The sequence below is a fragment of the Chenopodium album genome, chromosome 8 (assembly GCF_948465745.1).
Source record: "Chenopodium album chromosome 8, dcCheAlbu1.1, whole genome shotgun sequence".
Taxonomy (NCBI): Eukaryota; Viridiplantae; Streptophyta; class Magnoliopsida; order Caryophyllales; family Amaranthaceae; genus Chenopodium; species Chenopodium album.
This window is the reverse complement of record NC_137841.1, coordinates 7,393,990-7,466,078: the sequence shown is the minus strand read 5'-3', so window position 1 is coordinate 7,466,078 and position 72,089 is coordinate 7,393,990. Positions and strand designations below refer to the sequence as shown.

Sequence of the window (72,089 nt, the reverse complement as noted above, 5' to 3'; positions counted from 1 at the left end):
GGTCTGAACCTGCAGCCAAAGATACTAACTCCATAAATATGTGCAAAAATAAGCTAGTAATAGCATAAAAGCTGCCAAAGATATTTTACAAATAAACTAAATAAGTGTTATTATACAGTGGCGGAACCAGGAATTTTAAACCGGGGGGACAATGGAAGACATCGCATGACGTGACAAAAATGTTAGGAAAAAAAATTGACACAAACATAATTAAATAGCTAAAGTTGAATACTTGACATGTAAATAGTTATTAAGTAGTCGGAAAAAATGATGATTTCCTTCGGCTATCATTCTTTCTAGTAGGAATTTTCGAAGATCAAGTTGTTTTCATGTTGTCTTAGATTAGTTTCAATTAAGTGAATCATTTGGCATGTCATGAATCAATTACTAATTTACCATATATAATTTTACAATCAAATCATCAAACAACTTAAATTAAATAACTAGTAAGTTAACAACTGAAAAACCTTTATATTCTAATAGAATAACATAATTTTATACTCAGTAATATCTAATTCAAGCAATGTGGGATTTAAATTTCAACATACACCTCAAGTAATAATCCAATATATACATACAAATTTTTATCATTCAAACAATTAGAAATTACTCCATATTATAACTGTAGAAAATATAGTATGAATTTTATATAGTAGTTAACTAACTAATGATTGCAAAAAAAAAAAAAAAAAAAAAAAAAAAAAAAAAAAAAAAAAAAAAAAAAAAATCTTAATATAAATACAAGTTAGAAAAAAAAATGATTAAAAAATGTTTTTTTTTTTTTTTTTGAAAAACCTGATTTTTTTTTTTTTTTTTTTTTTAAGTGGGGGGACAGCTGTCCCCCCTTGTACCCCCCTCCCTCCGCCACTGTTATTATACTCCATAGGAAAAAATACTAACTCCAGAGGCAGAACAACTACAAGCATTGCAAATCGGAAGCAACAAAGCGAAAGTAATGGTCATGGTCATTCACCAGAGAAGACTTATGTAGACAGTAGACACAATGCACCATGCTTACCAGTTACCAGCTTACCACGTCCACCTACACGTGCGCATATGCAATGCTTCCAACTTTACAGTGATTAGTCGGATTACATTGGCTACATACTCTGCACATTCTAAAGAAATGACTTTACACAAATCTACAATTAAAGCGCAATTGACAACAGATCTGAAATTGGTGAAGAGATGAAAAGCAATAGCCCAAAAAAATTTCAAATCTCCTGATAATTTGTACAGTTTGGTTGCAACGACGATGCCTTTCATGGCTTCATATAAAAAAATTCACAGTGATGCTAGAACACCTCATCTAAAACTACATACTCCACATTACTTGTAAACTAAAAGCCAAAATATGTGGATGGCATAAAAGATCACAGAAACACCACATTTAAAAAGGGTGTCACAAGCTCAGTTAAAGCCCCATCATCGCTCCATCCATGGATAGAATGACTAATTCACCAGAACCAGATATATACTATCGACCTACTATTATATAATGAGCTAGTTACAAAATGAACTAGAAATGAAACCAGAATTAAGACAAGCCCAATTAAGATCAGTAGCCACCAAAACTTCCCCTCCTATTGTTACTTCCATTCCAGTGATAAGATGATTGGCCATCCCCCTGTAACTTTGGGCCCTTGTTGTTGGCGACATAGTAATCAGGACCTTCTCTTTTACGGCAACCTGCATTTAACTGTCCTTGGCCTCGATGGATATTAATGGAATCTTTCGGCCCCCAATTATACTTGTCCCTGGGTTTCTGCCCCCACTGGTTGCTCCTACCATTTTGCATTCTATTACCCCGATAAGAGCTGTATTCTTGAGGTTTATTTCTATTTCTATCACTCCAATAGCTGGAATAGGGTACCTTTCCTGTCTCTGGATTCCAGCTCCTCGAACTTGCTCCCTGATCTTGCCATCCAGAGCTTTCTTTTCTCCATGAATTACCATTGGCACCCCAATTGTTAGACACATCAGGATGTTTATTTGGTTGGAAACCCGGGGGTTTATTCCATTCACCTCCCCAAGTATTATCTTTAACAGCTTCATTCCCCCGAGTGCAATGGCTTTCCCAAGGATCATTATCAGTATTCAATTTGCTTGTCTGACTAACAGAGCTATCCCACTGATTCCGACCAGTAGGTTCATCCTTGACAGCTCCATTATCATGTATTTGACGGCTCACTGAAGGATCATCGTCTTTATTCGCAGTGCTAGCGACATTACCAGAATTATCCCACTGGCCCCAGCCTGATCCTTTATTTTTCTCTGTGCAACTCTGTACATAAGCATGTTCACAATGATCATTGGCGTCAACAGGCCATCCACTATGTTCTTTTGACCTAGTAGCAGAAGGTAAGTAATATTTATCATCTGGATTGAAGTATGCTTTATCTGCCTCCCTAATTAAATCTGGTTCTATATAGGGGTTCCAATCTATTTCATCAATGTACATATCTGGATTAGGGAGTTCAGTTTCACATGAAAGGCCATTCATCTCTTCCCAAAAGCGTTTTTTGGCAGTATTAAAAGCCTCCTCACCAGCAGAATCATCCCAGCTAAGCACATTACTATTACTAAGGAGATTCATAAAGTTTTTCGTACTCAATACTTTCTTCCATGGCATCCGTCCCACCATATAGCAAAACTTTTTTTCCCACATCGGCACATTATCCTGCCAAACCTCTGACATATAGAAAGGTTAAGCAACATATACATGCAATATCCAAGATAATTTGAATAAATTTAACGAATATAATAAAAGTAATAACTTCATCCACCCTCTCACTCCCCCCCCCCCCCCCCCCAATATTTGCCTTGTTTTTCTATTCAGATGGAAGATTCCAGATGGGACAAATATAAACCGGAATGAGTAAGTAATATCTACAAAGAAACAACAATGGAAACATGCACATACATGCATAACCTAATGGGAAATATCTTGTCTGACTCCCCCCCCAACATTTTCCTTGTTTTTCTATTCAGATGGAAGATTCCAGATGAGACAAATATACACCCGAATGAGTAAGTAAAATCTACACAGAAACAACAACGGAAACATGCACATACATGCATAAGGTAACCTAATGGGAAATATCTTGTCTCACTGTCCTAAATCCCTCCTTAAGTTCGTAAAGTCTTTGACACAATCACTCTTGATCACTGAAAAAAAATTACAATCGAAATCACTGTGACTGTTGTGATGTCAAGGAAAAAAGCATCTTGCAGGTGTTATCATACAGTTTACGGCCACCACAGCATGAATTGAAAGAACAAAGGGTTCACATTCACATTGTACTTCAAGAGTTCCGGAATATTCTTTATAATTTTAGCCTAAATAAATTGTAATTTTTAAAAAATTATCTTGATATATTGTGTAGAGATAAAGGGTGTTCGAAATCTATAGTGATTTAGATATGGGTTAATCTTAGTACAAGAATTAAAATGTGTCATTGCAGAGCAATTTTAAAACCGAATTATAAGGAATAATTTGGTAAAACAACAGTCCATAACTCATGTCACAAATAATAAATTACACATAACTGAACAGCCAATACATAACAAAACAACCTTAACTTATTCTCATTTTAAGGTCTCAACAGACATAAGTAATGTTAATATAAGTTCAAGACCGGCACCCATATAAGCAGCAACTTAGGTTAAGGAAACACACAATTTAGATAAAAGCAAGTCAAAATATGGAAGTATAACACCCTTGCTTTTTTTTTTTTTTTTTTTTTTTTTTTTTTTTTTTTTTGAGTGATTAATTTTCTAGTCCAGTACATTAGCCTTTAAAAATATTAGCAAATCAAAGATCAGGAAACAGAAAATACACTGACAGGATGACCTCATCCGATATGCTTTCAAAGAAATTAATACCTTAATTCAGATTTATGCTATATATAAAATAATTAATATGATGTTCATTTAGAGGCGTACTTAATAAATTGATTACACATTAAAAATCAAGGCCAAAATATATCCGGAAACCTGATCGCAACATCAGTATAGAAGTATACAACTAATCAACATGATGAACAAGCACTATGATAAATGAACTAACTAAACGAAGGCAAAAAATCTAAATTGAACAAGATGTACCATTTAGGTATTTATCATCGGCTAAATCGGTTAATATCTAAAGGCTGATCTGAACTTTGGCACTATCATATGTGGGAGTATCAGCTCCAAGATTTCTCTGATGTTGTTGGACCATAAAACTAATTAATCTCTTACCCCGTTCTACCAATATAAAAAAAATTATAATATTGTATACATTGGATCCACAAATTCATAGTTTTCGAAAATCTTGTCTATACTCAACATCCGGATGAAAAAACTTCACCCCCCGGCTTAAACTCTCATTACTCCCTTTTTTTTTCTATCACAAGAACGCAACTCCTTAAATTCTTCACAAGAACGCAACTGCTCAACAACTAGAGTTTTGAATGTGAACAGAAAGTGATAGAAAACATACCGACTGGTTATCTATTAGGACAAGTTTAGCAAGTTAAATGAATGCCATCATTCAACCAACAAAAAAACATAGAAAACCGATGTCCAAGACAAAGCAAAATATGAGCAAACACAATCTTTCCATTTCTACACGTTCTCATAGAGCCAATTTTGAAATCACCAATAACAAATCAACCTACTTAAACACTATAGGACGCTGATTTAAGGGTTTATCACAACACTACACAAGTACACAAATCAATCCTGCCAATTCCAAGAAAATGTTGAAGTTATAATTGCCCAATGATAATCACCCTACATTTATACTTCGTATTTTTTTTCAACCAATCTCAAATAAATTACACAATGTTGGCAAATTCCTAAAATTCACATCCAATCACAGCTCATTTGAATCAATTTAAAAAATAACAATCATCCAATCCAATAGCATTCTACTTCATACCCCTACTAATATGATGTCACATTACATCCTTTACCCGTAATCGTCACACTCCATCCATCTCAAATTATTTGCCCCATTTTCCTCTTTCCAAATGTCCCAAATTATTTCCTTCGTTATATTTCCCCCCATAAAACCAATTATTAGCATAAAGATAGAAAATTTCAAACCAAATTCAAAAATTCAAAAAACCCAATAAACCCAGTTCAAAATTGGTCGTAAATCTCAAGAACAATTCAAGAAATCTTTCGAAAAAAAATCAAAAAAAGGAAGGAGAGAAAGATACCAGTTTCAGGGTCAGGGAAAGGTTCATCTCTGGGAGGAGACCATTGATAATCTTGATAATAACGGCGCCTTGGTCGAGCATAATAGCGTCGATCCCATTTACCCATTTCACCAAATAATTTCTAAAATCATGAAACTAAACAAAAACCCCTCTTTCAATTTAGGTTTTAAGAATTAAATTTAGGTTTTTAGCGTTTAATTATGAAAAGGAGAGAGAAAAGAAGAAGAAGAATGACGTGTTTGAATATACTGAAGAAGCAATTTATGTTTTTTTTTTAAGGGAAAGTACTAAAAAAGAAAAGAAAAGAACAAGATTTGGTTTGAGTTGGAAGTTGAGTATATGCAACTTTTGCCGTTTAGTTCACTGACCCAAAAAAGGGTTTAAAATCGAATCCTTTTTCATTCTTCTTCTTGTTCTATGCTTCCGACAAGGATGGGCTCTTTGGTATAAGCTCTAATTACTAGATTGGTGCTCTTTCGGTTTTGGTTTTTGTAAGTGCCTCGCTTTTTAAAATTGGGTTTAAGGGGCGAAAGTTATTTAGGTCTATTTAAAAATTTACTATCTTCGTTACATGGTTTTTGCAACTTTTACTATTTTTGTCCGCTAAATTATTATGTGCAATCAAAATTTTTTCTTTCCTTTTTTAGTAAAAAATACTAGTCAAATATCAATTTTACCCTCATTAAAAAAACTAAAACACAATTAATATAATCAGATTTAATTAATCACTAATTTCTCACCCAATCTAATTCATCAACTCTTCATCTTCAACTCAAGAAACTCAAAACCATCTACATTCATCTTCATCTTCATCTTCATCTTCATCTTCATTCACCTACATCATCATTCCCTCATATTTTCTCTCTCCTCTTTCAATATCATTATCTCTCTTTTTCTTTTTTAGATCTTCTTTCTCCCTCTATGGGGGGTTTCGTGAGAATGGTGGGTTGGATTTTCTGGCTTTTGTTTTTCGTGGGGGTGGGATTTTATGGGTTTTGATTGTCGTGGTTGGATTTTATGGGTTTTAATTGTCGTGGGTGGGATTTGATTTTTGTGGGTGGGTTTTGATTTTCTGGATTTTCTGGGTTTTGATTTTCGTGGTGGTTTTGTGGGGGTTGGTAATGGTGGTGGTTACCTCACTTACATGAGGGTTGGTAGTGGTGGTGGTTTCGTGGGGTTTGTAGTGGAGTTGGTTTCGTGGGCTGGTAGTGTTGGTGGTGAAGCCGACGTTGAAGGCGGCGGTGGTGTTGGTGAAGGCAGTGTTGGTGGTGTTAGACTGTTGACTGGTCTTGGTGGTGGCAGTGAGTGGTTGATTAATTATCCAAACATTCTCTCTCCACTTTAATCACATACCCCTAGAATACATTAATCACATTATCAAATTTTGCATCGTGAACAGTAAAGTCCCCCAAAGTTGCAGAAAACATTTAACGAAAATAGTATATCTAACCTGAATTGCATTACTATTTCGGAAGATTTTAGGGAAAATTGGTTCATAAAGAGATATGAATTTGTACTTAGCAATGAAATCAAGGTGGTGTGCGGCTGGGATTTGACATGGGGAGGCATTTCGGCTCCCCCAACTTCTAAGGCGACAAACTCGAACAAGCCTCCACTAAGTATCAAGTTATAAAGCAAGCTGGGAAGACGCCAAACAAAACTAACAACAATGTACGACCAACTTATATTTTATGGAGTAATGAGAATGTCATATCACCTAACGAAACCTAAAAATAAGTGACTCTCTGTAGACACCCAAATGTGTCTCCCCAAAACCAAACTTAGTGATGAATACCTTTCATGTCATTGATTATCGAACAAAGCGAAAGTGTTAAAAGTCTAGTGATGAGGATGTTTTTATTAAAATATCTCTTCTTTCTGTTTAAAAAATATTTCTTTTCTTACCCTATTTTAAGAAAACAACCAATCCAGTTTGGTTTGGTCCATGGCAAGGGTCCAATAATAGTGCAGTTGGGTCGGGTTCGTAAGGAACTTTCCAACGATATATTATAAGCCCGATTCCGATGAATAATGAGGAAGTTATGGCCAAATTACTGAACTGAGCCCGGTTTGATCTTTATATGAGGCCCAATGATCTAGAGGAGGGCCTATTATGGTTTATCATTCCTAACGCGATTAGGATTGATTATAGTTTTCTAGAATCTTCTAGAAGGTTCTTTTCATTCCTAATTTAATTAGTGTTGATAAATTGACTTTAATTGACTTTTAAGAGTTTTAATTAGAATAAAAGAAGTGTTTTTAAGGAAAATACAGTTTTACCCTCTCGTACACTTAAATTTTATCAAAATAAGAAAACGCGTGGAAAACTGATTCCAGCGTCTGGCGACAGGACCAGTGCTTGGCGCCACGTCTGGGGTCTGGCGACAGGTATGGCGTCTGGCGCCAGATCCTGTCGTTGGCGCTGCAGTCGTGTTTTATTCTTTTCGAAACTCTGATTCTTTTTTATCAAATCTGGCTGATTTTCATTATAACTAGCGTCCTTAGACCTCCGTTTTCAATCATCAACAACTATCAAATCTAATTCTTTCTCTCTCCAACTCTCATTAGAAATTCTTGATTTCTCTCTCTCTCTCTCTCTCTCTCTCTCTCTCTCTCTCTCTCTTTTCTTAACTAGTCTTTTGCATACAAAATTCCACATTCACAAGATCTAGACACACCTAGCCAAATTCGAAGTTGCCTTCGCCCAAGATGTGAAAGGTTTTAATTTCTGAGGGTTTGGTCCCAAATCTCTCTTTCAATTATTTAATTTAATTGTTTTGATTATTGTTTTCCTTGAAGTTACTAACGTGTGTATTTTGTTATTAGAAAGAGGTACGAGGCATCCAAGTAAGTGCTTTAATTGATTTATTGATATTATGATATATAAATCATGTCTAGGTTGTTATTATTATGATTCCTAGTATCATGTTAGGATGTTTGATGTTTTGAATGACGGCAATGATTCCTAGTATCATGTTTAGGGAAAAGGTTATAATATCAAATATGTTTATTATGATTCCTGCGATGCTTCCTATCTTTTCTTTTCCTAATAGCATATTAGTACCATGTTAGGGTTAAAGCTTTGATTTTTATTGTTTAGTGACATGCTAGAGTTTGTTATTAATCTTGTTAGTATCATGCCTAGGATCTTGCTATTATGCTTTAACATGATTATTTTTATGATTATTATTCTTATTCTTATTCTTATTCTTATTCTTATTCTTATTCTTATTCTTATTCTTATTCTTATTCTTATTCTTATTCTTATTCTTATTCTTATTCTTATTCTTATTCTTCTTATTATTATTATTATTATTATTATTATTATTATTATTATTATTATTATTATTATTATTATTATTATTATTATTATTATTATTATTATTATTATTATTATTATTATTATTATTATTATTATTATTATTATTATTATTATTATTATTATTATTATTATTATTATTATTATTATTATTATTATTATTATTATGTTGCTTGATATTTATTGTTATTGTTTGATCACACCTTTTATTGCATGTTTAAAGGGAATTTGTACTTGTAATCACGGTTAATAAGATATTTAATAATCTTGTTTAGGGTTAATTTGATTATAATTCAAGTGATCACAATAATAGTTTTATTTGTGCATTAATATTCAACCAACATAGATTAAACATGTTTAGGGTTAATCATATTGGTTGCATGTTAGTCAGAAAGCGCATATGAATACGATAAGAATAAAGTAGAGACATATTATTAGGGCAGGTTCAATCTCTTTTAGGTTGGATTTGTACCTTCATCCCCGAACTTCCAGTCTTGGTTCCAGACCTATTGGAGTTAACGATCTCCTAGATCGTTAAGGGGTGTAACCTTCACCCTGTGAACGTTTTACAAGTTCCTAAAACTTGTTGGCGACTCTTTTGCTCTAGCTTCCTTCCCTTTGGACGCCACCATGCTTAAGTGTATGATCACGGTGGGGTTCAAGTTTGGGGTAATGCTTGAAATATTCCCTACACTCTCGTAGAAAACTAACTCCCTTCAATAGTAAATAATAACCAAACCAACCAACTAGCAGGTTGATCTCGGGGATCTTATAGGTCGATATACTGGAGATTGAATACCATGGACGGCCTTACCAGCATTAAAGGTGTGCCGATTGTTGAAATTTCTAAATCTATATTTTTTTCTGGAAAAACCAATAATGGAGCTTAACACGATCACAACAACATCCAAAAGTGAAGAAAACAAGGCCTTGGCCTTACTGGTCATTATCTAGGTATAAATGGTTTATAAACAAGTCGTAAGGATTAAAAAAAATAAACAAACAAACAAAAAGGCTTATCTAGTGACATTTTTTATAAATAAAAAATTGTTACAAATAATAATGTATGCCCATTATAGCTTGTAACTATCTCTTTATTATGACTATCTTAAGTGTCTTTGTAACTTCATTTGTAACCTCCATATGCCTTTAGTTCACATTGTAACTCTTCATGAATGGACTCTTCATTGTCCATTTAGGTTACATTGTTTACATGATGTGTATATATACCAATATAATGTAGGAGATTATAGGTACTATGCAGCGGAAATAAACATGAATCATATTCATACAGTACCTAATCCCAAGATCTAATGCATAACACATAAAGAACATATAATCGTACCTTTGAAGCGTGATTCCACGTGCGATCGAGTAAGAACAATTGAAGATAAAGAACCCCAAGCGTGATTCCTCTACTTGGTTCACGGGCTCAGATTAAGACCTCCACTAATGCTAGTTAGTTGCAATTGAACCCTTCAATTGACCTTCTACGGAGAAGAGCGAGCAACGAACCACCATACGCGCCACCAAGGGTGGCCGGGCGTACAGATGAGGGGAGGAATTAGGGTTTTTGGGATTGGTTGCCTTTGTTTCGGGGATTTTTTGGATTTCCTGGGATACTGGTTACGCTCTGCTGGCAACGAGTCGGTCCCACCTGCAAAACAACGAATATTCCGATCAACGGAATATTCGCCTCCGACGATCAAGTCAGTGATCAGAACGGAAAAAGGCTAGAGAGAGAAAGTAGAGAGAAGTTGGAGCTATTTAATGCTCTGTTGTTTTTCAATTGTCTGAATCCCCTCCCATCATAAATGATTGGGGTATTTATAGGGGTGGGACTCGTGCCCCTCTCTAGGGTTTATACCCTAGATTTGCGTGACGTGATTGGCTGCGCAATCAGCGAATGCCACGTGCCACTCTGGGGGCGCCGTTTTGCGGCTTTCATTGTCATCTCTCGGGATTTGGGCCCTGACGTTGTTAGGGCTTTTTGGCGTGCTGATTTTAAAGAAGGATCATATTGCCTAAACACATGACATCTTTCCGTGGTAACACGTGTCACCCTATAACTGGGCCACGTGTCACTATGGGATTGGCCTGAGACCTTAAGGACTCTGGATTGCGTGGCATCTTCCCGTGGTGACACGTGTCACCCTATAACTGGACCACGTGTCACTATGGGATTGGTCCACGTATACGAGGTATTTTTACCCTCAACATTTGCCCCTCAGAGGGGATGGCTTGTACGCTTACAGGCCGGCTCCTCTGACCTCTAATAGCCTTGGCGCGTACAGATGTATTTGGGTTTTGTCAACTTTCTGTCCGCTTGACGATTTTAGGGCGAACGCCTGTCTATTCAAGCTGCGCGGACGAGACTAGGCCGTCGATTTTTGCGACCGTCTTGCCATTTCGGAGAGAGCTTTAGTTCTGCCAACTTTCCCTTGGACGCGCCGTTTATTAGGTCGTCCCTTCCGTTTAATTTAACGGAGTTGCTCCTTGTCCTTCCAAATTCTAGGTCATTTTTTTAAATTGTAACCGTTCAGCTAAGTTAGGCGGGAAAGTTGAATTTACCATCTTACCCCCATAAATTTTTCCTATATATACAAGGGGTTTGACTTCATTTTGGCACTTTGGAACTTTACATTTTCTAGAGAGAAGTCAGAGCTTCTAGAGAGAGAAAGTGTTTTTTCCTTTGAATCTTCAAGAGCTCCGCCGCGCGTTTGAGTTTTCCGGTGACATTGGTTGAGTTTTCCGATCAATCTTCAAGGTTTCCAAGTTTTCAACACGTACAGAGGTAGGCCGCCTATTTTTCTTTTCCTTGTCTTTTTATTTCTTTGTTTGTTTAAAAGCTGGCTCAACACTCATCTTCGTCCGTTTCTCCTCATGAGGTCGGCCGTTCGCCTGGGACTGAGGAGTCTAGAGTGGACGGAGACGAGCTGTCTCCTTCATGGAGTGGGTCCATTTCTAGTGTGTACCAACTCACATCCACCCATTCTTCTCTGTCCCTGCAGTCGAACATGGCACGGACGATGCAAACGCACGACCGTCATGCGGCCAGAAATCCAGACGGAAGTCTGGTAAACCCTAGGCCTCCTTACGACCCAAACAACGTTAATGCTGAGACCCCTTCTACCACTCCTACGACCGCTTCCACGGGCACTTACTGCTCGGCCGTGGAAGTAACTTCCTCATTTGAGGAGCGTCAAAGAACTCAAGGCGCTCCTTTAATGGGGGGAACGTCCGGGAAAACTCCGGGGTTGAGGTTCCCTCAATATGCCAGCTTGGTCATGGATGGGGCCGAGTTGCTACTCTGTGAGGGGCCTCCTTCCTCTTCTCGAGCGGACGCTGATGCGTCAGTCCCCACTCCCTCAGAACTCTATCTCCGATATGGCAGGTCGGACAGACCAAGAATGGGGATTTCACTTAATGAACCGTCCGACCTGCCCCCTCCCAGAGCTCCTCCTACTGGGAGTCAGGCGGCCGGTGCCAAGGATAAGGGCAAACGGCCACTTGAAGACATTATCTCCCCCCGAGGCGGTCATAGTTCTAGGAGCCGCAGCTCGGCGAAGGCAGCCGTCCTTGACAGAGTGTTGTCTTCCGAGTTTGGGAGTGCTCCTCAACGAGAAGAGGGCGAAGCTGAGAATGCGGCCGAGGGTGGAGCGGCGGCCGCAGAGGGCGAAGAGGCGGCCGAGGAGGATGTTGCCAACATTGACAACTTCAAGGATCCGTACGCCTGTATGGTGGGTAGCACGGCCTTGGGCTACTTGAACCACAACTTTGAGGAATACAAGGCATTCCTCCTCCTTGGGGAAGGATTTGAGATCCAGCCTCCAAGGAAGTCCCGCGCTTTGGCCGCCTGGGAAGAAGAGAGGCCGCGCCAAAGATCCTTCAGCGTCTACAGGGCGGCCTTAGACGTTGGACTGCGCTTCCCCCTCCATCCTTTCGTCCGCACAATTTTGGATGAGTATGATATTGCTCTCTTCCAGCTGATGCCGAACAGCTGGTTGAACATTTTTGGATACCTGGTGACGTGAATCTGCAAGGGCTTCGAACCAGACTTTGCAGTTTTCTGTGAGATGCACTCACTGACTAGGCTGGACGCGGATACGGACGGCTGGCTCATCTTGAGCACCACTAGAGATTACATGGTGGTGATGGATCGCGTCTCCAAGTGGCGTGACTGGAAGCACCGATTCTACTGCATCAAAACTAAGGACGTCGAATTTAACTTGCGGATGAATCGGTTCAATGCTGAGCCAATTCAACTTGGACGTGGGGATCTCAAGCCCGATAAGCCACCCGTCCACCCCAACCAGGAGCACCAGCTTGAATATTTCAAAGTCAAGCGGGTGAAAAGGAACGGCAAAACTGAGCGCGTTCCAAGTAACTAGGTCCCTTTATCCAGCTGGCTGCGGGATCCCACCTTTATGTCCGCCTATGGCCTGTACAAGAACCTGCCCCAAGGTGGACGCACAGACACATATTCTTACACTTACACATATTATTTGATCTTGAAAAATTTTCTAACTCTTTTTCTTCCTCTTTCAGCTGAGGCGTACAAGATGCTGGACAAAGAGAAAAAAGGGGAGGTCAACATGTCCGAGATTGACTTGGCTCGGTGCAAGGCTCGCCAGAGACTGTACGAGCAAACTAAAGGAGTAAGTAAACCCATCTAGCTTTCTTCCTTACGTCCGTGTATGCATTACGGAAGAGATCTTCTTCCTAACTAGGCTCGGCCTATTATATTATCTTGCTTTCTTTTTCTAACTTTTGTCTCTACAGCTGGCCACTCCAACCCCCAGGTCCAAACGGAAGCAGTCGTCTCCTGCGTCCAAGACGGATCAGGACGGCAAGGCGTCCAAACAAAGGAAGACGGTCGCGTCCAAGACCACTTCCACTTCTGCGGCCAAGACAACGCCGCGGACTGTCTCAAAACAGTCCAAAGGAGAACAACCCCGGCTGAGCGATAGCAGGGCCTCCAAGTCCATAGATCCGACCGCCATGCGGATCATGTTAGGTCCGAGAAATCGGACGATAGGGGTAAGTCGACCCCGGCAAAACCGACTGGGCCAGAAGTGACTCCGCCCGTCCAAAGAGTCAATGAATCTGATTGGCTTGATGCCAATCAGTCGGCCGGCGATCAGCCTGGCCGGACGGGGGAGGAGGGTAATGAGCCTGCGCCGCCCCCGTCATTCACTTTCAACCTTCCTACTCCTCCAAGCTTCTCTGACGGTCAGTTCCAATAACTTTGGATTTTATTTCGTTCCTTCTCTTTCTCTTTTTTTTTTATTTTTTATTTTTTATATTGAGCTTACATTAAACTCTTTGCGTCCGCCTACAGACATTGCAGAGGAGCTACAAATGAAGCTGCCCGGTCAGTCCCTTACTGGGGCGAACAGGAAGGCGATGCGGGAGGCCATTGCCCGGGCCGTCCCCGCTGAGCAGCGAGACAAGCTGCGGGGAATACACGAGGGCTTCCTCGGCCCCATGATCAACTGCAGCGCTGAGGTAAATTTTACCCTCAAATGCACTTAGCCACTTTTTCGCTCATTTTACTAACACATTTACTCTGTACGCAGCTCTTCCTGCGGCTGAATGCCTTCCTGGAATGGAAGGACAAGGAGAATGAGCGGCTGAAGCATGCCTGGGCCCAGATTCAGAAGACCCAGGATGCCGTTACTGGGGAGGTGGCCGTCCAGCGCCGCTATTTTGATACCCAGATCAACGCACTGTCCGACAAGGCTGCGCGGCAGGCGGAAGATTTGGTGAAGTTGGGCGAGGCCCTTCAGCAAGAGACCGTGGCCAGGGAGGCCATGAGACAAGAGAGGGACCAAGCCCTGCTGGACGGCGAACGTTGGAGGGCAGGGTTCGTGGCCTCCGAAAAGCTTCAGAGTGATGTGGCCTTGGCCCAAAAACACTTTAAGGAGGCCTTGGACGAGTCGGACGCTCTGAGGGCCGAGGTGGAGACCTTGAAGAAGTCTGTTGAGGACTTGACTCTCTAGTCTGTTGAGGTCGTCCGCATTGAGCAGAACGCTGAGGATAGGCTGAAGAGTTTCTTCTTTGAAGCGTTCGAGCTCATGGTGGAAGATGGGGAGGCCGCCTATTTCCAAGAGCGCTTCACTAAGCGCCTCAACTTCGTCTGCCTCAGGGAAGAAGCTAAGAAGGCTGGCCAGCCTTCACCTGAGTTGGACGCCACACCAACAACCTCAGAGGATGAGGAAAATCAAGTGGCGGCCGGCCATGATGGTGAAGCGGAGAGCAAAGAGGTGCCAGCTGAGGACGCCTCTCCTGCAGCTTCTCAGGATCCCATCCCAGTCCTTGATTCAGCTTCTGCCTCGGCCGCCCCCTGACTTTCAGCTTTCTCTGCTTTTAAGCTCTATTTATGTATATTTTTCTTGACTTTTTCAACCGCCTTTTCGAGCGGTTTTATGTAAGATATTTTACCGCCTTTTGAGCGGCCCATTTATTAACTGAGTTTGATGATTGTTCTTCATAGTTCATACTTAACGAGTTTTTGCATTTTTGTACACGTACTTTTCACGTTTTTATATCCTCGTACAATTGGGGGGTATGCCCCTTTATTCGGCGTTCGCCTAGTCCATACTTTGGGTGGTTTGATTGGCTTAGTAGAATTTATACCTTAGGTGGTATGACTTTTACCAAGTTAATCAAATCATAATAATGATTGCCCTTGAACTAGGTGGTACGCCGAATCAACACATAAATTGGCCGTTCAATTGGCTTTATTTGAGTTTGTCCGTTGAAACTATCGCTCGGACGCACTCAGGAAATTCCAAGTGTGATCTCAACTTAAAATTTTCATGTTCGGTTAGGCTGGAATGCCTTAGTATGCCCTTGCCCCACTATGTGGGTTTCACAGGGTACCTTACCCTTATCGTCTGCATTAATTTAGGGCGGACGCATTCATGTGAATTTTGGGATCAAGCTGCCCATTCTCATTTTATTTATTTTACTTTTGTTCTGCGACCGTGTTGCTATGTTGCAAGTAACCTACTTGCAACTTCCACGCGGCCTATCCGTATAAGTTATGACTGTACAAATAAGCATAAATTAAATGGAAAAATAATTATAACAATGTTTGACTTTTTCATTAATTTGTCAAAATTACATTGTCGTGGTCGTACAGCTTACATTGCTCGGTCAACAGACCTAGCTGTATACACAGCATTTGGCTAAGTAATTAAACATAATATTTCTTCAGATTGTCAGTGTTCCATGTGCGCGGGATGGGTCGGCCGTTCATGGCTTCAAGACGGTAAGTCCCATCTCTGACCTCTTCCCTGACTCGATAAGGCCCTTCCCAATTTGGGGTCAGCTTGCCATCCTCATTTGCTCGCCCCACCGCCTCCATCTTCCTTAGGACCAGATCTCCCAATTTTATCGACCGCTTTGACACTCGGCGATTGTATGCCCTTGTCATCCGAAGACGATAGATTTTGTGTCTAAGCGCCGCATTGCCCCTAGCTTCAGGAAGGAAGTCTAGAGCGGTCTTCATGGCTTCCCAATTGGCTGCTTCATCATATAGCATCACCCTAAGAGTGGGCTCATACATTTCAATTAGAAGGACCGCCTCAGCACCATAGACTAAGAAGAAGGGAGTCTCTCCTGTGGAACTTTTGGCCGTGGTTCGTATGGACCACAGCACATTAACCAATTCGTCAGCCCATAAGCCGCCTGCTCTTTCAAGCTTGCGCTTAATTCCATTGGAGATCAATTTGTTGTATGCCTCTACCTGACCATTTGCTTGTGGGCGGCCGACTGAAGCAAAGAAATGAGCTATGCCTTGGTCTTCCAACCATTTTTTGAGTTGAGGCGTTTCGAACTGAGGTCCGTTGTCAAACACCATAGACTGAGGAACGCCAAAGCGTGTAATGATACTCTTCCATATGAAAGCTGAAACATCTGTCCACTTGATGCCCCGGACGGCCTCGGCCTCTACCCATTTTGTGAAGTAGTCTACTGCTACAAACACATACCGCCTCTGGCCGGACGCTGGTGTGTATGGTCCTAAAATGTCCATCCCCCATTTTGCAAAGGGGAGCGGACTACTGATGGCCGAAAGGCTGTTGGCGGGTCGATGAATTAATGTTGCGAAACTCTGGCATTTGTCACACTTCTTTACCATTTCCATTGCGTCCGACTTTAAGCTCGGCCAGTAGTAACCCAGGCGGGCAGCCTTTTCAGCCAAAGCTCGTCCTCCAATGTGAGAACCACACTGCCCCTGGTGAATATCATCCAAGACATCATACCCTCTCTCAGGAGTGATGCATTTCAGGTACGACTTTACAAATGCCTTTTTGAACAACTCTCCTTGCTTAAATTCAAACCAAGCCGCTCTCTTTTTCATCAACCAGCTCTCTTTAGGATCGGCCGGGAGTAATCCGTCCTTAAGGTAAGATATGATCCCGTCCATCCAAGTGGAGCTTCTATCAATTGCGTGTACTGGCTCAGCATCAATACTCCTCTTCTCTTTTACTTCCCAAAACACTGACCTGGGAGTATCACATGATGCTGAGGATGCTAACTTAGAGAGGGCGTTCGCCTGATGATTGGACGAACGAGGGACCTGCTGTAGGGTAAAATGATCTAGGCTCTCAGCCTCCTCTTTTACAATTTTCAAGTACTTTATCATGGCCGGCTCCCTCGCCTCAAAGTGTCCATTCACCTGGCCGACTACAAGTAGGGAGTCCGAGCATACGTCAATTTTTGTCGCTCCTGCCGCCTTACACATTCTTAGGCCAGCCAAGAGGGCTTCGTACTCGGCCTCGTTATTAGAGGCCTGAAACTAGAATCTCAGGGCATACTCAAACTTATCTCCTTCAGGTGACTGGCATATAACACCTGCGCCGCAACCAGTGGCTGTCGCGCTGCCATCCACGAACACTTTCCAGATTTGATCTCCGGCCGAGTCATTTCAGCTAAAAAATCAGCAAAGGCTTGCCCCTTTATTGCTTTTCTTGGCTCAAATGTAATATCCAAGCCTCTCATTTCCAAGGCCCATTTGAGCATACGGCCGCTTGCCTCTAGCGTTGTAAATGGCTTCTTCAAAGGTTGGTGTGTGTAGACCACAATTGAATGTGCCAAGAAGTATGGCCGCAACTTTTTTGATGCCATGTACAATGCCAAGCCAAATTTTTCAATGGGGGGATACCTTAGCTCAGCGTTATGTAGAACGTGGCTAACAAAGTAGACAGGGATCTGGCGGCCGTCCCGCTCAGCAAGTAGGACGGCACTTAAGGAGTGTTCTGAGATAGCAAGATAGATGAATAGCTTCTCGCTCTTAAGTGGACTGACAAGCCGAGGCAATGTATGTAAATGGCCTTTTAGCTGTACAAATGCTTCCTCGGCCTCCTCTGTCCACTCAAACATGGCTTTCTTTTTTATGGTTTGAAAGAAATAGCGGCACTTATCCCCTGATCTTGACAGAAATCTACCAAGTGCGGCCAAACAGCCGGTCAATCTTTGGACTTCTTTAATTGTCCTTGGTGACTTCATGTCCATGACAGCTTGGATTTTTTCAGGGTTGGCCTCGATTCCACGTTGATCAATCAAAAATCCGAGAAATTTACCGGACTCAACACCAAAGACACATTTCTTTGGATTTAACATCATCTTATACCGCCTGAGTTCGGTGAAAGTTTCTCGTAGATCTTTCAAATGGTCAGCCGGCTCTTTTGACTTGACAATCATGTCATCAATGTACGCCTCCATATTCCGGCCGAGCTGATCTCTAAAGACTGTGTTAACAAGTCGCTGAAAGGTAGCTAGGGCATTCTTAAGGCCGAATGGCATAACTTTGTAACAATACAACCCCTGCTCAGTCACAAACGTTGTTTTCTCCTGGTCTTCTTCCCATAACGGAATTTGATGGAATCCGGAGTATGCGTCCATAAAGATCATCAGGGCATGCCCGGCCGTCGAATCAACCAGATGGTCGATTTTAGGCAAGGGAAAGCTATCCTTAGGGCATTCCTTGTTTAGATCGGTGTAATCTACGCACATTCTCCAAGTTCCATTCGGCTTCTTGACAAGGACCACATTGGCCACCCATTCTAGGTAATAGCATTGCCGAATGAAACCGGCGTCCAGAAGCTTCTTGACTTCTTTTGCGGCTGCCTGATTCCTCTCTTCTCCATGATTCCTTTTCTTCTGACGAACAGGTTTTACGGCCGGATTCACAGCCAATTTGTGCACGGCCAGATCTGGACTTATACCCGGCATCTCACCGACGTCAAATGCAAATACATCCTTGAACTCTCTCAATAATTGAATTAACTCATCCCCAAGCACACCCAAAGCTATAGTGCCCACACTAACCGTCCGACTTGGTTGATCGGGGTCAAGCACTATATCCTGGTGACTACCGGCCGGCTGGGGACGTAGCTCTTCTGGCCGTCCGACAGTCATTAGCTGCTATGCTTGTTCTATCTTGGTCGTCTTACGCTTCTGGCCGACCTGGTGTGTTGGGAGTGAGGTTCCTTCTTCTTTTGGCTCGGACAGTTTTGGTCCGCGCGCTGTAGGCTTAACCGCCAATTGATTGCATTCCTTAGCCATCTTCTGACTTCCTTGGATTGTACCTATTTTCCCGTCTGTCCTTTCAAACTTTAGCAGCATTAGGTGAGGCACAATGACTGCTTTTGCTGCATTCAGTGTAGGACGGCCGAGTATGACATTATATCCAGTCAGTTCTTTTACGACCAAGAAGCGGACAACCATATCTCTTCCTTCCCCTTTTTGCCCGAATCGGACAGGTAAGTCTATCCGCCCCACTAGGTGGATGACATTCCCCCCAAATCCGACCAGTGGGTGAGTGATGTCCTGGAGAGCATCCTCTGGGAAGCTTAGATTCTTCAAGGCGGCCAGGCTGATGATATCAGCCGCGCTACCCGTGTCTATCAATATCCGTCCGTTCTTCAAATTGGCTATCTTCATAATGAATACCATGGGATCATTGTGCAAGGCTTTGACCTCCCCTCGATCGGCCTCACTGATTATTACTTCGGGGAAGGGTTCAGCCTTCACTGAATCCATCTGCATCACCTTTCCCAGGTTCCGGGCGTCCTGCTTGATCCCTTTCATAGTGGGACCGCCTGAGGCAAATCCTCCTGATATCACGGCCACAAAGCCTGAATCAGTGTTGTTGCCATCATCTTTATCTTTGTTCTTATCATTCTTCTGTCTTTGCTCGGACGTGTTGTTTGTCCGTGTGTAAGTGAATTTGGACTTCATCACATATGAATTCAGCATGCCCTTCTCGGCTAGTTTGTCCAGAAGTCTCTTTAAGTTAATGCAATCGTTCGTGTCATGTCCCACATCCTTGTGGTAATGACAGTACTTGTTCTTGTTCCTATACTGAGCCGGGCCTTTCAGCGGCTGTGGCTTCTCAAACTCAAACTTATCCTTGATTTCCATCAAGATAGAATAATAATCCTTGTTGAATTCAAACTGAGGCTCGTACACCTTGACCTTCTTGGATTTTTGTGGCTGGCCATCAGCCACCCAGACTTCCTTTCTCTTTTTTCCTTCTTTCTTTTGGCCGGCCGAGTCTTGCCGAGAAGGTTTCTTCTCAGCCTCCTTGGCCGGCGCTTCTGCTTTTGTGAGCGAACAAAAGTCCGCCGCCTCAATATAAGCTTCGGCTTCTCGCAGAACACCTGCGTATGTCCGAATCTTTTTCCTTACCAAGTCAAATTTAAAACCATTGTGCCTTAATCCCCGGAGAAATTCAGAGTAAGCCATTTCGTCCGGTAGATTATGAATTTGGGCTTTTTCTTGGTTAAATCGCTGGACGTACGAGCGTAAGCCCTCATTTTTTTCTTGGACGATTGTCGCCAAGTTAAGGCTAGTCTTTCGAGGTGGTATGTTGTATGAAAAATTTCCCACGAACAGCAAACTAAGAGTAGTGAAACAATTGATACACCCGGCCGGCAAACTGTTGAACCAATCCTGTGCCACACCTTTCAGAGTAGCCGGGAAACATTTGCACGAAGTAGCATCATCTACGCTTTGCAAGTACATCAGGTTCCTGTACGAGGTGATGTGCTCTTCTGGGTTGCCCATCCCATCATAAGCTCCCACAAGTACACTCTTCACCTTTGGTGGCCGAGGGGCATTTAAAATATCTTGCGAAAACGGGGGCGGCTTATCTCCCAGAGTAAGTAGGCGCATCTGCCAATCGATGGGTTGCGGTTGCACGGACGGTCCAGCCAGATAGGGAGCTTGTCCATACACCTGCCCATATGGCCCAAATTGTCCGTATGTCTGGGGGTTTGGCTGCATCAAACCATTGAACCCCTGAGGTTGATATTGCAGTGATTGGGCTGGAATAGGAGTTGGAGCATGGAAGACTGGAATAGGAGTTGGGGTGCGAACTGCCTGACTTCCACTGGAGATGGCCGTGTTGGTATGCTGGGAAAGAGAATGATGTGAAAAATCATCTGGCATTGTCGGGGTTGAGGTCGTGTTAGAGTAGGCGGCGCGCTCCCGCTGCTTATGCCGAAGGTAATCCCTTGCGTCCTTCCATCGTCTGGACGGCTCAGGCTCCTCTCTTCGAGGCTGTCTACCCCTCCCCCCAGCCGACTGCGTTTTCGCCAGCAAGTCAGAGAAATTAGTCCGCGGTACTCTCGGGGATCTCCCAGTCGGCCTTCGAAATGGAGTGTTTCCAGCGTCCGTTGCATGGATTGTTTTGCTGTGTGTCTTTCTTGGAGCCCTCTGTTCCTCTCTCCTGGGCGGCTGCCTAGAGGTAAAGGCTCCGTTTTCAATTTCTTTTCTGAGTTTGTTAAGCGCGGCCTTAAGAGAGGCTGCGGTAACAGGAGGGTCATCAGCTTCTTCAAATGTGGCTATCAGAGGATCGCTAGTACGGATCGTAGGGATTATATCCTCTACATGTCCATCCTCGCCTGGATTAGGTGTCTGACCGTCTATCGCCATAACGTACGAGTATCCCCACAGACGGCGCCAAATGTTTCGGGGATTTTTTGGATTTCCTAGGATACTGGTTACGCTCTACTGGCAACGAGTCGGTCCCACCTGCAAAACAACGAATATTCCGATCAACGGAATATTCGCCTCCGACGATCAAGTCAGTGATCAGAACGGAAAAAGGCTAGAGAGAGAAAGTAGAGAGAAGTTGGAGCTATTTAATGCTCTGTTGTTTTTCCATTGTCTGAATCCCCTCCCATCATAAATGATTGGGGTATTTATAGGGGTGGGACTCGTGCCCCTCTCTAGGGTTTATACCCTAGATTTGCGTGACGTGATTGGCTGCGCAATCAGCGAATGCCACGTGCCACTCTAGGGGCGCCGTTTTGCGGCTTTCATTGTCATCTCTCGGGATTTGGGCCCTGACGTTGTTAGGGCTTTTTGGCGTGCTGATTTTAAAGAAGGATCATATTGCCTAAACACATGACATCTTTCCGTGGTGACACGTGTCACCCTATAACTGGGCCACGTGTCACTATGGGATTGGCCTGAGACCTTAAGGACTCTGGATTGCGTGGCATCTTCCCGTGGTGACACGTGTCACCCTATAACTGGACCACGTGTCACTATGGGATTGGTCCACGTATACGAGGTATTTTTACCCTCAACAGCCTTGATGTCAAAATACATTGTGTGTGAATTATGACTGCTTCTTTGCAACCCTAGGCATGGATCTTATTTATAGATCTCATCTCTAAATAAGAGCCCATGTCAAATCCCAAAACCTAATTCAAATCTAACTATGCTAGCCCAATCTATTTCATGATTAGTTAAATGCTCATAAGGCCCATTAATGGGTCTCTAACTTGCTTAACCCAATACCCTTGTGTGTGACCTCATAGGATCCATTCTAGCAAGATTTGGACTATTTGACTAGTCCAAAGATCATCTCTCATAGTGTAGCAACAGATGATGACGCCCCAAGAGAACGAACTTATTATCTCCATAATAGTGATCCTTGATATATCTAGTAATTGCACTTATGGAAGACACAACTCCTTCATCTACATCCCTCTCTAATATTCTCTCTTTTCCCCTTGTTTTATAATACGTTATCAGCACCATTTCTTTAGTTATCGGGAATCGGAGAAATCATTAATCAAACAATATATATAGTACTTCGTACACATTATTTTTTTTTCCTCCCGTTGAGGTAAGCTTCATCACTTTGTATTGATTACGCTATTTTGTTCTAATAGATTATTTATCATGGATAAATATTGCATTAGTTGATTACAATTATCATTATTTTATCATAGATTCAATCATCATTATCATGCATGCGTTGATCATAATCATGAAATTTTTTATCCTGATTGTTATTTTGGTTGATGACATGTTATTCCAATAGGTGTAGTGAGTGTTAATTTGGATAAATTTACATATTTGTGTTGAAGATTTTGGTTGTTCTATGTTGTCACGTTATCATATAATGTTGTCTCTATTGATCTCTAATAATTGTATTATAATACATAATTTGATTACCAACTGTGAGTAGTACACTAGTATTTTCTACTATACATTATCATGATTGCTATTAATTTAATTTATTATCATGGCTTATTTTAGTTCTGCAACATCTTTCTTGGTTGATTCGTTTTCTTTGATTCGTGCATTACTATTGATAAGTATTTTGGTCTTTAATTCTATTTTGCAACACCTTTATATTATGCATAATTTTGTTATAATATACTGCTTAATTTTATTTTGCCAATACATATTAATGCTTTTTTATTATAAACCATTATAATTTGATATTTATATGTTTGATATTTTATGAGATCTAATTTTGAACTATATTTTGTATAGTAAAATATGTCGAACCTTACCAAGCTTGAATTTGTGGCCCTTGAAATTACTGGAAATAACTATTTATCATGGGTGTTAGATGCTGAAATACACTTAGATTGGTGAAACCATTAAGGAGGGTAATGAAGCAACACTCCAAGATAAGGCAAAGGCCATGATATTCCTTCACCATCACCTCCATGAAGGACTCAAAAATGAATATTTAACTAAGACCATCAAATCCTTTGGGGTAATCTAAAGGAAAGGTATGACCACCAAAAAACAGTAATACTACCTATAGCTCGTTATGATTGGTTGAATTTGAGATTGCAAGATTTTAAATCTGTTAGTGAATATAACTCAGCTATGTTTAAAATAAATTCTCAATTGAAATTATGTGGAGAAAAGATTACTGATGCAGAAATGTGATGTGTCTATTTTATATAGTATTTTACCCCCGTCCCTTGGTCATAATTAGTAGTGTTTTTAGCTCTTTAGAGCCACTTTTATTACTAATTGGTGTTTTCTAGTGTTTTCGTAGATTTGGTTGACTTTTGCAGGGATTTATGCTTTCGGAGTATTTTTCCGAGATATTTTGGAGCAATCACGAACATTGGAGAAGCACGACCAGATTCTATAGCCCATGGCCGGTTAGAGCCATCGAACCGGTGATTAAGGGCTCGGCATAGGTGATACCAGGGCATTTGGACCGAGTATTCAAGACCGGAAGAGGAAACCCAGATTGGCCCGAAGAATTGGAGCCCAATCGTAGTCCAAATAGTGGCCCAAATGAGCCGCCCGGCCAAAAAGGCTGGCGCCCGGAGGCGCGCCCGGCCGGGCGGGAGAAGCTTAGGCTGGTGCCCGGTGACGCGTCCGGCCGAGCGCGAGTTTAGTATTAGGGAGCAAAAAAAGGCGCGCCCGATCGGGCGCGTGTATTTATTAGTGGACGCTTAACGTCGTTTTAATTTGTTTTAGTTTAGGATTTTGTACGGAGTATAAATACTCCTCCGTAATTCGATTTTAGGATCTCTTCTTCTTCTTCTTCTTTTTACTCTTTCTTTACTCTCTTAATTATTCTCTTAGATTTCTTTTCTCTTAAACCTTTGTTCTTAATTCTACTCTTAATTCTAGATTTATTTTGGTAACGATTTCTCTTCTCTTAATCTCAGTTATTTACTTTATTCTTTTTATCATGTCTTGCTTTACTTCTTTGATTAGTTTAATTTCTACTATGTGTGAGTAGTTTTATTTCTAGGGTTTGTGGGGATCCATAAATAATATGAAGGGGTAATTTATTGTTGTTAATTATCAATGCTAGATTAATTTCCTATTGATTGAATTAATGCTCTGTGACTAGATTAGGCCTGATCTTTTATGCATGAGTTTGGCAATATTAATTCGAGATTCGACAGATGAGAATTAATGTTTAGGTCTAGTTTCAATAGGCAGGTTAATTTATAAATGGTTAGGTCGAGATTCGAAAGATGAGATTTAATACCGGTAAATTAATTGTGTGATTATAATACGTAGCGAAAGCCCTTTATAATCTGATTAATATATGCTTTGATGAATGATTATTATATCCTACCCTGGAATATTATTTATTGGTGAACCTATGCCCTAGATCCTTTCATATATTGTTTTCTCCCTATTCTTAACTTTCGTAGTTTAGTTTCATATTCAACTTATATATTGGTTACCTAATAATCTAGATTATATTAGTTAATTAGGAATAGAAAGACTCGTTTCTCTGTGGATTCGACCCTACTTCCCTATCTACATTAGTTAGAGGATTTAGGTATTACTTTTGATTTTGGGATACGACTTTACCCTGTCAAAATGCTTGAAAAGACATACTCCACTTTCCATGCTAATAATATTGTCCTGCAGACACAATATAGAGAAAAAGGCTTTCAAAAATATTATGAATCAATATCTTGTCTTCTTGTGGCTAAGCAAAATAACAAGCTGTTAATGAAAAATCATGAATCACGTCCTATTGGCTATACTCCATTCCCTAAAGCGAATGTGACAACCCATAACGGGAAAGAAACTAAAAACAGAGACCACTCCGACAGTAGTGGTCGAGGTAGAGGTAGCGGTCGTGGCCAATGGCGCGGCCGGGGTCGTGGACGTGGATATGGTAGAGGTTGTGGAGGTCATTTCACAAACTCACATTCCCACCAGAAGTGGGAATGTAGGGATGATAAAGAGAAAAGTGATACCAATATATGTTACCATTGTGGAGGAAAAGGTCATTGGTCTCGGGTTTGTAGAACTCCAAAGCATCTTGTTGAACTTTACCAAGAATCATTGAAGAAAGGAAAGAAAGTTGATGCAAACCTTGTTCTTGAAGATGGTGAAGGTGATATTGATTTTGGCAATGCAAATCAATTTGATGTTGTTGATTTCCTTACTTCCCCAGAAGGAAATAATTTTGATTTTGGCAGTACAACTCATTTAGAAGTTACTGATTTCTTCACTGCCCCAGAAAGGAATAATTAAAATTTTATTGTTTTGTGTCAGTTTTAAGTATTAGACTTATGTTTGCTTATTATAGTGATTTACTTAAGTTAATTTCTATGGTTGTAATAAGGACGTCTGCTTTATAAATTTAAGAACTATTTGAGTGTTTTTATTGATCATCTTTATTTTTATGCTAAATAATTTGACATGTATTTTATTTCATGAAGAACATGGATATTACTCAAGTTCAGTTTGCTATGAATGGTGAAGAATTATGTCTTGCTGACAGTGTAACTACTCATACAATACTTAAAAATAAAATATATTTCTCTCATTTGATGATGAAAAGGATTAATGTGAGTACCATATCGGGTAGTACAAATATCATTGAGGGCTCCGGAAGAGCCACTATAAAATTGCCTTGGGGAACTAAAATTATAATAATTGATGCTTTATACTCCCCATTGTCTCAAAGAAATTTATTAAGTTTTAAGGATATTCGCAACAATGTTTATCATATTGAGACAATCAATGAAGAAAATAACGAATTTCTTCAAATCATGAATATAACTCAAGGCACAAAACATGTTTTGGAGAAACTCCCTACATTCTCCAGTGGTTTGTACTACACAAAAATCAATACTATTGAAACTCATGTTATAGTAAACCAGAAGTTTACTGATAATTTTGTTGTTTGGCATGATCGGTTAGGCCATCCCGGTTCAATAATGATGCGAAAAATAATTACGAATTCATGTAGACATTCTTTAAAGAGCCGGCAGATTCTTCATAATAATTTTTCATGTGCTGCTTGCTCAGAAGGCAAGTTAATAATTCGCCCATCACCAGCTAAAATTAATTTTGAATCAATTAGTTTTCTGGAACGCATACAAGGAGATATTTGTGGGCCCATACATCCCCCATATGGACCATCTAGATATTTTATGGTTTTAATTGATGCATCAACTAGATGGTCACATGTATCCTTGTTATCAACTCGTAACCTGGCGTTTGCGAGATTACTTGCCCAATTGATTAAGTTACGGGCACATTTTCCAAATACTCCCATTAAGACTATTCGGCTTGATATTCTGGTGAATTCACATCTCAAGTTTTCAATGATTATTGCATGTCCATTGGGATAAATGTTGAACATCATGTAGCACATGTTCATACTCAAAACGGTCTGGCAGCGTCATTAATTAAACGTCTTCAGTTAATCGCTAGACCATTGCTTATAAAATCCAATCTCCCAATTTATGCTTGGGGACATGCTATATTACATGCAGCAGCACTAATTCGCATTAGGCTAACAAGTTATCACAAGTTCTCCCCATTACAATTAGTTTATGGTATATTTCTCATCTAAGAATTTTTGGATGTGCACTTTATGTTCCAATAGCTTCACCACAACGCTCTAAGATGTGTCCTCAAAGGAGGTTGGGAATATATGTTGGGTTTGAATCCTCGTCAATAATAAATATATTGAGCCTACAACAGGGGATTTATTTACGGCTCGTTTTGCAGATAGTCATTTTAACGAATCACTTTTCCCAACATTAGGGGGAGAAAAGAAAGAGCTGGAAAAAGAAATAAAATGGAATGAATTATCATTATCTTATCTTGATCCTCGAACTAAACAATGTGAACTGGAAGTTCAAAAGATAATTCATTTACAAAGTTTAGCGAATCAATTGCCAGACTCGTTTGCTGACCCAAAACGAGTGACCAAATCACATATTCCAGTTGTTGTAGGCATCGCTCGAAGTGCGCCTACGTTAAAGCATGTTGTGAATATGCTTGGCACTCATGGGAAGTGGGAATTGACATATACGATTAGGGACAACGATTAGGGACAAATAAAGTAGGGAGCCGCCAACAAGTTTTTAAGGAACTTGTAAACCGTTCACGGATCATAAAAGGCAACCACAAATAAGGGACAACGATAGGCAACAACGATTGACCCGTGAAGGTTACACCCCATTCATAATCCATGAGATTACTAACTCCATATGGTTCGGAACCACGAAAGGAGGATCGGGGATGATGGTACGAAGTGAGTCATAAAGTCACATTCGCCCGTATTGGCCTCTACTCGATTCTTATAGTGAAAAGTGATTCCTGCGATCTCAAAGGCATACAAACAAAATATTCAATTTGCTCCAAACTATTATTATGCTAAATTGGTTGAATATTAATGCAACACATTATTCTAAAATATCGTGATCACTTGAATTAATAAACAAGATTAAAAAGGAACATTAACCGGTTGTCCAAATTATCTTATTAGGCGTGATTTTCAATTACATATTCCCTTTAAACATGCAATATGGTGATCATAATAATAATAGAATCAACATTAATATTGGAAGCAATTACAATAATAATGTTAGTCAAATCAAATATAAAATAACCCTAATCATGATACTAGCAATAAGAAAATAAAATAAGAGTAATTAAATTAATTAATTACTCACATTCCGCGCGTTCCTTTAAATTGCTACATCATGAATAAATTGTTAGTAACTTCAATTAAAATATAAATCAAATGGAAATTAAATTAAATAAATGTAGATTTGATTTGGTCCAAACCCTTAGTTATTTGTACCTTTCACGCCTTGGTTAAAGTATATAACTTTGGGTATTGTATGAACTCCTTGGAGTGCTTAAGGAAGGAATGAAAGAATAGGGAGGCTAGTGTTTTAGGCTAAAGAGGGAGAAGAGAATTATTTGATGATCAAGCTTGTTGATGATTGAAAAAGGGGTGATATGACCTCTATTTATAGAGAAAAAAAAGGTCGAAGAATCAAGAAAAGATAAGAATTCGAATCGGATAAAACTCTTGCGATAGACAACAGTTTTTGCCGTTTTTGTTTTTATCATATCTTTTGATCTAGAAATCGGAATAAGATGAATAAGATATCGTTGGAAAGCTCTTTAATTTTACTTTCTAACCCAATTAAAATCAAATTTTAATATTGTGCAGAAGTAAAGATATGGCCGAAATAGTGGGACGGTGTCAGTTTTGGATAGAGTTTTTTATTTAATTCATTTCTTTTTCGTTATAGCTTGAAATTGATATTATAATATATCATTGGAAAGATAATTTCAAGGGCTATCCAACCATATAAAATTTGGATAAAAACTATGATGCACGAAAATAATATCTGTCTATCTTTGAACGTCTTTCAATTCGGATATAAATAGGATTTTCAAAAAAAGGAGTTTTATTCAATTTCAAACTATTTAATCTTATCTTTTCAAAAAGGATAATTAAGATATTTTAGAAACTTATAGAAGCTTCCAATTAATCCTAATTGGTTTAGGAATGGGATTAAATAATTTGGACCCTCCACATGATCATTGGGTCGTAGGTAAGGTGGGCCTAGGTTCGGTTTGGGCTCAGTTTAATATTTTGGCCATAACTTATTCGTTATAACTCGAATTTGGGCTTATAATATATCGTTGAAAATCTCTTTTCAAGCCCCATCCAACTATTCAATCATTGGACCCAGATTATGGACCAAAATAAACTGGATAAAACATTTTTATAAAAAGGACACGAAATGAATGATTTTAAAGGACACGAAATGAATTATTTTGGGTTTAAAGGCACGAAAAGAGGAAAATAAGTTATGATTTGGGGAAATGGGCTAGGAATTAGGTTGGTTTATGAAATGGAAATATGGATTTAAGCACTCCAAAAATTAAATACTCAACCCGACCAATAATGGCGGTGAAAGGTTGTTCATCATCGGGTTTGGTTTTGGGGAGACATTTTTAGGTGTCTACAGCTGTAAATGATCCATTTAAAATAGATGTCCCGGAAGGACAAAATAAATTTGCTAATGAGTCTAAACCACGTCAGAAACATGGAAGACCAATAGGTTCCAAAGATAAGAATTCTCGGAAAAGAAAAGGAGCATTAATTGATGATGGTCAAATTGAAGAAACAATTTTCGAAGGATCTCCAGAAGAGAATTTAGACATGATACGGGAAGAATTTTAGGTACCTGATAATTAAGAAATTTCAACAAATTATATCATGTCTAGAATTACATGGAACCGAAATCAAATCGACGTCGATGATGTTTCTGCATGCAATGTAGCGTTATATGTTATGGATAATAATGAGGATCATGAACCAAAATCAATTAAAGAATGTAGACAAAGAAATGATTGGCCAAAATGGAAAGAAGCAATTAAAGCAGAATTAATATCTCTTGAAAAAAGAGAAGTATTCGGACCTATAGTCCGTATACCTGAAGATGTAAAGCCAGTGAGATATAAATGGGTCTTTGTCAGGAAGAGAAATGAAAAGGGTGAAATTGTAAGATATAAGGCACAATTAGTTGCACAAGGATTCTCACAAAGACCTGGTATTGATTATGAGGAGACATACTCTCCTGTGGTGGATGTAACTACTTTTAGATTTCTGATTAGTCTGGCAATAAGAGAAGGACTTGACTTACGTTTGATGGATGTAGTCACAGCTTATTTATATGGCCCACTAGATAATGACATTTAAATGAAGCTCCCAGAAGGATTCAAGCTGCCAGAAGCAGCAAAATCTAGTTCTCGAGAACATTTCTGTTTTAAATTGAACAAATCTCTTTATGGATTGAAACAATCTGGACGTATGTGGTATAACCGTCTAAGTGAGTATTTGTTAAAAGAAAAATAAGAATGATCCTATCACCCCATGTATTTTTATAAAGAAATTTGGATCAAGATTTGTTATAATTGCGGTGCATGTTGATGATTTGATCATCATTGGAACTCCTAAAGAGATTTCGATGACTGTCAATTATTTAAAGAAAGAGTTTGAAATGAAAGATCTTGGGAAGACAAAATTTTGCTTGGGGTTACAAATAGAGCACCTAGAGAATGGAATCCTTGTGCATCAATCAACATACATAGAAAAGGTTCTTAAAATATTTTCTATGGATATAGCACATCCATTGAGCAGCCCTATGGTTGTAAGATCACTTGAAGTAGAGAAAGATCCATTCCGACCTCGGGAAAATGATGAAGAAATTCTTGGTCCTGAAGTACCATATCTTAGTGCAATTGGAGCACTAATATACCTTGCAAGTCATACACAACCCGGCATATCATTTTCTGTTAATTTATTAGCAAGGTTTAGTTCATGTCCAACCCGGAGGCATTGTAATGGGATTACACATTCACTTCGTTATCTTCAAGGTACGAAGGATATTGGTTTATTTTTCCCAAAGTTGTCCAAAGAAAATTTGATTGGTTTTGCAGATGCAGGTTATTTATCTGATCGTCATAATGGTCGATCGCAAATTGGATATGTGTTCACACATGGTGGTACTGCCATTTCTTGGCGTTCTATGAAACAAACCATTGTAGCTACGTCTTCCAATCATTTTGAGATTTTAGCAATTCACGAGGCTAGTCGTGAATGTGTATGGTTAAGGTCAGTTGTTCAACATATAAAAGAAGTTTGTGATTTATTGTCTAAGAAAGAGGCACCGACAACTCTATATGAGGATAATGCAGCTTGTATTGCTCAACTTAAGAAAGGATACATCAAAGGTGACAGAACAAAGCACATCTTACCCAAATTTTTCTTCACTCACGATCTTCAGAAGAATGGAGATATAAATGTATTGCACATTCGTTCAAGTGAGAATTTAGCAGACTTATTCACTAAGGCTCTTTCGACCGCAACATTTAAAAAGTTAGTTTATCGTATGGATTGCGTTGTCTCAAAGATCTTCAGTGATATAATAATGAGGGGGAGTAATTGCACGCTGCACTCTTTTTCCCTTATCCATGGTTTTTTCCCACAGGGTTTTTCATGAAAAGGTTTTTAATGAGGCAGCATTGTAGGGAATAATTTCAAGCCTTTAAATCCCACTAGCTTGAACCCCACTGTGATCATACACTAAAGTACGGTGGCGTCCAAAAGGGAAGAAGATAGAGCAAAAGAGTCGCCAACAAGTCTCTTAGGAACTTGTAAACCATTCACGAGGTGAAGGTTACACCCCTTAACGATCCAAGAGATCGTCAACTCCATAAGGTCATGAACCAAATAAGGGTTCGGGGATGAAGGTACAAATCCAACCTAAAAGAGACTGAACCTGCCCTAATAATAGGCCTCTACTTTATTCTGATCGTATTCATGTGCGCTTTCTGATTAACATACAATCAATAAGATTAACCCTAAACCTGTTTATCTATGTTGGTTGAATTTAATGCACAAATAAACTATTATTGGCGATCACTTGAAATTATAATCACAATTAACCCTAAACAAGATTATTAAATATCTTATTAAGCGTGATTACAAGTACCAATTCCCTTTAACATGCATAAAAGGTGATCAAGCAATAAATAATAAATATCAAGCAACATAATAATAATCAACATCACAACAATAAAATTATAATTATCATCAAAATAATAATAATAATAATAATCATCATAAATTATAACAATTACAATAATAATCATGTTCATGTTAATATTAAAGCATAATAAACATAGCAAGACCCTAGGCATGATACTAACAAGATTAATAACAAACCCTAGCATGTCACTAAGCAATAAAAATCAAATCTTTAGCCCTAACATGATACTAACAATCATAAATATTAGGAAGAACATAGGAAGCATCATAGCAATCATATTTAATATTAAAATTACCCTAGACATGATACTAGGAATATCATAATAACAATGTAAACATGATTTCTACATCATAATATCAATCAATCAATTAAAGTACTTACTTTGATGCCTCGTACCTCTTTCTAATGACAAAATACACACGTTAGTAACTTCAAGGAAAATAATAAATCAAACAATTAAATTAAATAATTGAAAGAGAGATTTGGGACCAAACCCTCAGAAATTAAACCTTTCACGTCTAGGGAGAAGGCAACTTCGAATATGGCTAGGTGTTTCTAAGTCTTGTGAATGCGGAATTTTGTATGCAAAAAACCAAGTTTAGGAGGAGATGAATGAGAGAATTAAAAGAATGCTAATGAATGAATGATGAATGGTGAGAATTGATGAAAATTCATGAAAATTGGTGATGATTGGTGAATGAAAACGGAGTTTTTAATACGATATTTATAGAGAAAATCAGCCAAAAAAGATAAATTAACAAAACAGAGTCTGACGCTCAGGAAACAGAGCTGGCGCCAGACACCAGCCTTAGCGCCAGGCGCCAGGCCTGGGGTTGGACGCCAAGCTTGATTTTAATGCGTTTTCGAAAATCCGATAAGTTTACCGTACTAGAGGATAAAATAATATAATTTCTTCGAAAATGCTATTTGATTTTGATTAAAACTCTGAAAAGTCAACAAAAGTCAATTTATCAATGCTAATTGAATTAGGAATGAAAAGAACTTTCTAGAAGAATCTAGAAGACTAAAATCATTCCTAATTGCATTAGGAATGATAAATCATATTAGGCCCTCCCCTAGATCATTGAGCCGCATATAAAGCTCAAACCGGGCTTAGTTTGGTAAATTGGCCATAACTTCCTCAATATTCACCGGAATTGGGCTTATAATATATCGTTGGAAAGGTCTTTGCAAGCCCCATCCAACTACACCACTATTGGACCCATATCATGGACCAACCAAACTGGATTGGCTGTTTTCTTAAAATAAAGTTTTCAAAAACAAAGAGAAGAGAAAAGAAATAAAAACTTTCCGCAACACTAGACCTTTCCACACTTTCGTTTCATTCGATTATGATTCGACATGAAAGGTAATCATCACCGGGTTTGGTTTTGGGGAGACACAAATGGGTGTCTACAAGAATATAAGCGCATTAAATCTCTCTTAGATAATGGGCATCCAAGGGGGAGTGTTACAAATAATAATGTATGCCCATTATAGCTTGTAAATATCTCTTTATTATGACTATCTTAAGTGTCTTTGTAACTTCATTTGTAACCTCCATATGCCTTTAGTTCATATTGTAATTCTTCATGAATGGACTCTTCATTGTCCATTTAGGTTACACGGTTCACATGATGTATATATATATATATATATATATATATATATATATATATATATATATATATATATATATATATATATATATATATATATATATATATATATATATATATATATATATATGGTTCATAAAATAGATGAATATAGACAACACAATTACCTATCTACGTCTCTCACTATTTTTTTGACGGGAAGCACAAGCAATTTTATTAAGCTTCAACAAGGCTCAAATCCGCCAAAACCACATCAGTTACATCATGAGGATAATCCTCCAACCAAACTCTAAAATCATAATAAACATTACATAATTTAGCTAAACTATGAGCTACCTTGTTGCCTGAGCGCTTCACAAAAGAGAAGCCTTCGACAAGTGGGAGAACAACTTTAAGCAATCCGTCTCCAGACATACCCTCAGGAAGCCCGACTCCATAGTAACCTGCAGAGCGTGCCTCATGGCCATTGCTTCCATGACATCCACCTCGAAACACCCTTCCATCTTCATACACATTGCAACCACAACATCCCCTACATGATCACACATTACCCCTCCAAAACCAACTGCTGACTGTGACAATTTTGCAGCATCAGAGTTCACCTTTATGACCCCAATTGAAGGAGGCTTCCAGGTAGTTTCGAGGGTCATAATAGGGGGGACTCAAAGTGCTAACTTCCTTTGCAATCTCATATTCCTCAATCAAATTTACAGCAATCTCAGTCCCCTCAATCTTTTTCTTCTGAAAAGACCACCCATTTCTACGTAACCAAATACCCCAAGCTAGACACCAAAACAAGCTCCACCAATTCACATCATTGCAAGACTTAAAAACCGAGAGACACCACTCACTAAAAGTCTCACCATTGTACTTCTCAACACTCAATCGGAGGGGAGAAGTATACCAAATCAATCTTGCCCCCTCACATTTCACAAGCATATGAAGGATATTCTCTTTATCATTACCACACATAGGACACCACACATCAACCTCCATTCCTCTTCTAACAAGATTGTCACGAGTTGCCAGAGCATCCTTAACTGTACGCCAAGCAAACATTTTAATTTTCTGAGGGACATCCAAATTCCACACTTTCTTCCAGTCAAAAGAAGAGCTGCCACTCGAGGATGATGCTTTGTCACGCATTTCCCCAACTGTCAGCATATTATACGCACTTTTCACTGTAAAGCACCCATCCTTTGAGTAATGCCACATCCATGTATCTCTACTATCAAACATAGGGATGGGGATATTGCGAATAGCACTAACCTCAACTTCAGAAAAATTGGCCTTGAGTAGATCAACATCCCATCGTCTACTGCTATCCCAAAGCTGCCGCATATATACTGGGCAGAAGCTGTCATCAGGTTGGCTCGATGCTACACAAAAGCCATTAAGGCTAGGAATCCACGGATCACGCCATATTTGAGTTGCAACACCATCACCAATATTTCTTCTAACCCCCCTCATCAACACATCTCTAGCTCCAAGGATGGACCTCCAAGTATAGCTCGAATTTGGGTGAATTTTTGCCTCCTTGAAAGTCGAATGTGGGAAGTATTTACCCTTTAGAACCTTTGCCATGAGGGAGTCTTCATTAGAGAGAATACACCAAGCCTGCTTTGCTAAAAGAGCCTTATTAAAATTCTTCATATTTATGAAACCAAGGCCTCCTTGACTCTTCGGAACATACATCTTTTCCCAAGCAACCCAGCAAATTTTGCTTTCCTCACGTTGTTGCCCCCAAAAAAATTGCCTACATAATTTTTCAACAACATTCAAAATACTAGCCGGGATCAAGAAACATTGCATCGCATATGTGGGGATTGCTTGTGCAATGGATTTGATTAAAACTTCTTTTCCGGCTTGAGACAAATATTTTTCCTTCCATCCTTTGAGCTTTTTCCAAATCCGATCCTGAATATTCTGGAAAACCTGTTTTTTAGACCCTCCAATGTAAGTTGGAAGACCCAAATATTTATCATGTCCTTCGACGACCTTAAAAGATAACTTCATCTGAAGCGTATTTTTCCGTTCTTGATCCATATTTTGGCTAAAGGACACCTCTGATTTATCCATATTCAGCTTCTGACCCGATGCAATCTCATAGGTAGAAAGAATACTAAGCACATTCTCAACCTCCTCTTCCGCCGCTCTCACAAATAGGAGACTATCATCAGCAAAAAATAGATGAGAAATTGGCTTCACATGCCAGCCAATTTTCACCCCATGAATAAGGCTCTTGCTCTCCGCACCTCTAAGCAACGATGATAACTCTTCCGCACACAGAATAAACAAGAAAAGGGAAATGAGATCTCCTTGTCTGAGCCCCCGAATGGACTTAAAAGTCCTCGACGGTTGACCATTAACAAGAACATCAAATGAGACAGTACTGACACATTTCATTACCAAGCTCACCAAATTATCCGACAAACCAACCTTCAACTAATATTCTCTCTTTTCCCCTTATTTTATAATAAAAATAACCAATGATTTATTATTTCCAAAAATGTTATCCTTACTCTAATTTTGTTTTGATTTATTTACATAATTGATAATTGTCAATTGTCTTCGAATTCCTTCCCTCCATTCGAATACAAAATGGTGGCAAATGCAGGACAACAGAATGGGAAATCTGAATGAAATGGTAACTAATGAATTCAAATATGATATATTGATATCCATTGTTGCATGAAATAAAACCCGAAATCAAACCCAAAATCAAAATGCCACCACCTGCTAAACCAACCAAATTCTACTTCTTCTATGGCAAAAGAAAGCCTTCCCAGAATCGACCCACTGTTTATGGTGGTCTCTTCTCCAATCGCCAAACCATAAACCCTAATTCCCCCAATTCCATAAACCCTAATTTTCATCAATCTCAAAAACCCACAAATTTTAACCTTCAAAATTGGGACCCAGATTCCCAAATTGGGTCAAAACCCTCTCAATCTAAAACCCCATCTGAGAATTTCTTCCATATTGGTCAGAAATTATCCCCAATTGCTCGTTTCATCTGTGATTCTTTCAGAAAACACCAGAGGTGGGGTCCACAGGTGATTGCTGATCTCTCGAAGCTTCGCCGGGTTAACCCGGACATGGTTGCTGAGGTCCTTAAGGTGCAGGATGACCCCAACATTTGCTCCAAGTTCTTCCATTGGGCTGGTAAACAAAAGGGTTATCAACATACTTATCTTTCTTATAATGCATTTGCTTATTGTTTGAATAGATTGAATAAGTTTAGAGCTGCTGATCAAATACCTGAGTTAATGCATATGCAGGGTAGACCACCTAGTGAGAAACAGTTTGAGATTTTGATTAGAATGCATGCTGATAATAATAGGGGTCTTAGGGTGTATTATGTGTATGAGAAGATGAAGAAATTTGAGGTTAAACCTCGAGTTTTTTTGTATAATAGGATCATGGATGCTTTAGTTAAGACGGGTCATTTAGACTTGGCGATGTTGGTTTATAATGATTTTAAGAAGGATGGTTTGGAGGAGGAGACTGTAACTTATATGATTTTGATCAAGGGTTTGTGCAAGGGTGGGAGGATTGATGAGATGTTGGAGCTTTTGGGACGAATGAGGAGTTTGTTAAAACCGGATGTTTTTGCATACACAGCTATGATTCGGATTTTAGTGGGGGAGGGGAATTTGGATGGGTGCTTGAAGGTTTGGGATGAAATGGAGAAAGATAAGGTTTTGCCTGATGCAATGGCTTATACGACTTTGATTTCAGCTTTGTGTAAAGGGAATCGTGTGGATAAAGCCTATGAATTATTTAAGGGTATGAAGAATAGGCGAGAGTTGATTGATAGAGCTATATATGGTGCATTGGTGGATGGTTTTGTGGCTGATGGCAAGGTTGGTTCAGCCCTTGACCTGTTAAAGGATATGATGGATTCTGGATATAGGGCAGATTTGTCAATCTATAATTCATTAATACAAGGATTATGTAATTTGAAACAACTTGACAAGGCTTATAAGCTTTTCCAAGTAACAGTTAACGAGGGTCTCCAACCAGACTTTACAACTGTGAATCCAATGTTGATATCTTATGCAGAATCAAGAAAAATGGATGATTACTGCAAATTGCTTGTCCAGATGGAAAAATTAGGATCACCGGTTATTGATGGACTTTCTGGATTCTTCTCTCTGATGGTTGAAATGGACGAGAGATTGCCTTGCACTTTAGAGGTATTCAAAGATTTGAAAATCAAAGGTTATTGTAGTGCATCAATATACAATATTCTTTTGGGAGCTCTGTACAAGGTAAGACAACCAAAGGAAGCATTGTCCCTCTTTGAGGAAATGAAAGATTCAAACTTTGCACCCGATTCAACAACTTACAGTCATGCGATCACATGTCTTGTTGATCTTGAGGATGTGAGAGAGGCGTGTCTTTGGTATAATAAAATCAAGGAGATGGGTTCCATTCCCTCCGTTGCAGCCTATTGCTCTCTGGCCAACGGGCTTTGCAAAATAGGAGAGATTGATGCAGCGATTTCCCTAGTCCAAGATTGCTTGGCTAATGTCAGCAGTGGACCTATGGAGTTTAAATACACTCTAAGCATTATCCATGCTTGCAAAGAGAATGATGCTGACAAGGTCATAGAAGTAATAAATGAAATGTTACACCAAGGAGGCATACCTAGTGAAATTATATATTGTGCTGTTATCTCTGGCATGTGCAAGCATGGGATGTTGGAGGAGGCTAGGAAGGTTTTCTCCTGTATGAAGGAGGAAAAATATATATCCGAAGCCAATGTGATTTTTTATGATGACATGCTTATGGAATACATGAAGAAGAAAACAGCAGACTTGGTCCTATCAGGATTGAAGTTCTTTGGACTGGAGTCCAAACTGAAAGCAAAAGGTTCTACATTGCTGCCAAGTTAAAGAGTGAACAGAGGTAATGTATTCCATCTTATGTTTAACAGTATTTGTTTTTTTTTTCCTTTTTGAACTAGATAACCTAATAATCTTTACTCCTGAATCATTGTGGGCATTACTGTAATGGGGAGAAAATAGGAGAAGTTTAGGTATTTTCTATTGGAAAGAAATATGGTTTTTATGCTGTGTCAAATCTTTTTGTAATGGCTAACATGCTTGGCAAAACTTTGTTTTATACTGCAACAAAATTTGTGACATTGTAGTTAAAGCATTGGGATGTTGGGTTGTCACTTGTCAGGATTCGGGAAATTTGTGATTCGTGCACCACTAACTAGAACTATTTAGGTAATTTGGCACTTGGAGATAGCCTGAGAATTTATAGTGCTGAGATGTTATGCTATTGTACCGTCTCCAAATGTTCAGCAACAATATTAGGTTTTTCCCAAGCTGCTGCATGCTTGAAGGCTTCACCTGACAAGCACTTCACTTTTTACGTTTATGAAAGAGGAGAATCCTGTCATTCACCTATCATCTTCCAATTTGTTCATCGCATTTTTTTTTTTCCAAACAACTAATGTGCTTTTGTGGTCCTATTGATAACGCTGTGTATGTTTATGGCTTAGTAAAGGAATTGCTAGAAGTATGAAATAATTAGGCTTTATGTAATACACTAGTGTAGGCGTCGTTTGAAGTGCGCCTACGTTAAAGCATGTGGAGAATATGCTTAGCACTCATAGGAAATGAGAATTGACATATTCGATTAGGGACAAGGAAAGTAGGGAGCCGCTAACAAGTTATTTAAGGAACTTGTAAACCGTTCACGAATCATTTATGGCAACAACGATTAAGGGACAACAAAAGACAACAACGATTGACCCGTGATGGTTACACCCCATTCATAATCCATGAGATTACTAACTTCGTATGGTTCGAAACCACGAACGGAGGATCGGGGATGATGGTACGAAGTGAGTCATGGAGTCACATTCGTCCGTATTGGCCTCTACTCGATTCTTATAATGAAAAGTGATTCCTGCGATATCAAAGGGCATACAAACAAAGATTTAATTTTCTCCAAACTATTATTAGGCTAAATTGATTGAATATTAATGTAACATATTATTCTAAAATATTAGTGATTACTTTAATTAATAACAAGATTAAAAAGGAACCTAAACCGGTCGTCCAAATTATCTTATTAGTTGTGATTTTCAATTGCATTTTCCCTTTAAACATTGCAACTTTTTATGGTTTTCGGGTTGCTGTCGAGATCCAGTATCGGCCTTGGGCTGGGATGACCGTCCCGAGGCCCTGGAGCTTTTGGCGTGCCGTACTGTTTTCTTTGGTACAACACACTTTGTTTGGTATCTTGGAGAGCGCGTTGTTCGTCAGCACAACGCTGACCTCTTTGTGGTGCCTTTGCCTCCACCGGAGTCGATGCTGGATTCACGTTTGCTTAGGGAGTTGCCGAAGAGGGGGGGGGGCGCTATACATTTCCTTGGCAAGAGCTCGTGCGTATGGAGGGCGATTATTCACATGACTTGCTTCCTTCCTTGGCTCCTCCGCCCCATCTTCCCGAGGTATGATATTATTTGACACTATTTGTCTCAAGCACACACTAATATGCACACTAATTAAGTAAATAATGTCAAATACATAAAGTGTGAATAAAATATACAAAGTGAGTCATGATACATAAATAGTGTCAAGTGTCATCAATCAAATTACATAATAAAAACCATTGGTCAAAACTCTCCAAATCCAGAAGAGCTAGGATCAATGTCATCATGAGCCTGCGAATACGGGAACGGCGAACCAAAGAGTCCCTCCATCATCCGTGTACGAGGAGTAGTATCCCTACTAGTCCCCATAGGTCCAGTAGCAGACAAATTCAAAGCAGGACTGTCAAGCTGGTAAACGGCGTAGGCTGACTCCAAGATGTAGGAAGCGTCGGAGGAGGCATCGTCCCATACAATGGAATTGAAAATAAGCCCTGCACCGGCGGAGGCAGCGTCCCAGAAACCCTGGTCCACGGGGATAATGACTGGCCTAAACTCCAAGGGCGCTGCCACTACGCCTCCATAGAATGCTGAGGCTGAGGCTGCCACCGCTAAGTCTGAACCCTGAAATGGCTGAGGTGTCGGAGGCTGCTGCCACTGAGACTGAGAATGCCGACGAACCTCAGGAGATCGTCTGCGGTGACTAGGCCCCCCCTCGTTCGAGTCTCTATGCCTCGAGCGCGAGCGAGACCTACGTCGCTCCTGAAAGACGCAAAGTGAAAAGATGTCAATAGTGCAAGATAGAAAAGGGTAATTATGGGAAAACAGGTGAATATACCTTGAGAACATCGCAGCCGTTTCAGGAGGCTCAGTGGCAGCGCCCTTCATCTTCCCAGCCATTCGAGTCTTCACAGAGTTTAGGCCAGTCATTATCCCCGTGGACCAGGGTTTCTGGGACGCTGCCACCACCGGTGCAGGGCTTATTTTCAATTCCATTGTATGGATCTCGACAGCAGCCCGAAAACCATAAAAAGTTGCAACGAATGCCGATAAATAACATCAAAGTAGAGAATAACATGCTGTGAAATCGATTCTTACACCAACAGAAAAGGTGCCTTAGACGCAGCAGCCCGCGCAGCGTAGATACGGACTCCACTCGTGACTCGCCTCGATCACGCTAGCTGGTTCCAACGGGGAAATCATGGACCGCTCCGCGATGTGGTCGAGGGGCCAATCTCGGAAATTACTCATAGAACCACTGTTGCAACGAAAGTAATCTCTAAGCACATAAGTTATACTGATTAAAACAAGACAAGAAGAAGAAAGATCGTCACCTTTACGACTCTCCATAAACTGTAGACAGCAATAGGGGCCTGGTCATTCAGCTGCCTGCACCCATGATGCAGCGACGAGAATAGATCAGCATATCCAATACTAGCCAATACGAGAGTAGAAAGCAGGTAGCACGCGTGAACTCTTATCATGAGAAAGAGTCCCGGAAATGAGAATCAAGATAAAGATCCGCACTCGCTGGCTCAAATGTCGTCTCAGCTACGTCAAAGCCATGGGCAAGAACAGAAGCCAACTCTGATCGCCCACTCCTAGGACCACCTCGAGGCACTGGCCGAGTCTTGATATGCTAAACGACAGGACCTAACAACTCTGCTACCTCAACCGCCCCCCAAGTGAGGTCCAAAATTTGCCGTATAGTCCGCTCGGTGAAGCGTAAGCCGCTGATCATGCTGAAATCTAGCGAGGTCACTGTCATCTCCCCCAAAGCAAAGTGGAAAGTGTTGGTAGTATCCCAAAAATACTCCAACAACGCTCGAACAACTATCGAACCACAACCTCGGGGGCTGCGAAATCCTACGACTGCTGAATAGAAATCTCCTAAACCGGCAGACTCCCATAAGGCGTTAGTGACAGGATCTCCCGTGATAATCCTGTATAGTCGGGGAATCAAATCTCCAGGTCCATGATGGCGAAGCATGCCATTGACTGCACCAGTAAGTGGACAGTGAGAAATATGGTTCTCACGAAAGAAAACCAACTCGTCTGGTGTCCACGGAGGTGGAGTCCACCTACCCCTACCCGTAGAAGGGCGAGGCTCAGTCTCCAAGGCATCGTCGTCTATGCCCTTGGGAACCGTGAAAATGTTCTCTCAAAAAGCCTGACGCCGGCCATGAGTAGAAATGTCGCGATCCCGTCGTCTAGGCATGCTATTACATTCAAACAAAAATAAAAATTTAAATACTTAGCATCATTTCCTAAGTTATTTATTTTAAAAAACAGCTAAATGACTACCTCAAGTTGCATTTTCTGTTATTCGCAAAATTTTTACCTCAAAGGCTAAAAATTAGCAAAATAATAGAATTATTTCTAGTATTTAGTTTCTCCATGACGAACTAATACTACAATTCTCCTAAATTGCTTGATACTATGTTCTCCATGACAATATGGTACATATATAGTACAAAGCATGTTTCGAAATTGCACAAAAACAACAGATTGGGACATCATGACATATTTTACAAGATCTACAACCAATATATCATCATTTCAAGTGCGAAGAAATAATGTGAACAACGAGAACACCATTTCACACACAAGTAGTACCAAAAATGGTGATTTACTCGTTTCTTCACCAAATCACACAAACTTGGTCCCAAATTGCTCAAAAACAAACATACATTCATATACAAGCTAATTCATGGCAAGAATTTTGACATAGAAGCTTAAAATCTAAAAGCCCCAATTTGATTGTTTAGGGTTTTAAGCAAAGATGGCATTCACGGCAAAATTTGAGACAAAAAACAAAGAAAACTTACATGGATCCTTATAGAAATTCGAAAATGACGAAGATAGTAAGAAATTTGAGTGAATTTGGTGAAGAATTGAGCTCGAAAAGCTCGGAAAAAGCACAGCAACAGAACTCCAACACCGCGGCACGGTAGCTCATGGCGTGTCCCGATGAATCTCCATGCAACACGGCAGCAGCCAGAGGCGGATCTACGTAGTGACCCGGGTGGACACGTGCTACCCCTCCCAAAAAAAAAAAAAAAAAATTGTTCACAAAAAATCCTCCTATGAAACACAATATAAAAATTACACAATGCGTATTATTCAGCATAACTAAGGTTGCTTCAGTGGTATCAAAGTAGGGGCATAAAGTTTTCTTTTTGTACCCAATGGTCAGCTCTTCGATTCTCTTCATGTACACAATACACCTACTATTTAGTTTTTTTTTTTTTTTTTTTTTTTAGGAATTTTTAGTTCATTTCTAAGTCTTTGTTTTTTTTTGTTTTGATATATTTTTTTTCCTAAAAAATATCAATGATTTATTATGTTTTTCCCCAAAATTAATTTCCTCTTTCTTGACATTATATTCAAATAGATTAGATATAAATGGTTTCCATCGAAAAGTGATTCTTCCCCAAATAACTTTTCACTTTCTTGACTTTATGTTCAAACATTAGATAAAAATAACTCTCATAAAAAGAAAATGGTTAACAACAATAATAGTATTTTAATAACTAGTATGATGTACATAATTTTATCCATGATAACAGCTCATTGCAAAATCTATAGATGTTTAAAATTTGATGACAACTTTTTTTAAAAATACAGAATTACAATATATTATGCAAAAAAATAACTTGATGTGTTAATTACCAGTTTAAATAATTTAATTTGAGTTTCAACTTTCAAGTTAGTAGGTGTATTTTTTTTTTCTTCTAGCATTTAGTGCTACCCCTAATTTGGAATCCTGGATCCGTCACTGGCAGCAGCGACAGTAGCGGCGAGCACTCGAAAAGCTGCAGCGATGGAACCAAAACAAAAACGGCGAAACAAATATGTCGTGACACGATGACAGCCGCTGCGGCACGGTGCAGTACTTCGTGCAACGGTGCAATACCACCGTGACGTGGTACTTTGTGAAAAATTAAAAATAAAAATGAGTGAGAAGAAGAACGAGAAAACAAAAAATGTGAAGAGGCAGCAATAAAACTCGAATTTAAAGCAAAAAAAGGCTCGTAACACGGTCCCGTTTCCCTGGCCACGATGGTTGTTACCGCGTAACGGCATTCCTGACGTGGGCGGCGCTTATATCGAAGCGCGTTGACCAATTCTGAAAAGAACAAATCCCGCGGCACGGGATTATTTACTGTTTGACGGGACTAAGCACCGTGTCGCGGCATAATGCCACGTGACGCGGTGCACAGTGTCCTGCACGCTCCTGAAAACTCCTGGCGAATATTCCGGGCATCTTTGACTAAGTTTGAACGATTTTCCGCAGCTTTTGAACAGTTATTTTCTCACTGGAATTACGCGGAAAATTCTAATTGGTATTTAAAGGTTACTAAAATTACCAATTTATCCCTAACAAGCATCAGAGTCACATTTTCGACATTTTAAACACCTAATATGGTCGGATATTCGATTTGAAGGTAAATCATATGTGGCCCACGTTCAGGGATAATTGAACCATCATTATTTCATGGCGCAAGGTTCTCGATACACAACAGAGACTTGTAAATTTTATTAGACAAGTTTTTTTCCTCAAGCATGGAAAATTGTCGGTCGTTGTCACCTCTCACAGCATTCCCAACAATGTGCAAAAATTGGTTTCCTCATTCTCTCTCTACCCACTTTCTCTCTCTTCCAACCCATGAGCATTTTTGTGATCATATTTTTATCCCACCGATGATAAAAAAAAAATTTATTCTCCATTCTCTCTCTACTACATCTTCTCTCTTACTTTTACTAATACCTTCTTATATATCTCTCTACTATATTATTTTTAAATCTTTTTTTTACTTGCATTGTGGACCCCACATGGTTACTATTCATCTTAAAAAATGCTTATCCTATGAGCAATTTTCATTTTGCTCATGAGCATTTTTACTTTTGCTCATTAATGTAAGACATTTTTGTTTTAATTTCACCCAAAGTTTTGCTCATGAGCATTTTTTTGCTCATTGTTGGTAATGCTCTCAAAGCAAAACAGTCAGCGATTATATCAGTTGTGGCTTTCCTAAAGCATGGAAAGTATTATCGGTGGATTTCCTCAAGTATAGAAAACCTCCGAATTCATCTGTTTTCCTCGATGGATTTCTTGAAGTATAGAAAACCGCCAAATTGATCTGTCGGATTTCCTCAAGCATGGAAAGTATTATCGGTGGGTTTCTTCAAGCATAGAAAAACGCCAAATTCATATGTCGACTTTCCTCAAGCATGGAAAGTATCTTCCAATAGGTTTCTTCAGGCTTAGAAAGCAACCAAACTCATCAGTCGACTTTCCTCGGGCATGGAAAGTATCTCAGCGAAATGGCATCCGGTGGATTCCTTCAAGCATAGGAAACTACCAATCATTTGTCACCGATACACTAGTGTCAGGTACGCATTCTATCCCTCGACTCTTTTATCTGTGGAACTAACACTTTTTTGCATGTATCGGCGTATATAGAGTGATTTAGGATCGCAAGACGTCTTATATCATTCTCCGTCTTTATCGACTATTTTGACTATCATTTTCAAAACTGACGTTTGTACAAAACCAGTCAAAGTCGGTTTCTGTAGACACCTAAAAATGTCTCCGTGAAACCAAACCCGATGATGAACAATCTTTCACCGCCATTATTGGTCGGGTTCAGTTTTTAATCACGAGAGTGCTTAAAAAGTCATATTTAATTAAATTCAGTTTTTAAAATGGCCAACACATCAGTTTTGATGTTTAGTCAAAGCATAGTTTATTTTTTATTTTGGCCCAAACCTTTTTATTCATTTATTATTATTATTATTTCATCCCAATTAATAAATTATAAATAAAAAATAGCCCGAAAATAAGAATCAGCACTTAAAAAGGCTGAACATATTTAGGGCAAAAATGTATTTGGATGGAAAAACAGACACAGGAACTACCGCGTCACGACAAACTGTGCCATGTCACGAGACACTTTGCCGCGCCACGGCATAGTTCCTCATGACACGATGCCGGTGCTGTGACACGGGACAGCCCCATGTCGTTTCCGCGTAAACCTTTCACGCGTTTTAACTCCCATAGGTTAGATATGTCCCGCGTCACACAAATATTTCCCGTGTCACGGCAATGTTTTTAGGGTTTTTATCCTTTTTAGGGTTCCGTGCGTTCTCTCTACTCATTTTCCCTATACATACCCCCTCATTTTTGATGTACAGAGCATCAATTAATTCTCTTTTTTTCTCTTCTATGCTCTAGCCTAAACAGTAAACACTAGCCTACCTTATTCTTTCAAAATTCCTTCCTTAAGCACTCCAAGGAGCACGTACTTTACTCGAGGTTCTGTCCTAAACCAAGGCGTGAAAGGTAAAACTGTTTGAGGATTTGGCCCCAAATCAATCCTATTTTGCTTAATTTAATTTGATTTAATTGTTGTTTTGTTAAATTTCCTTGAAGTTACGAACTCGTTTATTGTTTTATAGTTGCAAGCAAACAAATCAAAGTAAGAATTATGTTCCTTTTATTTCTATTATTTTTCTAATGATTTTATATTGTTTGTTTTATGGTTAAATTGCTTCCAATATTAATGTTTATTCTATTATTATTTTTTGATCACCATATTGCATGTTTAAAGGGAATATGTAATTGAAAATCATGACTAATAAGATAATTTGGACGACCGGTTTAGGTTCCTTTTTAATATTGTTATTAATTAAAGTGATCACTAATATTTTAGAATAATGTGTTACATTGATATTCAACCAATTTAGCCTAATAATATTTTGGAGCAAATTAAATCTTTGTTTGTATGCCGTTTGAGATCGCAGGAATCACATTTCATTACAAAAGTCAAGTAGAGGCCAATACGGGCGAATGTGACTCCATGACTCACTTCGTACCATCATCCCCGATCCTCCTTTTGTGATTCCGAACCATATGGAGTTAGTAATCTCATGGATTATGAATGGGGTGTAACCTTCACGGGTCAATCGTTGTTGTCTTTCGTTGTCCCTTTATTCGTGGTTGCCTTAAATGATCCGTGAACGGTTTACAAGTTCCTTAAAAACTTGTTGGCAGCTCCCTACTTTCCTTGTCCCTTATCGTATTATGTCAATTCTCACTTCCTATGAGTGGCAAGCTTTAAAAACGCCCATCGCCCATTTTTAATAAACCCATTTTTGTATGCCAGTAAAATAGAAGCTTTTGTGTCAATTTTCACACACACACACAGAGACTTGCAATAATAAGTCAAAACCCGTTCAAACGCTATAAATCATGCCAAACTGTGTGTCTAAGATTCGGAGTATATTGATTGACCTTATTTCCTTTTTTTAGTAGCATCTGCCTTCGATTGTTCTTACAAAATAAAGTTTCTGTGGTGTCTTTGTCAATAACATAATGTTACTGACCTGCATTTATTCCTCCTCTTGGTTCCTGACATTGTATGTTCCTTGTGGTGTCAAGTATATGAGCAAAGTCAAACCTTATTGTGCGGGGAGCTAAAATAACAAAATCCAACTCAGAGGGAACTTTTATTCTGAATCCATTAGCACATTGGACTTCATTAACATTGGAGGCTCTTTTTCTATAGCCTAGTATATCAACTAATAAAGAAATTAAAGAATGTTGCAGGAAAGACTCAATGATGGCCTCAAAGGGAGGCAGCAGAGCTGGAAGTGATACAAGATTCAGTTTGAACTATGGCAGCAAATAAGGTACCCAAATTATCACATGGAAGCTGTTTTCTGTTTGTTCTGCTGCCAACTAACAGGTGATTTGAATCTTGCTTTATTATACGTACTGTACTACTTTTGCTCAAAATGACTAGTCAACTCACTATTGAATTCTGCTTGCTTAGGTCATGCACCAGTGTAATGTGATCTAAATAGGGTGCAAAAGGTTAAGCTGATCTGTTGATACTATCAGTCACGGCTTTCTCAGAAGATTTGCAGAATGCCGCTTCAGAATGGAAACAACTCAGCATGCTCTCATTAGAAATTATCTATATGAAACTGACTGCCATAGCAGTTCAGTTACAGCATTGTTTTAAAGAGTATCCAGCCTTGATTAAGTTCCGTGGTATATATTTCTTGTAGTCACTACTGTATACTTGTCTTAGGAGTTAGGATAGCAATAGATTTTCTTTTATAGTTTCATTTCCTTGTTAGTAATTGTGTAGCTAAGTGTAGATTAGAGTGAGATTCAAGTTTTCTGACTGGGAACATTGAATTTCTTTTTTGCTGTTGCTGTTGACAATAGCTAAACCAGATTTGTATACTGTTAGCAGTACTTGTGGTATTACAATAATAATAATTCAACTCTTCTGTTCTGGAGGATTTACCTGTTGGTTTGAAGTATGGAATCATATTGCTGCCGGCACCTGTATACAAAGGGTAATTCAAAGTGGCTTACCATCTACATTTTATCAAGGTCCGAAATCTTTGATTTTTAGGGGTGAAGTTTGAGTAATTCATAATTTCATATACTGCATTAACTGCAATCTTAACTGCCATGATTATATTCAGATACTAGTTGTACATCACCAATTTTCATTATGTTACCCAAAAAAATAGGATGAAGAGTATTTTGTAGATGAAGATTCAACAGAATTTGGAAAAGTTAAGGGTAGATAAATGAATTGTATAGATGATGATTAAAATGGAATTTCTATATTAGTATACACAATTACACATATATCGACCTGTAAATGAACAGGTAATTGTAATCTGCGCGCTCAGCTAGCAGGTTTGGACTATCATGGTCCCTCAATATTTTGAGAGAAAAAGGAAGTTTCAGTTGGTAACTTTCTTTCAAAACAAAGGCAACTCCTCTATGGATTCCACCACTTCTACAATAACTATTGCATTCATCATTGTAGTAGCCACTATACTGATATAGCTATACAAACTGAGGTGTATTCAGTTCATCTCATGAAAGATTGGAGCAATTACAGTGGTGAAGATGCCTAAATAAGATCTACCCTAAAAATATGTAATAGCAATCCCAAGTAGAATGTTGGAATTCAAACTTCACGCTTCGGCCTATTGCGAGCTCGGGAAAGTGCAGGTTCCTCTTTCTTAGGGATGACTACTTCAGAGGCATCATCGATCTCTTCCTCTGCTTCTCTAATTGCTTCATTCATGGCAAGCTGTCACACATGCACAATTAGGAACAAATTAGAATGCTAACAGGATTACAGGACAAGTCACCAAAATCACAATATCATCATTGACTACAAGAGCCACATAAAAGAATATACATCAACTATCAGTAGAGTTTCCAACTTTCCATGACAATTGTACTTGATTCCAATGTCTTGCTTTTATTTCTCTAAAAATGGTAAGAACGGACATCAGAAGCCACTAGATATCCAACATGCTTCATAGTTCATATTTAGGAAATATACCTCTAGTAGGAAAACTAGGGCTTGGAGCATACAATGCATAAAATGACAACTTTCTATGTATAAAGAAGGGGTGATATCCATGGACTCTGAGCTAGTCAATGCAAAATCACAAGGAAAATATTTGTATTCTGTCTTGTAATCACAATCAGCTGATTTAAGCAGGTTTCTCTAAATTATTTCAACTTGCAACTTTGCTGTCTTTTACAGCAAGAACTGAACAACACTTAACATCATTATGCAAAGTAAGCCACAGTCAGCTGTTCTTCCAACACACTGTATAAATCAATGCAAATGATGGTCTTAGTTTAGCAGTTCTAGCAGTTTTTATTTTTAGTTTTTACGTAGCAAAAACCCAATCACGTCAACTGCCAATCATCAATCCCCACTTTTTCATCCTCGAGACCCATTTTTTCATCCCAAGTTCTCGTAACAGAGCTTTTACAAAGAATTCTGTTTTTTTCCCCCAGCTCTACCTAGTAAGTAAAGATACAATGATACATATCACGAAATTCTACTTACCCTCAACTTAATTCTAATTGTTTCATCACATTCCTCAAATATTCCATCGTAGTTGTAGCTCTATAGGTCCATGCAATCAAGAGAAGGCATTAGGCTCCCGGTATCGACTTCTCCCGAGCCAAATTTATTTTGTTAAAACACAACACTTTTTAACAACCACTTTTTATCAAGATAAGCAATCATTTTTCCAAGATAACTTGGTACAGAATGATATGACTAGAATAGTGTTACTGGTCACTTATAAGTTATAACCCAACATGCAAAACCCTCACCTACATTTTTAGCACTAGAATAGTGCTACTTCTTCAACAGTTTTGCATGCTAATCTATCAAAATGCTATCAAATAATCAGGCGAACCACTACTTCAAATTCATCTTTACCCAACCATGTATATACACCCAACCCCCTCGTTTCCATAGCCACAAAGAACCCTTTTCCAGGTTTTTTTATTATATTACGAAGAAGTTTAATCTGTTATGGTACCCTTATAAAATTGACCAGAAATTAGCAAGAGACCAATATGGACCAAGTAACTAGATACTGCCAGTTGCAAAGCAGAAAACACTATGTACTAAGGGCCTTTTCTGATTTACTGAACTGAGCTGGAGTGAACTGAAGTGATTGGAGCTGAACTAAACTGAATTGAACTGAATTGGATTGTTTATGAGAGAAGGAAATTAGGAACTGAACTAATCTGAATGGAGCTAAACTGAACTGAAATTAAGCCGAAGAGAAGAGGCCCTAACACCTCAATGAAGATATGTTGTATTATGCAAGCAAGACCAACATCAAAAACACCTTTCTCCTCGCCTTGATTCGTTTTACTTTCTCTATTAAAACATCTATGACTATTTTGTAGCGAAATAATCTACACAGTGAATACTCCATAGTACAGATATCAAAGATTGCAACTCTCCCCCTTAATTTTTTCACTCCACTACTTCAACAAAGCCACTGAGGACTTAATCAGACCCATCAACAGTTCAATACAGCAACCTGGTGTCATGAAGTCCAAAATTGTATGGTCAACATGGAAATTAAGAATTTGCGAACTAGCTTAGTCGATTAAAGTCTCGGGAGTAGGTACCAAAGTCCTAAGATCAAATCCCATCTACATCACATAAACATACCTTTTGTAAAAAAAAACAACAATTTGCTATAAAATTTCATCTAAATATATCTATCAACCACAACCCAAAAACTCAAAAACTGTTGAGATAATATTATAGTTATGGAAAGATAATATTTAGGAAATATTTGTTAGGATTCCTTAGTTATCTTTTATGTTAATATTTGATTTGATATTATTTCTAAGTCCAAGATAATTAGGAATATATTGTAACCTATATGTACACATTGAGGAAGAATGAGAATTTGAGATCTTGAGTTAATTTGACATGGTATCTAGAGCTAAGGTTTAAAAATCCATAAAATTTTTTTCTCTCGTTAAATTAATCGGTGATGGCGAAGGATGATGATGTTCCGCCACCACCGCCCCCTGTGGATCACGAATATCACCTGGGATCGAGTGATCATCCCGGAATTATCATAACCCCAATTAAGCTACGAGGTGAGAATTATGATGAGTGGTCTAAGGCTATGCGTAGAGCGTTGATTGCTAAGTGGAAGTTTGGGTTTGTGGATGGCTCGATCAAGGAGCCTGCTGCCGATTCTTCACAGAGGAAACACTGGATAGCAGTCAACTCCATGCTTGTTTCTTGGATTAGTAATACATTGGATGATTCGTTACGATCTACCATTGGAGACTATGACTATGTGAGGGAATTATGGGTACACTTACAGCAACGTTATTGTGTTGTTAGTGGTACTAGAGTTTGTCAGTTGAAGAACTCTTTAGGAGAGTGTAAGCAGACGTCCACGGAGTCGGTGACGGAGTATTTTGGACGCTTATCTAAAATATGGACGGAGCTGCTACAATATTCTCGAGTTCCGAAGTGTTCTTGTGGGCAGTGTACATGTAATATTGCCAAGCAAGTAGGTGATATTAGAGATGAAGATTACCTACATTATTTTTTGATTGGCCTAGATGATCCATATGAGGCAATTCGAGCTCAGTTGTTGGCGCAAAATCCTCTGCCTCATGTGGACAATGCGTATCAAGCGGTGATAAATACGGAAAGACTTCGGTCTAAGGATGGAAAGGTTAAGGAGAAAGTTATGGCGTTTAAAGTAGACTCGCGTGCTAAGTCAAGCGATGGTGACAGACCCTTTTGCACCCACTGCAATCGGGAAGGACATGACAAAGAGGGATGTTACCAATTGATCGGGTTTCCCGAATGGTGGGACGAGAATCGCAAAGGTGGAAGGGGCCGTGGCAGAGGTGCTCGTGGGGGAAGAGGTGGTGGCCGTGGTGGTGCTAGTGGGGGGCGTAATAATGCCTCTACGAACACTACACATCGCGCCAATGCTGTACAAGGTGGCGTGAACAACAATAGTGCAGCAAGTAGTAATCAATCATCTTCTACGCAAGGCCTCGTGGGTGTGACCTCTGACCAAGCTCAACAAATTATTGAATTATTGAGTAATAAATCTAAGTCTCGCTTAGAAGGTAAGACAAAAGTCCCGTGGATCGTAGATACCGGAGCCTCTAATCATGTAACGAATGATTTGTCAATTATGAGAAACATTAAAACAATTCAAAATTGTCCGGTAGGATTGCCGGATGGTCAAACGGTGAACGCGAATCAATTGGGTTCGGTTACACTAGATGGTGGTCTTGTTATTGATAATGTTTTATTTGTACCAAATTTGAATTGTAACTTAATTTCTGTTACTCAATTAAGTGATGAGTCAAGATGTACAATACAATTTACTAACAAAATTTGTGTTATTCAGGACCAGTCGACGAGGATGGTGATTGGCGTGGGTGAACGAGACAATGGACTTTATTTTTTCCGAGGTGTGCCGCAAGTAAAGGTGCTAACAGTGGATTGTGAGGTCGATCTTTGGCATCAACGCATGGGTCATCCGTCGGAAAAAGTTTTGAGATTACTTCCGCCTGTGAGTAACTCAATTAGAAAAAATAATAATGTGTGATGTATGCCCTCGAGCAAAACAATCTAGAGATAGTTTTCCTATTAGTGAAAATAAGGCTAGTAGTTTGTTTGATCTAGTTCATACAGACTTGTGGGGGCCTTACAAAGTTCCCTCTTCGTGTGGTGCTAAATATTTTTTTGACAATTGTAGATGATTATTCTAGGGGCGTTTGGATTTATTTGATTAGCAATAAAACTGAAGTTGAATTTCATTTTCTCAATTTTATTGCCTTGATTAAACGTCAATTTAATAGAGATATAAAGGTGGTTCGGAGTGATAATGGAACCGAATTTAATCATCTAAAGGAATATTTTGTCAAAAACGGGATTATTTTTGAGTCTTCTTGTGTGGGTACCCCTCAACAAAATGGGAGAGTAGAGAGAAAACACCAACATATTTTGAATGTGGCACGGGCATTGAGATTTCAAGGTGGATTGCCAATTAAATATTGGGGGGAGTGTGTTTTGACGGCTTGTTATTTGATTAATCGTACTCCTAGTCCACTACTTGGTAATAAAACTCCATATGAAATGTTGTTTGGCAAAATTCCTTCTTATGAGTTGATTCGTGTGTTTGGATGTTTGTGTTATGCACATAATCAAAGAAGTAAGGGAGATAAATTTGAGTCTCGGAGTAGAAAATGCGTATTTTTAGGTTATCCGTATGGAAAGAAGGGGTGGCAATTGTTTGATTTAGAGACGAGGGAGTACTTTGTGTCTAGGGACGTAAAATTTCATGAGCATGTATTTCCTTATGTTGAGCAATTGGGTGAAAATTCGAAGTTGAGAGTAGGAGAGGAGATGATTGGTGTTGGTAATGTTGATGAATTCGATGAATTTGAAGAATGGAACATGGGTGACTTACGTGGGGCGGATGAAGAGGTTGTAGGTGTCGAAGGAGATGGAGATGGAGCACCCAATGGGGGTCCATCGAGTGCTGGCTGTGAGCAGCCCCAACACCCCAGCACAGCAGGGGCTGGTCGTGACCAGCAGCAGACCAGCACCATCCCTGCTGGGCATATGCAGAGCCCGCAGCAGAGGAGGGATGCATCGAGTGTTGGGAGTGACTGCAGCCCGCAACAGCAGCTCGACACAGAGGTGGCAGAGCACTCCGCGACCAGGTTGCGGAGTAGTGGGGAAGACCGCAACATGGTTGCGGAGTACACTGACCAGCAGCAAGGGGAAGCTTCCCGTACAGAAATTTTGCACTCCCAAGATAAATATGAAGAGGAGTTGGGTCGAGGAAAACGGGTAAAATTTCCTTCAACAAAGCTTCGTGATTGTGTCATGCATACTATTCGGAAAAATAAAGTCCCATCGTTGTCATCCGCGGAATCATCTTCCTCAGGTACTCCTTATCCTATAACCTATTTTGTTAATTATGATCGGTTTTCCGAGAAACATAGAAATTATATTGCTGCAGTGACAGAGGCACGGATTCCGAGAACCTTTAAAGAGGCAATGAAACATGAAGGGTGGAGAGAAGCAATGGCATCCGAGATTAAGGCCTTAGAAGATCAAGGTACGTGGACCTTGGAGACACTTCCAGAAGGGAAGAGAGCACTTGGAAGCAAGTGGGTTTACACTGAGAAGAGAGATGAAGAAGGCAAACTGATTCGATTGAAAGCTCGTTTGGTTATTCTTGGAAATCATCAAGAGGAAGGCATCGACTACAATGAGACGTTCGCTCCGGTGGCAAAGATGTCTACAGTTCGTACTTTTCTGGCTGTAGCAGCGGTGAAGGAATGGGAAGTGCATCAAATGGATGTACACAATGCCTTTCTACATGGAGAGTTGGAGGAGGAGATTTACATGAAAGTTCCCCCCGGGTTTCAGAAAAACAATTCAGAAAAGGTGTGCAAAATGAATAAATCATTGTACGGGCTAAAACAGGCGCCTAGGTGTTGGTTCAAGAAATTGTCCGTGGCTCTTAAAAAATATGGTTTCAAGCAATCATATAACGACTATTCGTTGTTTACTTTGACGAAAGGTAAATTACAATTGAATGTGTTAGTTTATGTGGATGACATGATTATTGCTTGTAACAGTAAGTTTGCGTTGGAAAGCTTTAAAGCATATTTGTGTGAATGTTTTAAAATGAAAGATCTAGGGGCCGTGAAATATTTTTTGGGACTAGAAGTAGCCCGTAGCAAACATGGATTTTATGTTTGTCAGAGAAAGTATGCCTTGGATATTATTTCAGAGACAGGATTGTTAGGTGCTAAACCTGCAGACTTTCCGATGGAGCAGAATCATAAGCTAGCAGTTTCAGGGGGGAAAGAGTTCGCAGATGTTGAGAAATATAGGCGTCTGGTAGGACGTCTAATATATCTGGTTGTGACTAGACCAGACTTGGCATATTCAGTGCATATCCTTTCTCAGTTTATGCGATCTCCGACAGAATTGCATTGGGAAGCAGCTTTGAGAGTAGTTCGTTATCTAAAGAAGTGCCCGGGCCAAGGTATTCTTCTTCGATCTGATAGTGCTTTGCAATTAGAAGGATGGTGTGACTCAGATTGGGCAGGTTGTCCATTGACTAGACGATCTTTGACTGGTTGGTTTGTGTTGCTTGGTTTCTCTCCTGTGTCGTGGAAGACCAAGAAACAACCTACGGTGGCTACAAGTTCGTCAGAAGCAGAGTATCGGGCAATCACGGGCGTGACATGTGAGTTGAAGTGGTTGAAGAGAATGCTTCGAGATTTAGGGGTTGAACACAAGCAAGGGATGAAAGTTTTCTGTGATAGTCAGTCAGCTCTACATATTGCTAATAATCCAGTTTTTCACGAGCGAACCAAGCATATTGAAGTTGATTGTCATTTTATTAGAGATGCAATTCAAGAGGGTCTCATATGTCCGTCATATGTGTCTACGAAGTTACAGTTAGCAGATATTTTCACGAAAGCATTGGGAAAGGCACAATTTGAGTTTATTCTTCGCAAGATGGGCATTCGAGATCTCCATGCTCCATCTTGAGGGGGGATGTTGAGATAATATTATAGTTATGGAAAGATAATATTTAGGAAATATTTGTTAGGATTCCTTAGTTATCTTTTATGTTAATATTTGATTTGATATTATTTCTAAGTCCAAGATAATTAGGAATATATTGTAACCTATATGTACACATTGAGGAAGAATGAGAATTTGAGATCTTGAGTTAATTTGACAAAAACCCCACTTAATTATACCATAAACCCATTTCCTAGAAACAAATTAACACTACAAAAAATGCATAAAAAGCCAGAATTCAGCATATTTAACATACAAAAATTGTACAACATATAAATTACTAAAATTATATACCTCCTCAAGGAATTTCTGGTCAAGTCTATCACCAATTCGAAAAGCAGTGAAGACAGTAATGGCGAGAAGAGAGAATGGGAAGACGAAAGCAAAGATGAACTGAGTGGTAGTTGGGCCAGCGCGAGCAACAACACTGACGCCTCTCATTCGCCGGCGGTCTAATTCGCCGGAAAATCGAACTAGCGACGGTCGGAGAGATGTCGGAAAAGCGACATGAAGTGGCTGATGATGTGAGGAAGAGAGAGATTTAGAGGGAATAGTAGGGAAAGCTGCCATTTTTGAGTGGATAGATAAATAGATATGGTGTCTGTTATGTACAGGAAACAGGATAGTAGCGGTTTCAAAATGGAGTGAAGGGAAATTCTTTGTATGCCGGGGTGTGTGCGTTGATGGATACTATCAATAATGTTTTTTTTTGGGTATGTGTGCACATTATACCCCTTTCGTGTTTTAATAAGTGTTACTCGTATACTTATCAAATATAACCGCATTTTTTTTTTTTTTTTTTTTTTTTTTGGAAAGAAATACGGCATTTACAATTGGTGGTTAATGATAATGAAATGAATTTAACAAAATCATACAAGAATTAATCGAAGAAGAGCTAACAATCTAAATACGTAAATATAACAATTCGGCACGTTCTCGATCCGTTGTCTCATACAACTTTTTGAATGGATCCGTCGCCGCTTCTCAATTTTGTAAGAAAGTAAATTCTTGTGCGGATTCCGTAACCCGAATTCGAGCCATAATCAATAGTAACCCCGCACAACCGTAGACCAAATTAAACACAAATAAAACATTGTCTTTCGAAAAAGTCCGAAAAATCTTCTACTTCGAAGGAGATCGAAAAAACTTCGACTTTCGAAGGAGATAAACCCTTACATTCGAGGGAGAAATTATTGTAACCTAAGAAACAAAAAGTTTAAAAGAAAATAAAGATTGGGGCTTTCCAATAGAAGCCCCTTTATTTATTTATTTATTTTTAGTAGCTGTAGGGAATAATTTCAAGCCTTTAAATCCCACTAGCTCGAACCCCACTGTGATCATACACTAAAGTACGGTGGCGTCCAAAAGGGAAGAAGATAGAGCAAAAGAGTCGCCAACAAGTTTTTAAGGAACTTGTAAACCGTTCATAGGACGAAGGTTACACCCCTTAACGATCCAAGAGATCGCCAACTCCATAAGGTCATGAACCAAATAAGGGTTCGGGGATGAAGGTACAAATCCAACCTAAAAGAGATTGAACCTGCCCTAATAATAGGCCTCTACTTTATTCTGCTCGTATTCATGTGCGCTTTCTGACTAACATGCAATCAATAGGATTAACCCTAAACCTGTTTAATCTATGTTGGTTGAATTTAATGCACAAATAAACTATTATTGGCGATCACTTGAATTTATAATCACAATTAACCCTAACAAGATTATTAATTATTTTATTAAGCGTGATTACAAGTACCAAATTCCCTTTAACACGCAATAAAAAGTGATCAAGCAATAAATAATAAGCAACAAGCAACGTAATAATAATCATGATAATAATAATAATCATCATCAAAATAATAATAATAATAATATTCATAATCATCATAAATTATAACAATTATAATCACAATCATGTTCATGTTAAGCATAATAAAAATAGCAAGATCCTAGGCATGATACTAACAAGATTAATAACAAACCCTAACATGTCACTAAGCAATAAAAATCAAATCTTTAACCCTAACATAATACTAACAATCATAAATATTAGGAAGAGAATAAAAGGCATCATAGCAATCATATTTAATATTAAAAATACCCTAGACATGATACTAGGAATATCATAATAACAATATAAACATGATATCTACATCATAAATCAATTAATCAATTAAAGTACTTACTTTGATGCCTCGTACCTCTTTCTAATAACAAAGTACACACGTTAGTAACTTCAAGGAAAAAATAATAATCAAAACAATTAAATTAAATAATTAAAAGAGAGATTTGGGACCAAACCCTCAGAAATTAAAACCTTTCACGTCTAGGGCGAAGGCAACTTCGAATATGGCTAGGTGTTTCTAGATCTTGTGAATGCGGAATTTTGTATGAAAAACAAGAAAGAATTAAATGCTAAAGAATACTTGAGAATGAGAGAATTGGTGAATTGGTCAATGAAAACGGAGTTTTTAATACGATATTTATAGAGAAAATCAACCAAAAAAGATAATTTACAAAACAGAGTATGACGATCGCAAAACAGGATTGGCGCCAACCCTGGCTAGCTAGCGCCAGGCACCAGTGGCTAGCGCCAGGCGCCTGGCGCCAAGCCTGGTTCCAGGCGCCAAGGCCTGGGGTTGGACGCCAAACTGGATTTCAACGCGTTTTTGAAAATCTGATAAATTTCCCGTACTGGAAGATAAAATAATATAATTCCTTCGAAAATGCTATTTGATGTTGATTAAAACTCTGAAAAGTCAACTTATCAATGCTAATTGAATTAGGAATGAAAAGTACCTTCTAGAAGATTCTAGAAGACTAAAACCATTCCTAATTGCATTAGGAATGATAAATCACATTAGGCCCTCCCCTAGATCATTGGGCGGTGCATAAAGCTCAAACCGGGCCCAGTTTAGTAAATTGGACATAACTTCCTCAATATTCATCGGAATTGGGCTTATAATATATCGTTGGAAAGGTCTTTGCAAGCCCCATCCAACTACACCACTATTGGACCCATATCATGGACCAACCAAACTGGATTGGCTGTTTTCTTAAAATAAAGTTTTCCAAAACAGGGAGAAGAGAAAAGAAATAAAACTTTCCGCAACACTAGACCTTTCCACACTTTCGTTTCATTCGATTATGATTCGACGTGAAAGATACTCATCACCGGGTTTGGTTTTGGGGAGACACAAATGAGTGTCTACAAAAGCCCCCACTTTGACTGAGTTTGGAGAAACGCGAGTTTCGAAAACGAAAGTCAAAGTAACGATAGGGACGGAGAATGATTCAGAACGTTCTGCGATCCTAAATCAATCTTGTAACGCCGATACCTGCAAAACTAGCATTAGTTAAACAGATAGAAGAGTTAAGAAACGCGTATCTTGCACTGTCGAGCACACGTCTCTGAAAGTAACCGATTGTTTTGATGACCTCCTACAAGCTAGAGAATGCCATCCCGCTTGAAAACTGCTACGCCCGTAACCGCTTCCAAATTAGAAGATCGCTTCGCCTGAAACTATCCTCCCCGTTATGATAACATTCCACGTCCAAGGGAACATCATCGAAGATTATTTCTCTCGAAACAATCTCCATCCGCATTGATAATATTCCACGTCCAAGGGAACACTATCGAAAATTATTTCTCTTGAAATAATTCTCATCCGCATTGATAATATCCCACGTCCAAGGGAATACTATCGAAAATTATTTCTCTTGAAATAATTCTCAGTTGCATTGATACGATAATTTTCCAAAGGAAATTACCGAAGATCCACGCCTGTCGATCTTTAAAAGTTCTCCTGAACTTTGCCTCCGCTATGCCTGTACGTCGGCGCTCTTTTGCTTTGAACCTGTATGTCGGTGCTTTTTGCTCTTGAACTTATATGTCGGTGCTCTTTGCTAATGAGCCAATGCTTAGGCGCTTTAAGCTAAGTGAGACGATCTTTTATGAGGTCGATCACTTTACGTTATCAAGCCAATTACTTAATCATGTCAAATTGCTTAGAGGGGCTAACTGGCGTACCAAGGAGCCCAAAACTATATTGCAGAAAGCTAGCACAACCCCAACAAGTGGCTGGGTGCTTTGGCGTCGCTGAAAAACCATCAGCGCCAGCCATTTGGTGTTAGCGCCAGGCGCTGATGTTGGCGCCAGGTGCCAATCCCATTTTGCGACGCCAATGCCTAGGGACTGGCGCCAGCACGGGGTTTTCTTTAAATTCCCGTTTCCTCTTCATTTGCTGCTCTGTTCGTCGCGAAACTACTCGAAAGAAGTCCGAAATTTCAATTGCTCATTGCTTGCTCGATTTTCAACCGAATTTGCTCAAATTTGTTGCAAATCAAAGCTGTTTTCATCTATTTTCTCGATCTATGTAAGTTTTCCTCAAACTCACACCGGTTCTTATGAATTCTTGGCATGTTTATTCACGAATTTTATGGAAATTCGAATTCTATGATGCTCAATTTGCTTTGTTTATCAAGTTTCATGCCATGAAATTGCTTGTTTATGCTTATATATTGCCTTGGGAGTGATTTGAGACTTGTTTGACTCAATTTGGTGAAGAAATGAGCAATCTGCCATTGTTGGACCTCTTAAGGTCGTGAAGAACAATGTGGTTTGTTCTTGACGTTTTTGCTAGCAACTCTCGCTCAATTTGCCACAATAATCACTATAGTGTTGCAAGAAATTGTTTGATTGCTTGAAAAAATACTGTCATGCTCAATTTGAATTTGTGCTCTGTTTTAGTACTACGTACTCTGTTTTTGCGAACATAGTATCATGCGGTTAGGCGAACCTTAGATACTATAGAACCTTAATTTATTATGATTCTGCACAATGTAGCATGGCTAGACAACGAGGCTCAGGTTCACGGTCCCGAAACACTAAACGGGAGCATGAGCCCGTGGAGGACGACGTCACGCCGTCCACTTCGCTTGGTCGGCTCCCGGAGTGGGACGAACAGACTTTGTTCTTTGCCCCTGTCCACCACATTTCTGAGAGGGTGAGACGGGGAACCGAGCCTGGGAGGACACAGCATCACAACTCTGGCTGTGATGGTCTAGGGGATTTGTACAGGATGCACATCGCCAGAGATCGTGAGATGAGACTCCTATGGGAGTCCTGCAGGCTAGTTACTCTGTTCGAGACCTCCGAGGCTATGGTCGCCTCCAGCGGGGGTCACCACGTAGTACGCGCTTTGGTGGAGTTCTTCTGGGACACCACCAACACTTTCCATTTTCCCTGGGGCGAGATGATGGTCACCCCTAAAGACTTCAGTCTCATCACAGGACTGGAGTTCACTTCTGTGCCGCTGCCGTTCGACGGTGGGATCGACGTCTTTTCTTCAGAGGTCGAGGAGTTGTTGGGGCCGATTGCTATTCGGGCCCGAGCTGAGGTCGAAGCGACTCGGTTCAGTGCTAGAGGGATTCGCCGCTCGACGCTGGCAGCGGCTCTTGATGATGATGCGACCACCCGAGAGCAGCGGGTGCGCATCTTTGTGCTGATGTTATTGTCAGGGACATTCTCCCCTGACAAGGGTAGTAGGGCATTGCTTTACTACCTCCCTGCTGTCCGTGATCTCCAGCGGATCGGGACTTATGACTGGGCCAGCTTGGCCTACGCTGATTTCGTTCGTGCGCTGAGGGACTCGTGTCGTCACCGGTCCTTTAGGACGAATGTCGCTTTGTCTGCTTTCTGGAAGGTCGTAGAGGTAAACATTATTCCCTATAAAGTTTAGCCCTACATATTAGTTAGCCTTTACTCACGCTTTTAACTTTTTGTAGATCTGGTTCTACGAGTACTTTCCTTCCGTTGCGCCGGCGAGACCATCGCCGAGGGGATATCCGGTGAGCGCCTTTTGGGGCGGCCATCATGTGGACATGTCTACTGCACGCGTCCGGAGCCAGATCATCTCGGTACGACTTTTAGTGTTTATCTTGCTCTTCTGTGGTGTTTTAGACATGTTCTTGCCTGATTGGTGCTTTTATAGGGACCTGAGGTAGTATACCAACCGTGGGGCGGTTGGACAGTCCCTGGATTAGTCGCACAGTACTCTGCTTAGCGTCGCTATTTTCTGGGGACCTACGGAGCGGTTGTGTATTTAGGAGAGAGAGTTGCTAGACAACACTCTTCTGATGTTTTCGTCGTTCCTGTTCCTCCGCCACGTCATATGTTCGACGAGAGACAGTTGTCGAGCATGGCCGAGGGATCTGGTTCCCTCTGGCGGTCCCATGTGATCCTTGGGCGGTGTTACGCTGAGGAGCTACTACCTTTATTAGCTCCAGCCCCTGTACCGGGTGAGGATGTGAGGGTAAGAGTCTTAGCTTTTTATTTTTCGCTAAGCAGCCCCCAAATAATACCTTACTGATTTCTTTCCGTTTTATCAGGATGGTCCCACTGAGTTTGTGCCGCCCCGTATGTCCATTCACTACCAGGGGGTATACGGGCCGATCGAGGAGATGATTTCTCCGGCTCCCGAGGGCGAGCGCTTCGTGGAGCGGTCGATTCCTCGCCACCAGACTAGTGTAAGCCTAGTTTTAATTCAGAATTTTGTATTCATTTATCATGTATTTTCACTGACTTATTTTTCTGACAGTTCTCACGCGAGGTGGTTTCGGCTATGGCACGATGCATAGATGCCTTCCGGAGCCAGCTCGTCCGGATGAGGAACGCGGCTACCTGTTGTCGGGACGACGTTGTCCGAGAGGTAACCTTTCTTCACTTGTTATTTCTGTATTATGGCTTCAGTTTTTCCTTGTTTCTGATTTAATTCTTTTTGCAGGGTCAGCCCATCGCTTCTCACACCCGTACGAGACCTGAGGGGCGGAGAGATCCGGCGAGGTCTAGCTCGAGACGTCGTCGTACTTCGTCAGGAGGTAGAGGTGGTCGTTCCGAGGCTGCTCGGGCCGACGTTGCTGAGGGCTCAGGATCTTCTTCTGAGGGTGCTCCTGCTGCACCGGTAGGAGAGGCTACCTCGGCTTTTAGAGGTGGTGGGATGTACGAGGTTGGCTCGTCATCGCAGCAGCCTCCGCGGTCTCAGCCTCAAGTTGATCTTGGCTGGAGCGGTCCTGTCTTGAGTCTTCCTCCTCCTACGGAGACTGGAGCTGGTGGAGAGGTGACTCCTCGTACGGCGTAGTTTTACGGCATGATGGGCCTACGTCCTCCGGCGCCGTAGTCTGTTTCTGTATATGTATTTTATTTTGACTTCTTTATAGAACTTTTGCCTTTGACTCATTATTTAGACACATTTGTATTTTTATGTTATTGTATATTCATTTTATTGTTTATTATTATGTTAGTGTATGTTAGTGTGTGCAAGGGAAGTGTGATACCAATTTTGCGCAAAAATTCCGTCATTTTTATTATTGATGGAGGATATTATCCGACTCTCTCCCCCAAAAAGAAAAAATAAAAAGGCAAAGAAAACGGAAAAAATGCTGGTTTTTTTGAAAATTAATATAAAATCCAAAAAAAGAAATAAAATTAATTAAAAATAATTGCTATATTTAATTAATTAAGAAAAAAGATAGAAAGGATATTTAGAAAAAATTAAACGGGGCAATAAAGTCATTAACTGACTCAAGTTTAATATCAAAAACGCAAACTGAGCACGCGCGGCTGCCCTGATGACTTGGCAATTTGTACATAAATAGCCCCCTGCTCAGCCGATTCTTCTCATAATTCCAGTGAAAAAATTATTCTCCTCATTAGAAAAAATAATAATCATGTCTTTAGCCACTAAAACCTTCACCCAATACACTCATGAATCGTGTCGATCTTTTAATGTTAGAGAAAGAAAAGAATTAGATTTATTTCACTTGGGGGGAATTTATGGCATCAAAGGGGTAGATTTAGACATAGACTTCATACATACCGCTTTAGAATTTTGGAATATCGATACACATTGTTTTAGAATAGGGTATGATGAAATTAGCCCTTTGCCAGAGGAATTTGGTGCTATTTTAGGCTTCCCTGCAATAGACCTCGTAGTAATCCCTAGAGTAGATGCATACTATTATAAGGATTTTGAGCGATTCTTTAATTTGAAGGAAAGGGATTTGTCAAAAATAGTAGATGGCAACATAGTTAATTTGAAAGAATTCGCACGCCATTATTTTGATAAACCTCTTTCTGAATCTTTTCATATATATAGAAGAAGGGCGTTCTTATTTTGCATGCTCAATCAATATTGTCTTAGTAGTGGTAAAAATAATGAGGGTCAATCCATTATAACCACTGTACTAGAACAAATTGAATCAGGGAGAAATCCAATGCCATTGATAGTTGGAGAGACTATGATTAGTCTAGATGATTTGAAAAGGGACCCAAAAGCGCCTCTTCGCGGCTCTCCAATTTTATTACAGGTAGAAAAATAATATTTTTAATTACAGAAATCAAAAAATATATTTTTGTATTGTAATAATAATTTATTTGCATTGCAATTTTTACAGATGTGGCTAATGGAAAGGCTAGGGTTAATTAGCCCTCCGGATGACATCGAAAAATATACTCCCAGTTGCTTTGTGAGAAGGAAGAAACGCATCCCTAAAATTGGGCGCCATGGGTGGAGAAAAGTCTTTGAATCACGTGATTTTGCTATCAAGTGGGTCATCACATGGTGGAAAATAGAAAGGATGGTTGGTGTTAACAAGCAACCTTTCTGCCGTCTCCCAAGCTTGTCTCGTGTAACATATTATTATCCCTGCAGGGTAAAAAAACAATACGGCTTGCTTCAAAATATTCCTTCCGGGGATCTTCGTCCTCCCTATGAGTACCCCGTATCTCAAGAAGTAGATATATTCGACACTTACTGGAGCGCTAGACCTTTATGGGAAGTGATTACCCAAAAGGTTCCCCTTTCTTTACCTAACGATGTAAAGAAGTGGTTGCTGAAGAAATCTTCAATTGATCAGGGTAGAACCGATGTGAAGAATCGTCTAGGCGACAGGGTGACACCGGCCAAAGAACGCTTAGGTGCAAGAATTGAATTCAAAACACCTACAATGCCTAGGAAGAAGAATACTACTAGAGACAAAGGAAAAAGGAAAGCTAACACCACGGACAAAAAGGCTTGGGTGGAAAAGAAGCATGGGGTGCTAGCTGAAGGGGAGACAATCTATTCCAAAATTGAATGTAGGTCCTCTAAAGGATGCCTACTAGCTAAAGTAATGGATGAAGAGGAGGAAATAGAAAAGAATTGGAAAAGAGCTAAAAAGGAAAAGAAAGATTAAAAACATTGCTTAGCTTTAGATTTATTAGATTGTTAATTTTTATTTAAAGTTAATTTATTTCAGCCTTATTTAAATTCCATTAACAATGTAATTTTATTTTATTAATGAAATTTCAGCTTTCAATTAAATTGTTACTTTAAATTTATTTTATTAAAGCAATGAAAATCGAAAAAAATTAATTTTCCAGAAATTCTTCGAGTACGGAAGTCGAAAATTTTCCAAAAACACCGAAATTCGCCCAGATTTTATTGCTGAATTGGCGCCAGTAATTTTAGTTTGGCGCCAGCTATTGAGGTCTGGCCAATACCATCGGCAGGCGCTAATGGCTTCTGGCTGGCACCAGACTCTGTTCTGCGACGCCAATAATTTGCCGACTTTGTGTTGTATTTTAGTTGATTCTGGAACGCGGAGATGTCAAAAAATAAAGTGGTCGCACCCGTAAAGGGTTGCCTACGTATCCTTTCCTAAGGAATCAGGCCGAACGTAGCTCTCTTGAGTGTCCTACTCAAGCAATTATGGGTAGTATCTTTTAAGTTGGTCAAGATTGGTCATGTTTGGGAATTCATTGCCATCCATATCAGTTAGTTTTGCTGCACCACCTGACAGGATTGTTTTGACAATGTAGGGGCCAGACCAATTAGGTCTAAACTTTCCCCTTGGATCTAAAACATTTTTCCTTAGTGCTTTTAATACCAAATCTCCTACTTTAATATTTCTTGTCTTGACCTTCTTATTAAAATGTCTATCCATACGAGTTTGATAGCACTGAGTGTGATGTAGAGCTTCTAGTCGCTTTTCGTCGAGTAGGATCAATTCTTCATATCTTGTCCTAGTCCATTCAACTTCATCAAGTTTACTCTCTAGTGCAATGCGTAGAGATGGTATTTCTAGTTCGACAGGTTGTACGGCATCCATTCCGTATACTAAAGAAAATGGTGTATTTCCCGTTGATGTACGGATTGACGTGCGATAACCCGACAGTGCGAAGTGGAGCTTGTCAGGCCAATCCTTATAATTTTCTGTCATTTTCTCGATGATAGTCTTTAGATTCTTATTAGCTGCCTCGACTGCTCCGTTTGCTTGAGGTCTATAAGGGGACAAATGATGGTGTTGGATACCATATTTATGTAGCAATTCTTCACATTCGGCTTGAAAGTGAGTTCCATTGTCACTTATCATTTCATGTGGGACTCCATATCGACAAATGATATTTCTCTCGATAAAGAGTGCTACATGTTTTGCAGTGAGTTTAGCGTATGATTGCGCTTCGACCCACTTCGTAAAGTAATCAATTGCTACTAGAATAAATTCGTGGCCTCCTGTCCCTGGGGGAGTGATTTTGCCAATTATGTCAATTCCCCATGTAGAGAATGGCCATGGTGATGTGTAGAGCAAAGATGGAGGAACATGTTGTAAATTGGCATAAATTTGACACTTAGGGCATCTTTTCACGTATTGATGGCAGTCCCTATTCATTGTAGTCCAATAATACCCTTCTCGCATTATTTTCTGGACTAACATTTTGCCATTTACATGAGTTCCACAGATTCCTTCGTGAACTATTCTCATTATTCTTTGTGCATCCACCTTTCCTACGCACAAGAGAGCTCGACCTTTAGGTACCCTTTTATGTAACTCGTTGTCTATGAGTACATATTGAGAAGCCAAAAGTCTCAATGCTCGCTTTGCTCTTTTGTCAGCATGAGGAGGGTATTCTCCATTGGTGACATAGTTGAGTATGTCCGTGTACCATGGTTCTTCTTCTTGTTCTTCTTCTTCGTCTTGAACTGAGTCGTCATCTTCTATAGCCTGTATATATGCTGGTTTGTGCCTTTTTTCGATAGTTAGAGGCATTTGCTCGATTTCCGTGGGAATCCTAACCATTGAGGCCAATCTTGCCAAGGCATTAGCAAATTGGTTTTCTTCTCTAGGTAGATATGTGTATTCTACCTTCTCTAACTGATCGGTAAGAGTTTCCAGATAAGTTTGGTAAGGGGCTAGGCTTTCACTCCTTACTTTCCACCTTTTAGATATCTGATTGATAATCAAAGAAGAATCTCCGAATATCCTTAGCTTCTTTACTCCCAATGCCAGGGCTGTTTCAAGGCCTACCACACATGCTTCATATTCAGCAGCGTTGTTGGTAACGTCGAAATCAAGCTTTATTGAGATTGGGACGTGTTCTTCTTTAGGTGATACTAGTAGCACTCCGACGCCACATCCCTTTTGGTTTGAGGCTCCGTCGAAATACAAGGTCCAAGTATCATCTTCGGTGACCATCAAATCTTCATCTGGAAATTCATTGTCTTGTATTGGTGTCGAGTCTTCTATTGGCAAGTCTGCCAGAAAGTCTGACACCACAGATCCTTTTATAGCTTTTTGTGGCATGAACCGCACATCAAACTGGGCTAAGTTGACTATCCATCTTGAAATACGTCCATTGAGTGTTGATTTCTCGAACAAATATTTGAGTGGATCCAATCGGGATACTACGAAAACAGTATGTACCAACATGTAATGTCTCAACTTAGTTGTGGCCCACACCAAAGCCAGGCACAATTTCTCGAGCAGTGTATAGCGTGTTTCGTATTCGAGCATCTTCTTACTTAGGTAATAGATTGCATTCTCTTTTCTTTCTACCTCTTGTGCTAGCATGGCTCCCATTGTCTCTTTGGTAACCGTCAAGTATAACCTAAGAGGTATTCCGGGAAGTGCTGGCGCTAATACGGGAGGATTTGCTAGATAGGCTTTGATCCTGCCAAAGGCTTTTTGACACTCATCATCCTATATTACTGGTACATTCTTTTTGAGCTTTTTGAAGATTGGTTCACGTATCGTTGTCAGTTTTGATATGAACCTACTTATGTATTGCAACCGGCCAATAAATCCTCGAATCTGTTTCTCGGTCTTGGGCGGTGGCATCGACATGATTGCTTTAATCTTGGTTGGATCTACCTCTATTCCTCTAGAGCTTATGACGTATCCCAAGAGCTTACCCGAGGTGACTCCAAAAGCACATTTTGATGGATTCAACCTCATATTATATTTTCTTAGCCTTTCGAAAAATTTCCTTAAGGCTACTTGATGGCCTGGACGATCCTTTGATTTCACAATCATGTCGTCGACATATACTTCGACTTCTTTGTGCATCATGTCGTGGAGTAAGGCAGTTGCTGCACGTTGGTAAGTAGCACCTGCGTTTTTCAACCCAAATGGCATTACCGTGTAACAGTAAGTGCCCCACGGTGTGATAAAGGTTGTTTTCTCCATGTCTTCTTCTGCCATGAGAATCTGATTGTACCCTGCATATCCGTCCATGAATGAGAGAAGCGCGTGATTTGTCGTGTTGTCTACCAGAATATCGATGTGTGGCAAAGGGAAGTCGTCCTTTGGACTTGCCTTATTTAGATCTCGATAGTCGACACACATCCTTACCCTTCCGTCTTTCTTTGGAACTGGGACGACGTTGGCGACCCATTCGGGGTATTAGGATACCTTGATGAAACCTGCAGTTATTTGTTTTTGAACTTCTTCTTTTATTTTAAGTGCTACGTCGGGTTTCATTCGACGCAACTTTTGTTTCACAGGTTTCATTCCTGGGATTAATGGTATAGTGTGTTAAGCTATTTCTCTGTTAATGCCTGGCATATCTTCATATGACCAAGCGAATACATCGATAAATTCTTTAAGTAAGTTAATTAAATCGGTTCTTTCTTGTTTATTCAACGTTAGTCCGATTTTAACTTCTCTTCTATGAGTTGAGTCATTTGAGATGTCGACTGTTTCAGTCTCTTCAATTACTGGTGTTTTCTTTTCAAGTGTTTCCATTGCTTTAATAATTTCTTTATCTTTTTCATCGTTGGCTAAGCAATGCTTGTCATCTTGGGTTAGGGAAGAACACGAGAAGTAAGGAGAATGAGAAGTATTATTATACTCTGAGATCATTACATCAAAGAGTGATATGTCCTCAGGGACTGGATCACTAACTATCCTAGGAGAAGAAACCAGAAGGGGAGGCATTATTGCTAAAGACTTAGAAAATTCTAAGGGGAAAGACTCTGACTCGGACTCTGACTCCGACGACTCTTCGGACATCGGCCCTTGCCCTGTCGTGATTGATATCTTCCTTCCACTCGGAGTAACCACCTTGATAGTCTTGCGCCACCCTTGCAATGATCCTTCGGCTGGAGTAATTAGCTTCGAGGGGTCGAAGTTTTCGCTTTGTAGGACCGTTTGAATGAGTGAGGAGTTATCTTCCTCATAAGCTGACTCATTCTTTTCTCGCCCAAACAGTAATCCCATGACGTTAAAATCAAAGCATGGGGGTGCTTTTTCCTTACGGACGGGAGTTGGGATTTCTTTAGTGAAGTAGCAATCCAAGAAAATCTCGAATCCTAGTTGTCGTATGCCATTTACGACAAATGGCTCGGGAAATTCATAGCATGGATAGTCCTCTCCTTCTTTTATAAACTGACCATTAAGCGTAAGAGGGTACTGATCCATTGGAATTGCTTTCTTTTGAATGCGAGCGTCCCTATGTGCTTTCAACTTGTCCTGGGCTCGCTTGAGATCTTTCCGAGTCGGTTCGAAACCAAGTCCGAAAGTATCTAGTTTAGGGAGGCCCGGTGACTCTATCGATTTTGCTATCTCCTTCTTCTTTCCTAAGGTCATCCCAGGGAAGTGTCCTTGTTTCTTCAGCATAGTGTTGATAATCATGTTGGAATGGGGGTCGTGGCAAAGAGATTCCCTTTCATCCTCTTGGATTAAGGAGACTTCTTCGTTAAAGCCCCATAGGTCTAGGTCTTCGTCATCTTCGTCGTGCTCCACATTGATGATAGGATTTTCTATTGATTTGATTCTCATCGGCGAAGCGTCAATAGTGATTGAAATTCCTCCAACTATGGCTTTCACTTGTTGGTGGAGAGATGAAGGGACGGCCTTTAGATCATGGAGCCAAGGGCGTCCTAACAACAGATTGAATGAGGCTTTGATGTCTACCACTTGAAAAGTAGTAGCATGTTCTATTGCTCCTGCCGTCACATTTAGGGTTATTTTGCCAAGAGCTTGACGGCGAGTATTATCGTAAGCTCTTATTCCTTGTGTGGACGGAGTTAAATCCTCATCCCTTATGCCGAGCATCCTCGCAGTCCTAAGTGGACAGACATTGATAGCTGATCCATTGTCTACAAGAGTCATGGGAACATTCATCCTTTTGCAGACTACCGTGAGGTTTAACGCCTTGTAGTGTTTGTCACCTTCTGGGGGTAAATATTTATCAGAGAAGGTGATTAGATTAATCGGACTAGGGAGGTCACTTGTGAGGAAGTTAGCTAGTCCCTCAGGAGTGGTGTCAGAATCTATCCCGATTTTATCCAAGGCATTCATTACAGCCAACCTATGTTCTCGAGATGTTGCCAGGAGCTTCCATACATTCATCTCAACTTTTGTCTTCTTAAACTGTTTAACGATGTCGTTGTCTTCGATGATAGGTATGGGAACTTGTTGTACAGTAGGCATAGGTTGTGTTGAAACGGGAGGTTGCATTCTCCCGGATCTTGTGAGGATGTCTATTGAAGAATCTTCTTCAGCCCAAATGTCGTCTGTGGTGTATGATATAGAAGGTGAAGGTCCTACTATGTCCTTTAGGTAGACATCTTCTTCATCACTGTCCCATACTCCATTAACAGTTATGTCCTCTTCTTGTTGAACTTGGATTAACTCCTTTTCATCAATCATTTTCTACACCAAATCCTTGAATTTGAAGCAGTTTTCTATGGTGTGCCCCCCTGACTGATGGTACTGACAGTAATATCTATCTGTCCTTTTTAATGATTCAAATGGTCTCGGTTCGAGAGGTTTGACCTTGCCACTCTCGGAGAGCATTTCGAACATTTGTGCATATGGGATCCCAATTGGAGTGTAAACTCTATTGCTCTTTTTGGGTTTTTCGGTAATTTGTAAGGGAAAATACTTTGCCTCATAAGTCGTTTTCACTGGTGTGAATTCTCTTTTAGGTTCTTCCTTTGGACATGGAAGTTCATCATATTTCTTGTGAAGTTCGTTCACAACTTTGAGAGTTTCACGTAATAGTTGCGATGTCTCCCTCATAAACAGTGTGAGCAATTGTATGTCTTGTTTGCTGGTTCTGGAAGGTTATCTCTGACATCGAAAAAGATCTCTTCTTCTCCTTCTTCGACATTGGTTGCTTTGACAGGCTTAATGAGAGATGAGGGGTCAACTTCGCTTTCTTCATCGGAGATAGCCAAAGTATGAGCTAGAGGTGCATTGTCAATACTTGGCTTCTTACTGGCAGGGGGCAACGACAGTTTGTTATTGTCAATTAGGTCTTGGATAGCTTCCTTAAGCTTCCAACAACTTTCAGTAGAATGGCCCCTACCTTGGTGATATTTGCAATGTGCGTTGGGGTTCCAGTTAGCCGACCTCTTCTCAACTGGTGGATCCCCAAATGGTCCAATGGGAGTTATAAGACCTTTTGCATTTAATCGATCAAATGCGGTGTCATAATTCATGCCAATAGGAGTGAAGTTCCTCCTAAATGTTTCTTTTGTCCTTGATTGTTCATGGCGAGGACTTCTCCTAGATTAAAGGTGCTAACATTATTTGAGTGGGCGGTTTTGGAAGAAGAAGGATTGTCGTTCTTCTTTCCTTTCCAGCCACTGTTGGAGTTATTGTTGGCAGCTTTAAATTTAACCAA

General features: G+C 39.8%; 2 protein-coding genes and 1 pseudogene across 4 annotated transcripts; 1 reads left to right on the top strand and 2 right to left on the bottom strand.

Annotated features, from left to right (window-relative positions):
- Nucleotides 1-1,189: 1,189 nt before the first annotated feature.
- Nucleotides 1,190-5,676, bottom strand: LOC145555773 (uncharacterized). Its single transcript, XM_081617494.1, has 2 exons — nucleotides 5,208-5,676; nucleotides 1,190-2,691 (listed from the first exon to the last, which is right to left on the bottom strand). Exons 1-2 carry the CDS (start codon nucleotides 5,311-5,313, stop codon nucleotides 1,559-1,561), a joined length of 1,239 nt encoding a protein of 412 aa, XP_081473620.1. The 5' UTR covers nucleotides 5,314-5,676; the 3' UTR covers nucleotides 1,190-1,558.
- A 30,531-nt stretch (nucleotides 5,677-36,207) lies between these two features.
- On the top strand, nucleotides 36,208-48,481 carry LOC145555772 (pentatricopeptide repeat-containing protein At4g20740 pseudogene; annotated as a pseudogene). 2 transcript variants are annotated; one of them, XR_014091552.1, is made up of 3 exons: nucleotides 36,208-38,692; nucleotides 47,785-47,923; nucleotides 48,011-48,481. The product of XR_014091552.1 is annotated as a pentatricopeptide repeat-containing protein At4g20740 pseudogene, transcript variant X1 (transcript). The 2 variants fall into 2 exon arrangements; XR_014091553.1 differs by having other exon boundaries at nucleotides 47,775-47,923.
- A 365-nt stretch (nucleotides 48,482-48,846) lies between these two features.
- On the bottom strand, nucleotides 48,847-56,812 carry LOC145555771 (uncharacterized). The gene is made up of 2 exons (XM_081617493.1): nucleotides 56,438-56,812; nucleotides 48,847-49,300 (listed from the first exon to the last, which is right to left on the bottom strand). The coding sequence occupies exons 1-2, from the start codon at nucleotides 56,711-56,713 to the stop codon at nucleotides 49,175-49,177; spliced, it is 402 nt and encodes a 133-aa protein (XP_081473619.1). The 5' UTR covers nucleotides 56,714-56,812; the 3' UTR covers nucleotides 48,847-49,174.
- Between the last annotated feature and the right edge of the window lie 15,277 nt (nucleotides 56,813-72,089).

Coding starts and splice junctions, on each gene's coding strand:
- LOC145555773 (XM_081617494.1), bottom strand. CDS start 5,313: ATGGGTAAATGGGATCGACGCTATTATGCTCGACCAAGGCGCCGTTAT. Junction 2,692..5,207: donor TTTCCCTGACCCTGAAACTG/GTATCTTTCTCT, acceptor TCTATATGTCAG/AGGTTTGGCAGGATAATGTG.
- LOC145555771 (XM_081617493.1), bottom strand. CDS start 56,713: ATGGCAGCTTTCCCTACTATTCCCTCTAAATCTCTCTCTTCCTCACAT. Junction 49,301..56,437: donor ACCAGAAATTCCTTGAGGAG/GTATATAATTTT, acceptor CATGTGTGACAG/CTTGCCATGAATGAAGCAAT.